We start from the raw sequence: 72,089 nt of genomic DNA on the forward strand, positions 1-72,089 counted from the left end.
TTGATTGAGTCTTCACATGTATGGCATGGTAGACTAGGACATGTTAATTATGGCATTTTGCGTAGATTAATTAACTTAGACTATATACCAAAGATAAAGATAGACCCACACCATAAATGTGAAACATGTGTAGAATTAAAGTTGACCAGATTATCTTTTCATTCCATTGAAAGAAGTACTGAACCTCTAGATCACTTAATACACACAGATATATGTGATCATAAGTTCATACAAAATAGAGGTGGTAAAAAGTATTTCATTACTTTTATTGACGATTGCACTAGATATTGTTATGTTTACTTGTTGAGAAGTAAAGATGAGGCAATTGAAGTGTTTAAACACTATAAAAATGAAGTTAAAAATCAACTAAGCAAAAAGATTATGGCTATAAGGAGCGATAAAGGAGGTGAATATGAATCACCTTTTGAAGGTTTCGGTTATGACCATGGAATCATTCATCAAACTACGGCTCCTTATTTAGTTCAATCAAACGGTATTGCTGAGCGCAAAAACCGAATTCTAAAAGAGATGATGAATGCTATGTTGTTAAGTTTTGGTTTACCCCAGAATTTGTGGGGGGGGAAGCTTTGCTTTCCACTAATTACATTATCAACAAGATTCCTAACAAGAAAACATTTGAAACACCATACGAATTGTGGAAAGATCATAAGACTTCCTACAGATTCTTGAAAGTGTGGGGGTGTCTTGCTAAAGTGGAAGTTCCAAAACCTAAGAAGGTTAAGATATGACCCAAAACTATTGATTGTGTATTCATTGGATATGCAAATAATAATAGTGCATATCGTTTTCTGGTTTATAAATAAAAGATTCAAGATATACATATTAATACAATTATTGAGTAAAGGAATTCCTCATTTTTTGAAAATATGTTTCCGTATAACATGTGTATAGAGGCAAGTTCAACAAAGAGAACTTTAGAGTACCCATCCTTCACAAAGCGAAATTGAGGAGGAACCTAGACGTAGCAAAAGGTCAAGGACGTCAACATCTTTTGGACCTGATTTTCTAACATATTTGTTAGAAAATGATCCTCAAACGTTCAAGGAAGCAATGTACTATCCAGAAGCTCCTTATTGGAAAGGAGCTATCAATAGCGAGATTGAATCCATATGACAAAATTATACATGGGAATTGGTGGATTTACCACTTGGTTCCAAAACTTTGGGATATAAATGGATATTCACAAAAAAATTTAAGACTAATGGATCAATTGACAAGCATAAAGCTAGACTTATGGTCAAAGGCTTTAGACAAAAAGAATGATTGAACTATTTCAACACTTACTCCCCGGTTACAAGAATAATGTCCATAAGGATGTTAATTGAAATAGTATTGATACATGGACTTGAGATACATCAAATGGATATAAAAACGACATTCTTGAATGGTGAGTTAGATGAAGAAATTTACATGGAATAACCCGAAGGGTTTGTTACTCCTGGACAAGAAGGGAAAGTTTGCAAACTTGTTGAATACTTATATAGATTAAAGCAATGGCATGAGAAATTTGATAACGCGATGTTGTCAAGTGGTTTTAAAATAAACGAGTGTGACAAATGTGTTTATGTCAAAATCACTCAAAAAGGATTTGTCCATTGTATGTCTCTATGTGGATGACATGCTGATTTTGGGTAGTAATATAGATGTTATAAAATCTACCAAGCAAATGTTGTCTAGTAAGTTTGACATGAAGGATTTAGGTGTTGCGGATGTTATATATTCTAGGAATTAAGATTTCTAAGACGCAAGATGGACTTGTTCTATCACAATCTCATTACATTGAGAAAATCCTTGATAAATTCAAGGAATATAACATCACTCCGAAAAGAACACCTGTTGACCTAAATTTTTATTTAGCCAAAAATAAAGGCATTGTATCTCAGTTAGAGTACTCTCGTATACTTGGCAGTTTAATGTATGTCATAAATTGTACAAGACCAGACATAACATACTTTGTGAGCAAGCTAAGTAGATATACGAGTAATTCTGGCAATTAAAGATCATTGGACAGCCTTACTTAGAGTTTTGGGATACTTAAAGTATACTCAGAACTATGGTTTGCACTATACAAGATATCCAGCCGTTCCAGAAGGGTACTGCGATGCTAATTAGACATTTGACACTAAAGACTCAAAGTCCACAAGTGGATATGTCTTTACTCTTGGAGGTGTAGCTATTTCATGGAAATTCTCAAAGCAAATGTGTATAGTAAGGTTCACTATGGAATCATAATTCATAACATTGCAGGATACTATTTATAGAAATCACCTATGTGAGTGTGAAGTGGGGCCGCTTTTATGAAAATTTTTAAGGCAAATGTCTCAAAAACACTATCTGAAACCAAGAAGTGTTCAAGGCCAAAATGAACACAAATGTGAGAACCAACTGTGTTCGAGAAGGTACTACGTGAAGATGATTGTCTAGGTTTATACATACAAACGACTGACAGTTCAAGGACATTAATTAAAGTCTACTGATCGTCCAATTAAATCTGATTGTCTTTCACTAAGGCAAGTTCAAGGCCTCCCATGCTACTTGACCTGATGTGGTACCTTTTCATTTGAAATAGAACAAATATTCGATGTTTATGATAGAAGAAGCCAAATCTTCATTCATGTGGGGGATTGTTAGAAAAATGGATGTCCAATTGAAAGTTCAAAGTGTAGTGAACACATGGAATTTGGATTTGCACAAATCCATTGAGAAATGAATGAGTAATTTGTTTATGAAGTTACCCCAGTTGAGATGAAATAATGGTTGAGAAATGAGTGTTAAAAACACTTAGTCCCACATGGGAAGAAAACCAAAGAGTTGTTGAGTTTATAAGGCTTAATTGTGGCTACTTGGGTTGGGCCCCAAGGGGTAGCACTAATTCTCCATGGAGACGAAATGCAATTAAGCTCAACAAGAAACACCCGCACCACCGTCATCGTCTGTCCGACCGACCGGCTGGCTAGCTGGGCATGGGCATGGCTAGGTGGTGTGTAGTGTATATTCTTTTTGGATAACCAATTTCTTAACAAGGCCCAATCTGGTTGGGCCGATAAGGCTTAATAATTTCACTTAATTGAAATAGTAAAGAGAGAAAACTTTTTCGAAATGGTACAATGGTTCGGAACGTTGCATTATGTCAAAAATGTGTGACATTTCGAAAGATACAATGATTAGAAACGTTGCATTATGCCGAAAAGGTGCGTCCTTTCGAAAAGTGTGATTGTTCGAACAGTCACTGCGTTGTTTCAAAAAGGCACCACTGTCATATAAATATCAGACATTTTTGCATGAAGAGACATCTCTTTCAACCTCTCTGTTCTTAGTAAAAACACAATGTTAAGTTCGTTAATTCTGTGGAATTGAAGTGCTGTTTTTCATAGAAGGAATAATCCATTCTATCTTGGGAGACAGTTTCCCATCCAACCTTGAAGCACCGTGAGGGAGAAAATTTGTCTTAAAGACATAATGAATCTTCACTAGGCTCGGATTGAAATTTTCGTACTTGGTACATTTGAGAGTTGATAATTGAATTGGTCATGAGTGAGTATATTTGAGTTGTGGTTCCTAACAACATTTGAAGAGCTTCACGTTTAATGGCCAGTGCATCAATCACCATATGCATATATGAAAAAGAGCATATAAAGCGAAGTTTCAGAATGTTGGGAGAAGAGGAGGGCATATACTGCATACACATTCAGAAGTCAAAAAAAAAAAACAAGCTCATCATATAGTAAGCCTCTCTTGTTGATAGAACTTGAGATTCAATTATGGACAACCCTTCCAAGAGTTGACCTTTCTCATCATTGTTCAAGCAACAAGAACACATTATCATTGATTTGCAACACATTTTTTTCAGGGTATAAGAGTCTTAATAGGGAAAGATATTAGATCTAGATGCTCTAAACTTTTGTTGAATCATGATCTTTTTATGCTTTTATTCGTAAAAAGCAGGTTAAAGCTAATTTTGAAGCGTTTTTATTTGTTTTAGTAAAAAACTTCGAATCCAACAAATGAAATGGGTTCAAAGTTTGTTAAGATTGTCGAAGTGTCCAACCTTGAGCTGCCCTGGAGTAATCCTTAAAAGTTACTTTGCTTTCTCTTCTTATTTTTTCTCTACTAGTGATTTAATTAACAAGAAATGGGGCTCAGCCCCTTGGTTTGAATCCGGATGAGTGTAAACCCCTTCCTATCGGCCCATACCACATAACCTCCCTATTTATCGACCCATATCACAAAAACTCCCTGCTTTCCAATAACAAAGCAAAATTCCAAATCGATTTCTATTTCCTATTTTATTTTATTACCCGTTTTACCCTTTTTTCCATATTCATTGTAATTTCGACCAGGAAGAACCAAGAAATGGGGATCAGCCTTTTTTTGAAGAAGAAGTGAAAAACAAGAAATCCCCACTTTCTGAGTTTCTTGAATCACATTCAGAGGCAATTGATGCATTGAAGTCTTTACTAGAACGTAAACTAGAAGACGGAGAACACGAAGAAGCGATGCAGATTTTGAAACATTTTATTTTAGCCCAACTGTTGGAGTTAGAATGGAAATTTTTAATGGCGAGGTTGTATAATGAAATGGGCGAAAAGGACGGAGCGAGGAAGGTTTATGAAGAGATATTAGTTCAAGACCCTTTGTGTTTCGACGCCTTGTTTGAAATGCATTGTTGATGGACTAAAGTGGAGAAGGACAAGCTGCATTCGCGATTGCTTGAAGAGAAATTGGTACTTGCTTTCGGGAATAGCGTAAGGAGAATGATGCGAAAATGCTCGCTTGATTATGGCTAAATTAAGTATCTTCGTAAGAATGTTGATGAGGCATTGAGTAGTTATGAAGAGCTTGCGAAAGAGGATCCCAACGACTACCGGCCTTATTTTTATCAGTTTGTGATTTATAGCTTGCTTGATCGGAATGAAGAGGCGAAGGCGCAGTTTGCAAAGTGTCGTGAAGTTTGTCCAAAGGATTTTAAGGTGGAAGGATTTGTGCAAACCCCATTATCAAGAGCAAAGCTCTTTGGGTCAGGCTTGGATAATTGATTTTAGAGCATTGTTTCGTATTGATAATAATTGGAGGTGAGTACTACCCGAGGCATTTTATACATGTTACGCCTTTGTTAAATTTTGTTATTATGTACTTTTTCGTGTTAATTTAGAAATAATGTCATGCCCTCAAAACTCAATGATAGCATAATTGGAGAGTTGTAGAATGGAGCTTGTTTTTCAGGATACTTCTTGTTTTATAATAATTAATATGTTGCTTCATTGATGTAATTTGAAGCTTTTGAAATCTCCATGCGCTTCTTAGCGCTTCAACAAGTTTTTTCTTTACTCTTGCAATGTATCACTAGTCTCGAGTGAATACGTTACATTTTTGGCTAGAAAATATGTGTGATGTAAACTATATTGAGATAGAGTCAACCGAAGTCGTTTATTGCCCAAGAAGATTTTGTTTTACAAGCAATAGTATAGATAGAGGATTAGCTCGTTGGTGTATGGCCACCTCCCCCTCTCGAGACAGAGTGTGCTTCATTAGGATTTAGGCATGTGTTTAACTTCCGAATGTAACAAAAAACTGTGAAGATCTTGTTCGTGAGTTGCTACAACTTTCATACTCATGAGACTTGCACATTTAGTCTCATGTGAACTGAGACAGACTGCTGCTCATGTGGATACCTTTGTTAAGGAAGAGATTCAGACTCTAGAAACAGAAAAGGTAACCAATGCTATCTCTTTTTCTCGGATGAAGAAGAGACAGAGAGAGAAATTAAGAATGGATGACTGATACTTCAAATGTAGCCGAATCGGAAGAAAAAGATTCTCAGAACTTACATGTTCCCGACGCCAAGGAACATTGATGAAGGCTCTAGTAGTCGATGTGGTCAAGGAGCCCGAAGTCTTTGAAATTCGGAGGATAAACAAAAGAAAAAAAGAGTCTCCTTCAATTGGGGAATTGCGATTCTCGGTTTAAATAGGAAACCTGAAATTCTACCTGGCTGTAGAACCCCGCTCAAGCTCCTCTTTCTCGTCATTCGGTGGCCTTGGTGGCCGCCGCTCCATTGATTGCTCATTTTGATGTTATATAGACACATTTTGTAAAAACTATATTTACAAATCCACCGAATTTTTATAGGCGTTTTTTGACATTTGAGTTCTAACCAGTGTGACGGGTTATGGAAATATGAATTTACATATTCAAATATGAAGTTACATATGTGCATACAAATTTACATATGCAAATATGAAATTTCATAGACATTTTTTCTGACAACTGACAGGTGACACAGGTTATGTAAATATGAATTTTCATATGTAAATATAAATATAAATTTTCTTATGAAAAAAAAATTTATATGAAAATTTAAATTTAAATAGGTTAAGAAGACTGTGTAATTTTATATTGTCATATGTAAATACAAATTTACATAGGATGACGTCAGCCCGGTTTGTCTTTAAGCCGAAATTATAAGTAAAGATTGATGACGTCAGCCCGGTTTTTACAGGGGTATTTTGGTATGTTTGGGTATTTTAAAAAAATAGGGGGTTTTTATGGGTTAGTACGTAATGAGGGGGTTTTTATGATGGTTATGTATCGAGATTAAACCCAAAATCTGGTTTAATTAAACACGACTTCGTACCACAAAAACTAATGTCCTATGTACATCAGTCCCTCGCAACTGGCACAATTCTTTGTGCTCCTCTAAATGGAAAGCTTAGTTGACAACCCACTCATCAAAATTTTGGCAACCACATAAAGCAAACTAGTAAGCAAACAAGTCCTACTTCAACTATTAGCCTTTATAAAAGTACATCCCCGATATACCATTCCACCATCTCTGCCACTTTTATCATACCCTAAGAATCTCTCTCACATTCCTGTCAGATCCTTATGTCTTCTTCTAATTGTATTGCCTCAAAATTTTTAAATAAAGCTAGGAATGTAGAGGAAAGTCATAGGAAGGTTCATGTAGAATAGTGATTAGGCACTATCCTATTCCTATTTCCTCGCATCTCAGATCATGGTCTTTCTGAAATTTATGTGTATTTTATTCCTCCAGTATGCAGCTTTTTCCGCATGTGAACTAGTCTCAAAAGGTCACAACCAAAACTCCTTAGTCGCTGACAAAGCTGCTCTTCTAGCCTTTAAGAGGACTATAACACCTGAACGACAGTCTGCTCTAGTTAACTGGCATGAAACATCAGATGTTTGTAACTTCACAGGTGTACTATGCGACCAGTGGCAGTATCGAGTGTCTGAGCTAGTGCTAAATAATACAAATATCGGAGGATTGCTATCTCCATTCATCGCAAACCTTACTGGCCTTCGTGTACTTGACCTCTCCCAGAACAACTTCTTTGGCCCGATACCAACAGAATTTACGCACTTACGCTTCTTATGGTTCCTAAAGCTTGATGGAAACTATTTGCATGGTCAGATTCCAGTGTCTCTTTCATTGCTTTGGAGACTCCGTTATGTCCACCTTGGCAGTAACGACTTAAATGGTACCATACCAGCATCTATATTCACCAATTGCAGTTTGTTGCAGTATGTAGACTTCTCCAACAACTCCCTTACTGGCAAGATTCCTGCGGAAGTCGGGAACCCACAAGAACTATGGTCACTCAATTTATATATAAATAATTTGAGTGGTAAACTACCTATATCTCTATCAAATTTGTCAGAGTTATACTCGTTGGATGTCGAGAATAACTATCTTTTTGGTGAATTGCCATCAGAAGTTGTTGTCAAGCTGAAGTTTCTTAAGTATCTTCATTTATCATACAATGATATGGTTAGCTATGCTAACAACACTAATCTTGAGCCATTTTTCACTTCTCTTTCAAACTGCACTGACCTGGTGGAGCTCGAATTGGCAGGTATGGGTCTTGGAGGAAGACTCTCAAGTATCATTGGCCAACTTCCAAGTACACTGTCAGCTATTCATTTAGAAGATAACAGAATCTTCGGTTTGATCTCTCCAAATGTGGGGAATAACTCAAACCTCACACTTCTTAACTTGTCAAGCAACCTTCTTAATGGAACAATTCCATTTGAGATTGCTCAACTAAAGAGATTGCAACAGATTATTTTGTCTAACAACTTTTTCAGTGGTGAAATTCCTGATACGTTAGGCAAACTACGCTCAATTGGTTTGCTCGACTTATCACGCAACCGATTAACAGGTCAGATTCCGGCAAGTCTAGGAGATCTAAGTCTACTAAGTTATTTATTCCTCAACAACAACTCTCTTTCAGGAGCAATACCGCCTAGTCTGGGAAGGTGTAGGGACTTGCACAAGCTAGACTTGTCCCACAATGGATTAACAGGAATAATCCCTCCTGAAATATCAGGACTTGCTGAAATAAGAATATTCCTAAATCTTTCACATAATCTCCTGGAAGGACCCTTGCCATATGAAATTAGCAAGATGGAATCTGTGCAAGAGATAGATCTGTCGTCAAACAATTTCACCGGAAACATATTTCCACAAATTGCAGGCTGCATTGCCATTAATCTACTTAATCTCTCCCACAACTCTTTTCAAGGGCCGTTGCCAGAATCCTTAGGCAAGCTTCGGAACCTTGAGAGTCTTGATGTATCTAACAACAGCTTATCGGGTTTGATCCCATTAAGCCTTGGTGATTGTCCTAGCCTTACATCATTGGACCTATCATTCAACAACTTTCATGGACCGATACCAACAGGCGGCGTCTTCAACTTGGTAACAAATCTTACATTCTTGGGCAATGCAGATGATCTCTGTGGGTCAGTTCCGGGTATACACATTTGCTGGGGGAGGAAACATTCATTACATTCACGTAAATTTGTTATCGAGGTTTCTGTTGGTATATCAGCATCTCTATTCCTATTTACCATATTTTGCTGGATTGGACATCGATACATCAAAGGAATAATTTCCACCGAGAAAGATGAGTTGTTTAGCACGTCAGCGCCAGAACTGAAATTCAACTTCCCCAGAATCACTTACAAAGAACTCTCAGAGGCTACTGGAGGGTTTGATGAAGGGAAACTTATCGGGTCAGGTAGCTTTGGGAAAGTCTACCAAGGGGTCTTAAGAGATGGGACAGCAGTGGCCATCAAAGTTTTGCAGTTACATACTGGCAACTCTACAAAGAGTTTCACTAGGGAATGCCAAGTCTTAAAACGGATTCGGCACAGGAACTTAATGAGAATCATAACAGCATGTAGTCTACCAGATTTTAAGGCTCTAGTTCTTCCTTATATGTCTAATGGAAGCTTGGATAGCCATCTCTATCCACGCCCAGGGACAGGTTTGGGTCCTGGTTCTCCAGATTTGAGTTTGATCCAGCGGGTCAATATTTGCAGTGATATAGCAGAAGGAATGGCTTATTTACATCATCATTCTCCGGTCAAGGTTATACATTGTGATTTGAAATCTAGCAATATTCTCCTCAATGATGACATGACTGCCTTAGTTTCTGATTTTGGAATCTCAAGGTTGGTGATGACTGTTGGAGTTGGAAATGCTGGAGGTGATGACAATATTGGGAGCTATACAGCAACCACACTTTGTGGTTCCATTGGATACATTGCACCAGGTACCAAGTTTTTCTGTCATGTTATAAAGTAAGAAGAGCAAGGGTTTTACTGCATGGTTTGTGAATAAAAGAAAAGAGAAGATAATGCATTAAAATTTAGCAAAAGGAGGTCTATCTAAAATATTATTTCTAAAAATTTGAACTCATATTTTCAAATGATACAACTCTTTTTGCATTTTGGTTGTAATTATATTTGACTGTACAAAATGAACTTCTTGGAAAGGATGTCAGAACTTACAATCACTTAATTTATCAATTTTGGAGTGTAGACCTTTGAACTGAGACAAATTGAACAACGGCAAAGGTCTAACTTCTGCTTTTTCTTATGTTACAAAATGTTTATCTTTTACAGAATATGGATTTGGAACCCATACATCTACAAAGGGAGACGTCTACAGCTTTGGCATTCTAGTGCTTGAGATGGTGACTAAAAAGAGACCAACTGATGGCATGTTTATTGGTGGGCTGAGTCTGCACAGATGGGTGAAGAATCACTATCATGGAAGGGTAGAAAGGGTGATAGATTCCTCCTTGATGGTAGCAGCAAGAGACCAGGCCCCTGAAGTCATGAAAATGTGGGAAACTGCTATAGCTGAACTGCTTGAATTGGGTCTCTTTTGCACCCAGGAGGCCCCTTCAAGTAGGCCAACCATGCTTGATGCCGCAGACGATTTAGACCGCTTGAAGAGATATCTTAACGGCGACACAACTGCAACATTCGCCTCATCGCTTGGGATATCATCTTCTACTCTGGACGATGACTGATCATCATTTTTGTTGTAATGCATTGACAAGTCATCGTTTCTCTGAGGGAAGGTTGCACCAGTCCTATTGCTTTAAGAGATATCTTAAAGGCGACACAACTGCAACATTCGCCTCATTGCTTGGGATATCATCTTCTGCTCTGAACAATGACTGATCAGCATTTTGTTGTAAGTCATCGTTTCTCTGAGGCGAGGTTGCACCATTCCTGTAAAGAGGGTAAAACCCTACCAATTTTAAAAATTCTTTTTAATCAGAAATTGAAATCACTGAATGTTTGTACCCTGTAGTCATAGTCAGGTACGTCGTGTATGTACAGACTATTGTGGCATAAATGCCGATATACTGATTACATGAGCATTACAAAACAGCGAATCAGAACGATAGAATGTCCTGGAAGAGGTGGATTCCACTGCCAAGGTGGTGACACATGGAGGTCCGTAGACGGACAAATGGTGAAAGGGGTCCATATCCACTATTGAACAGACCAAGAGGGATATTAAAAAAAATAATAATAATAATTAAATAAATAATAATAAAAGAAGTACTAGGGTTTAAGGATATTAACACAAGGAGGGAGGAGACGTGGGGTTTTAAGAGACGACTTAGGGTTTCCAAGAGAGTCTTCCACCTTATTGTTTGCCAGAGAAGGAGAAATCAGCTTTGAGCCACCATTCCTATACTCTACAAACTACCATCTCCTTCTATAGACCTACAAACCACCATCTCCTTCTATAGATCCTATTGGAGATATACCCAGTTTTGTACACAGACCCTAGATACGTTACATGAGCTACAGAGAGCAGTGGACAAATCGAGATGAGAGCTATTAACATACAAAAGCTTGACAAGTGGGCATACTGGCTGTTATAACCGCTCCATCAGAAGTTCGTTTCATCAATTTACCACCAAAGACTTGTAGAGATCGTTACAAAATCGGTACACTTACTTGTTGTTCCAATGGTTACTCTAAATTGATTGCCAATGGTTAAGCAGGACTTGCTATATTAGCTTGACATGTGCATAAGAATTCCCTTCCTACCTATATTAAGAATTCCCTTCCTACCTATATTAATATCCGTTTCTCCCAAGATGCTCATAGTGAGCCACATCAGCAAAGTTTTTAAAATATTCCCTATTTGAAAAATAATTACTTGCCTTCTTACCAAACTAACCCCCGAATTTGGCTCGCTCTCTAATTTAATATAAATTAAAATTGTCCTTTCATGTGTTATGCTAAAACAAAAAAAAAAGCTTATTTCATTATTTCAAATGTACGCATGGGATAAAAAAAAACAAATTCTAAAAAAAAAACAATGAATTAGTTAATTGATATGTATTAGTTATTGGATATGGATATGGATATGGATATGTATTAGTTAATAGATATGGATATGGATTACTTATTGGATATGGATATGTTAAACTTCCAAGTGCTTCCCTTAAATATAGGCCCACATGATAGGTTTAAGAATAACAGGCCCGGCCACTGGTCGGGCTGCATGGCTAGTTATGTACGAACAAGGAGGAAATGAGTATTGGTCTCATAGTGCCCCATGACAATGACCTCAACCAAGTATATGCTCGTCCTAATATACATATGGAATGTTGATAAGAATCGTTACCAAATAAACAGAAAAAGAAAAGAAAGCAAAACAAGAAAGACGTTCTATAGATATTAAAATCTCATTTTATTGGTATCCAAATGATACAAAACTTATAATTAGGTAAATTTAATTGTTAGTATCTGGAGCGTCAAAGGGACAGGCTCAAGTCTGGTGTGGCACCGATTGTCCAAATCGACTGTATTCATCCGCTTGAGCATATCAATCCTTGCGTATGCGCATGAAATTTCCTCACAAAGCTAGTCAGACAGGTCTCTTTTAACTAGGTTGTAAGTGATGGATCTAGATTTTATTCTGTTTTCACTATTACACGTCCTTACCTCTACATTTCCCAATGTCCAATGTCCACCTTATCCTCATTCTTGCTCCAGCATTAGTCCTAGTTCAAGCACATACTGTCTACATTAGATCTTTAAACCACCCTCTCAAATATTATAATGACTGCTATGACAATTACATTATTTTCTTTCTAACCGGTGGTTAAAGCTACTATAAAAACGATCCTGCCCAGTAACTAAATTTTTTAGAGTTAACGATCAGAGAGTATGATTGTATGAACCACTGTTTCAAAAAATTGGGTCATTTCCCCCTAGAGACAATTAAGGACAGCAAAAGGTTCCGTTATGAAAGATTTAGATTGAAACTGAAAGGATCAAGAGATAAATTCCATTGGACTTTCCCTTTCCAAGGAAAAAATCATACGAAACTGTGTTGCTGAGATTATAATCCCATATCGGGTTTCTAAAGCCTTGCAATCAAATATATAAATCTTGGAGCCTCCCACTTATAATCAAATGGTTTTAAGTTGGATCCTCATCTTCAATATGTGTCTAAAGCTCTTGTTCCAGGCCTGTTGCACAAAAGCCACTTCGATTTTGAGTTTGAGAAAAGAGTATCCCCTTGGTCACCTTAAAGCTAACTTTTAAACCCTGTTTGGTGATAAAACCACCAGTCCTCTTTTTCACCAAAAATTTAAAACTTAAAGCTAAGTGGGTGTTTGGTTCTCATTTTTTCAAAAAAGTATTTTTTCTTAAAAAACACTTTTATGAAAAAGTATTTATTCTAAAAACAGTTTTTCAATAAACATGTTTGGTTGTGATTTTTCTTAAAAGCTATTTTATCAAATCAGATTTCACACTATGTTTCTCGATATATTTTGCATATCATTGGCGTAAATCACTAAAGTCTAAAACATCCTAGTTCATTTGCTTTTAGCTCCAAAACTGTTTCCTTCCAAAGAAAAATAGTTTTTTAACTTAAAAAAACAAAGTTTTACCTAATTATCATAAAACAAGTTTTTTGGGACCAAAAAGTGTTTTTGGATGAAAAACTATTTTTTTTTAAATAGAAACCAAACACATTTATTTTTTCAAAAAATGTTTTTTCACTAATAAACACTTTTTAGCAATAAATAAATAGGATCCAAACACCCCCTAACATTTTGCCTCTTCTTCTTCTCCTTCTTTTACAAGGAATTTAGATCTCATCTTTTTCTTATGTATCCTTCTTCTTTATACACATTTCCTATTTGCAGCAACCAAGTTTTCAAGAGGGATTGAGATCCATTCCTTTAGAATTGCGCTAATTCAAAATCCTTGCAATTGATCTTGGTGATTTTTTATTCTCACAGTACTGTTCAAGAACAGGGGTTGTTCACACAATTATCTCAAAAACGTATTGATGAGACTTGTCATATATGCACCTCTTGCTACGAGTGTACGACCTGGACACAGTTAGAAGGAGGTTCTAAATTTCTAATATATTTTCTCCAAATAAACCTTGTGCAAGTACAACTGATATTATTTCTAAGAAAATTGACAGGTTACACGGTAAGGAATCACATTACTTTCAAGTTTAAACTAGATGAGTTCCCCTTTTAAGCCATACCTTCAAGATCACCATGACCGCTTAGCTTCAGCCATCTGCTCAAATAATTCGAGATATTTCCATTGGTGGTTTACAGTAGAAGCTAGTGCCTGGCCTTCAGTCCTGGTCTTGTCACCATTGTCAACAAATGTCACAAAAAAAGGTACATTTAGATCAGACATTCAAGATCGCAATAAGCTTAAACTCCTTCTGAGTTGAATTCACATCCACACGCATGGTACATCATTTAACTTGGGTGGCGTAAGCACTAAACAGGTCAACACACATGTAATGTTACTTTCAGGCTTTCAGAAATTGCAATGCAATCCACATATAGATCCACTACTAATATTAGTACGATTGCAAGTGCTTCCCAGATAAAAAACTCCAGAGATTTTGGAATTCCTTAGCTGACAGCCCATTTTTCACAAGCTTGAATGTGAAAGATTGGAATTCCTTTTCCAGAGAGGAGTTTGTAACCAATTCATAAGTCCATATTCACTAATCAAACTTCTATTCAAGGAAACACTCAACAGTGATTCATTGGGTAACCTCGCTTATGCAGTCACTGTACAGTGTAGTATGCACAGCTTTATATTGCTCTATAACCAATATGACATGCCGCTTCTTCCCTGTCAATTTAGTCTATCGTAACTCATGGTTCTGCGTTTCCAAATCTAAGGAAAGAAAGACTAGAGACCTTGCAGTAAAATTTCCACTTGTAAATGTTGAATCGACAATCTATAGGAGATTCATGGTAAGTTCCTCAAGTTAAATATAATGAAGGTTGACCACTTCCTTCATCTCCTATTCCTTAAATAAGTTTGACAAAAGCTGTGCATGATTTAGTAGGATCCATCCAACATAAACTTCCACTTCTACATATATCATGAGCACTTAGTACATAAACTTCCACTTCTACATATATCATGAGCACTTAGTACGTACACGAGAACTCAGCAATCCTTTGCAACAAGAAAAACTTGAAGACATCACTCACTGCAAACAATCGTGAAATTTCACTACTTGGTTGACCCAAAATCACTATAGACCATCTTAACACTCAAAAAAGTACAGAGACTATGTAAAGGATTGACTACTCCTCAGTTAGATGCTTCTTCATCCAAGTGGTTGAAAAGACTAAGTTCCAAATTTAAATCGGTAATATCCATGCAATAAAGATAAAATTTATATCTTTCTTCATATTTAGGAAGGCAAGCAAGTTTTTTTTGTTTTTCTTATTAAATATTTGTCTTAGATTTGCCTGCCAAGTTCAGAGGGGGTATCATACACTCTTACAGTTTTTCATATCAAAACTATATGTCAACTTTCATTTCCAAATATAAACGCCTCGAGAAAGTTACAACGAAAACCATTGGATCAATTAACTTTTTTAGAAACCTGAGTTTAGGGTTTCCAAACTCTGTCTCTTCCTTACCGCTCTCTCTTTCTTTCTTTCTTTCTTTCCTTCTCATTTCTAGCATCTTACTTACTTCATCTCTCTCTTGTTATCTGGTTTTTCTCTATGTTTTGTGTCTTAATAATCAATATAAAGAATGAAGGTCAGATCCTGTTTCACAAGGCCTTTCTAGGATATGTTTTTCTGTTGATATCTTGAATCTTGCTCTGTTTTCCATCTTGAATTGTTTAAAGGCATGGTCTCTATTTTCGCATTGTGTCCCTCAAGGGACCAGTTTTCCAAGTTTTGCATCTTTAGTTCTTTACTAGTGCGTTTTGTAGCAGGTTCCAGGGTAGAAGACTGAAGATCATAGTTGCAGATGGAGATCAATGGCCTAGTCTGAAGATTACATGATATTGATAATTCTGTTATTTAAAACAAACTATCTAGCATTTGTTCTATAATGTGTTCGTAGGGTGTTAGTTCCGTACATTGTAAAAGATCATTCCCAATTAAGGATGCTATTTTCCATCATTTAGTTCTTACTTGTGTTCTACAAAGTCATTCCCTAAATAAATACAGAAACAGAACTTACATTTCTATTTGCATCTTTTTTCCCTTCTGTGGATTTTGACTTTTTCACAATGTACTATTACAACAGAAGCTCAAGAACATATCTATAAAAAAAGCTAAACTGAAGCTGTCAAAACTCTAATAGAAACTGAAATTTCAACACAAACTTCAATGCAATCCTTTAAGAATCATGCCTATAGTACAGTATCAAATGTACACTGTTATGTATATCTTTGGTATGTGTCAGAAACTTACAAATCCAATCCTCAATGCTTTCTTCAAATCACAACAAATGTAAAAATCCAATGCCATTCCTCAACAACGCTTGTCACTAAACGATCTGATAGTCTCAAGTATTACGGATGTTGCATGTAATTCCTGTGAACGAGGTCAAAGGTACTTCCTTGAGAGCTAAAGTGAATAGAAAAACATTTCCTGTCAACAGCCAACATAAAAGAGTGTAAGTCGAAAGCAAACCACAAACAAGTAATTAGTATGTGGCTAACTATTATCATATGGAAAATCAATATCAAGTAGATGCAAGTTCAACGACATGGACAATTAGTAATCATAGAGAAGTTAATAGATGATTCCATGTAACAAGCCAGAAACTCAAAATATAAGTTCTTAAAACACAGCAAAGAAATGCCAATTCAGTACTGGCATTTAAACAAGCATAAATCAAGGAAGTCATAAACTTTGGGACTTACCTCCATGATAGAAAACAGTGAAGCCTCCTCCGCAGAGGGACAGTCTTTAATTTCTGTACTTCTTATCTGAGACTTTATTGTGCTTAGTTGTTCATGGATCTCCTTCAACAACTTCAGTTCCTCTTCCTCACAACCAGAAACTCCTTGCTTCACAATACTTGTTTCACCCTCAAGCTTCTCCAGTCGTTTGTTAAGCAACTGGACATCATTATGAAATTGGAAGATGGTAGTGGTTATATCTGCAAGACCACTATGACAGTTCCCACTATCCATTTCCCTTGGTTTAGTCCGTTTCTTCTCATCATCCTCACATTGCAAAGAGTTCTTCCTAAACCCAGCTTCATCTCTGCAACCATATTTGACATTTCCATGAGCAGGAATCGGGTCTGGCTTCGCCAGTCTCTTCTCCTCTTCCCAGACCAACTTCTTTCCTTCTTGCTTCTCAAATCGACAAAGCTTGCCATTTTCACTATTTTGAGGGACCTCAAATATATCTTGGATACTCATGGACTGTAATGCACTTCCAATATTTCCTGTTTGTGAGCAATGGTTATTAGAGCTGTCTAGCAGCAACAAACTCTTGGAATCTTTGGCTTGAGAACTTAAAATGGAAATTGTATGTCGACCGTCCAACTTACTCTCAGTGACTCCTCTATTTGAATTATTACTTATTCCTTCGCACAAAGAAGACTGCGACCCTGCTCGCAGATCCTCCGTATAATCCAAACCAGTGGACATAAGCCCTTGACTTGATGAATCCCGGTCAGGCTCAACCCTCCCTTCAATAACTTTACCAAGCGAAAAATCTTTCACCCTTTCATCCAACTCTCTAATTTGCTCCCAATACGAACTAAGGTCACGAACTACAGATTCATCCGGCGTCTTCCTTGCCTCCTTGCTGCAAACTTCAAAATCATAATCCTGGTCTTCATTTATTTCCATTTGACTCATTCTTGCCATCATAATCACCGGCCGTTCCCTACAAGGATATCCATTAATGGGAATCAAGTCTTCAAATCCAATCGAAGGCAGAGACTTATTCCTTCTAACAATCCCAAGACCTTCATTCTGTCTCAAAAATTTCCCCTCCCCAATATCTAAATCATCAATAATACCCACACTCATCAACTTATACCTATAAGCCTGGACTTGAAACTCAAGAGAAGTAATCTCCATTTCCTTTTGATTCATAACTTCCTCGAAAACCACCATAATTTCCTCAGCATAGTTAATCTTTTCTTCCGCCATCCGCTTATACTGACTCGCTTCCAACTTCTCCTCCGCCTTCTCTCCTTGTAAACGTCTTATCATCGAAAGTGCTTCATTAGCTGCTGTAGCTGACGCTTCTCTTTCTGCTTCTAACTCAATATATAGCTTCTGTAATAGTACTTGTTGTGTTTGTAACGTTTCTTTTAAAAGTTCTATCTCGTTTTCCGCCATAACCAAACTTACATTACTTCCTACAAAATAGTTCATACGTTAATATATCAAGAAAACCAGTCCATGACTCCTATGATCATATCCATGAAAGACTAAAACTAGAAAGATAAAAACAAAACAAAAAAAAAACTTACCAGCTATGAAACAAGAAAACGAGTCTTGGGAATCTTTAAGAAAATGAGAGGCAAGCTTGTTGAAAGAAAGAAACAAGAAAAACCAACTTTACGACCAAGCGATATGATGGCAAAACAAAACAAGACTTACAACAGCAGACTTTTTTTTTTTCCTTCCTATATTGAGTCAAAGAAAATCTAACTAATCAAGAAAAGGGAAGTTTTGGTTTTTTTTTATCTTTTTAAGTAACTGTTTTCGTTACAACAACTATGAGAGCAGTAACAGAATGATAGATAGAGCCGCACACGAGCGCGTCCATTTTTTTAGGGTTTTTTTTTTTTTTTTTTTTAATTTTTATTAATTAGAGAGACTGTGAGGGTGTGACCGTGTGGGCGGGGCGGGGTCTCTTCTTTTCTTTTCCCGCTAGCCGTTATTTCAAAGTACTTTATTTGGGAGGTTAAAGAAGTCGGTGAGTGTCACATTCATGATATCAACGGCTAATATCTTTTTTTTAATCATTTTGGCGCGTGAGTGACTTATTGAGTGTGATACTGTGATGTGAATGGCCGACCATAGACTTTGTTTAGTGTAATATGTGGCAGGTTCCTATTTGAGGATGTGGTATCATAATGTTGGTTTTAATAATTAAAGAAGACTAATGATGTTTGATAATTATAATTATAATTAAAGTAGAAATTCTTTAACTTGGACAATATCCTTACCATCAGAGAAAGAGAGGATTTCCAATTTGAAGCGTGACATTTGTAATGAAAGGTGTATAGGTAACGATCTATTTTTGTTAGGCTTTTTAAGGTGATTAAATATTCTGTTGAATGAATAATTATCGTAGCCGACTCAGAGCAACAAGTAGGAAAGATGTGGACTTCAAATTTCCAAGGCAACATTTTCCTTTTCATTTTGTATAGCCACATTCAGGGATGTAAAAAATATCCATGAAGACGGGGCTCCATGGAGACCTAACCCTAATGGGGCAGATATGGAGAGTACTAAATGGGGATGGGGACAGGTATGTGGAATCTCGGACTCCTTCCAAGCATGGATGAGGCGGTTACAGGGAATAGGGTCCCCTATTTGAATATAGTATATATAATATCCATATATTATGTATATTTGTAAAACTACTGCAAGAGTAAAAAATCAAACTCAAACTACTGTAAGACCTCATTCTTGAAACCATGATCATCTTTCTACTAGACTAATGCCAAATTGATAAAGTGTAATTAATTATAGACGAAAAATAGTTAATTTAGGTAAGTATAAATATATATATTTTTTTTTGGTTAAGTTGGTTAATGGGGAGTGGGGCGGGCATGGGGAATCCAGTACCTAAGTGGGGCAGGTATGGGGAATCCAGTACCCAAGTGGGGCAGGTATAGGAATCCCCGACTACTTCTCAAGTGGTGATGGGGTGGGTATGGGGAAGGAAATTAAAATCAGGGATGGGGATGGGAAAAGCAAACCGCCCCCGGCCCGCCCCATTTACATCCCTAACTAGCCACGCTTCTTAAGTTCCCTGGAAATCGTCGACACTTTGAATTTTTCGCTAATATCACTAGGCAACCATCTAAGGGCGGGTCTTCATATTGAAACCAATAAAATTATGACAGGTTACCAAAATAAACAGAATTATGTGAAAAAACATATTTTCTAGCTTTTACCACACACAGCTACGGTTTGAGGACCGAATACTTAAAACATTGGATGCCACTTGGTCTCAATTACATAATAGACTGCATCATATAATTCATCCCCAAATTATCATCTCGTGATTTTAAATAAGTTGTTTGACTCTGTACTTACTGGATTCTCAAATCATCTTGCCTCTCGGCACCTTTTGGTAGAGTTCACTATCACTATAATGACCATATCTATCAGTTGGATCTGTTAGGAATAATAGTCCCACATTGCTTGGATAATTGGGCATGAGCTAGTAGATAAACTCTTGGGCACCCTAACTTGGTAAGCCAATTTTCCAAAAGAGTTCTACGTACCTATGGGTTATTGACATGGTATCGGAGCGGGTCAATCCAAGCAATGGGTCGGGTAAAAAAAATGGTTATTGGCATTGCTAGTAGCTCTAGCCCGGCATGGAGGGGAGGGGCCCTGGGGTTAAGTGTAACGCCCCAAAACCTTGTAACCCTATCAAACACCTTGCCAAAAGACATAAAAAATTCGGCAGGAGCAATTAAGTAACCGGTTTACAAATGGGATGCCCGTCTCAACCAATGCCAGAGCAGTTAAGTAACCGGTTTACAAATGGGAGTCAGTACGCCAAGTACTTGAATGTCTCCACTAATACCATATCATCCAAGCACCTCATACAAAGTCATTACCGAAAACACAAGTTAAATATATACAGATCCGAGTCCCATATCTATCAAAAGGTTTACATACGTTCTTAACAAAGGATACTTACTATAAGACTTTCTAAAATAAAATAAAATAGGTATAAAGTTGGTACCCATGGATCGTCTTTTAGTGCTTTCAACTATCAGATTCTTGCAAAACTTGTAAGGGCGTAATAACCACACACCTAGCAAATAATATCTACCAACTAATCATTTAAGAAAAATATAGGACAAGGATTGTAAGTACCCTCAGTTCTACATTACAATACACGTGTCCACACACCAGGTCATAATCTTTCAGCTCGTACCAATTCATCAGAGCGTACCAACGACCCAAACCCAGGTCGTCCCCAGCATCAGTTACAACCATTTATAGAAGCAAATCAGCTAGCGCAATCCTGGAGCTCAGTCAACACAACAATCAAGGAGACATTTACTTTGTAACATTAGAGTAATGGCGAATCACCAAGATAGCACAAAAGGTGGATCTACACTTCATAACGGCCTGGAGCCAATAAAGAAGGTCAACTCAAACATCTATAAGTAGAGAGAGATGAACTACATAAGGTTTGATTCAAGTTTACCCCAAGAAACTTGATACGTAGGCAACTCTTATCCCGAGAAGAGTGCAGCCATTCCCTAACAACCAAAACCTCAGGTTGTTCTCTTCTAGAACACCAAACCTTTACATTGGCGTCGTCTGCCGATTCGTTTCCTTAAGAAAAGCACACTTACTCTTTTCTCAAGCCCACGAAGTTGGTAAAAACCACCATGGATCCCTCATTTCAAATGTTGGCAGATCAGATGAAGGCGCTACATGACGATTTCCTCACCTTACAACAAGAGAATCAGACGATGCGCGACCAAGCTACCTCCAATGCCAACAACGGCACCACAGAAGCAGTGGAGAACAACGCCGTTACAGCCCTCACAACCACCACAAATCAAAGGCTAGAAAACTTCGTACAAAGGTTAGAGAAGTCAAATGACAAGGCTAGCACACTCCAGATCGCCCAGAGGATACTAAAGACATACAAGGCATCACCATTCACAACTGAGATCAGGGACAAGCAACCTCCCTCAGATTTCATCCAACCAAGGTTTCCACTGTACGACGACAGCTCGTGTCCATGCCAACACGTAGCTTGTTTCAGCAAAACCCTCACATTCTACAGCGCTCTAGAATATGACTATCTAAAGTGCAAGCTTTTCCCAACCAGCTTGAAAGACGGAGCTCTAGAATGGTTCTACATATTCACTCCTTATTCAATCAACAACTTTGACAAGCTAGCTGAGACGTTCGCAGCAAAGTTCATCCATAACAGAAAGAAGCAAGTCGACCTGGACTCCTTGTTTTAACTCAAGCAAACACATGGCGAGTCGATTTGAGCTTTCCTAGGACGCTTCAAAAAAGAACTCCTCTCAATGGAGCCAAACTTAAAGGACAGTTTTACAACTTCTGCATTCACCAACGCTCTCCTAGATGACTCGACTTAGCAGGGTCGCTAATGCGCAACAAGCCAGAACGCTTAGATGACCTGTACCACAGAGTAGAAAAGTACATCAAGTACGAAGAATGGTTGGCCCATCGCAAGGGCAAAGAAGTCCTCACAGTGAGCGACAAATAATAACCCAAATAGAGCATCCACTATTTTGGGAACCACAACAACAACAACAAGAGCTCAACAAACCCTCTTACACAAAGAAGGAATTCTCCAACTTCTCCAGGACGCCAAGCCAGATCCTGAAGAAGATATATACTGCACCATACTTTAAGCCCAACATCAACAAGGTGATTGCCATTCCAGAACGTCCATAATGCCATTTCCACAAGCTCCACTACCATGACACCAATGATTGTTGAAGCCTGAAGCACTACCTCCAAGACTTAGTCGAGGAGGGAAAATTGAAAGAGTTCCTGCTCGAAAGCGACCTCAGGCATAAGCTAGATGCTAAACACCACAAAAGCAGGAGCCGCAGCCATGAACGACCTACAAACAACAGAAGCAGGAGCAGAACAACCTGACGTTCTAAATCTCCAGGTCGGTCAAGGCACAACAGAAGACAACACTCCTCCGACCATGATGAGGAAAAAGTAATCAACATGATTACAGACACCTCCAACAATGAAACATTAGGTCGGAAAAAGCGCAAAAAGTAGGAGTGCTTCAAGAAATCTACCACCTCTTTCACAAAGCTGAGGTGATCAATCCTACCAACCTTCAAACAATAACAACAATTTCATTCATGGAGGAAGATCTAGACAAGGTGTGCCTACCCCACAATGATGCCCTGGTAGTGCACGTCAAAATCAACGGGTGGACAGTCAAAAGAGTCATCATCGATCCAGGCAGCTCGTGCGACATATATACTTTTCTATTAAACATACAAGGACATGCATCTGCCAGACTCGGTGATGATAGAGTCAAATACACTACTCTATGGGTTCAACGGAGACCGCACACATGCCATTGGAGACATCATCCTACCAGTCTCCATTGGGGAAAAAGAGGACATGGTGAAAACATCAACACACTTCAATGTAATCGATGTCAAGTCGTCCTACACTGCCATTTTAGGATGCCGATGGATTCACAAGATCCAAGCAATCCCCTCAACACTACACCAAGTCATGTGGTTCCTTGGACCCCGAGGCATCATGGAGCTCAGAAGCAACCAACTAGAAGCTCACCGATGCAATCACGTTAGCACAACCACCACGCCGAAGCCTCAGGTCATCGAAGACAAGGACGTCCCAAAGAAGCAAGATCCTCAAGCGTCCAGCCCACCAACAGCAACAACAGACAAGCTCAAATAGAACCAGGAGAAAAAGTCAATCTGGGCATAGATGATGACCTAAAATTTATTTATGTAGGGGCTGATTTAGACCCTAAGCTCAAGGAGCAACTTGTCAAATTTTTATCTCTCAATAAAGATGTTTTTGCTTGGTCGTATATCGATATGCCAGGAATCGACCCTCAGGTTGTTTGCCACAAACTAAATGTCAATCCAAATGTAAAGCCTATCAAACAATGACTTAGGAAGCTTGCACTCAAATTTCAAAAAGCCATCAATGAAGAGATAGAAAAGCTCAAAAATATTGGATTCATCAGAGAAGTCGAATACCCGACCTGGCTAGCTAACATCGTAGCCGTTCCCAAGAAGAACGGCCAGGTATGACTTTGCATAGACTTCACCAACGTCAACAAGCACTGCCCCAAGGACAGCTTCCCCCTACCAAGAATTGACATTCTAGTAGATCAAACTTGCGGCCACGAACTCCTTTCATTCATGGACGCATAAAGTGGGTACAATCAAATACCACTTGCAGAGGAAGACTAGGAAAAGACATCCTTCATAACTGAACAAGGAACATTTTGCTACAACGTCCTACCATTTGGCTTGAAGAACGCAGGTGCGACCTACCAAAGATTGGTCACAAAGATGTTTAAAGACTTGCTGGGCGACACTATGGAAATCTACATAAACGACATGGTAGTGAAAAGCGAAAAGGCCAAAGATCACATTTCCCACTTACAAGAAGCCTTCGAAAGACTGGGCCAAAACAAAATGAAACTCAACCCAGCAAAATGTGTATTTGGGGTAGCTTCAGGGAAATTCCTAGGGTACCTCGTTTCACAAAGGCGCATCGAAGCAAACCCAGAACAGATACGAGCTCTCCTCGAAATGTCAGAACCAACTTCCTTGCAACAAATCTACAAATTATCTGGCATGGTCTCAGACCTCAACAGATTCATCTCACGTGCATCTGACAAATGCAGACCATTTATGCAAATACTGAATAAGGGTGCAACATTCACATGGACAGACGAATGCCACAAGACCTTCAACGACCTGAAGGCTTACCTATCAACTCCTCCCGTCCTATCCAAACCAACAAAAGGAAAGACACTGGGGCTTTACCTAGCAACTACCGACTTTGCTATCAGCTCGGTTTTTTTTCGTGAACACGAAGGAATCGAAAAGCCAGTCTATTTCACCAGCAAGACGTTAGCAGACTTGGAAAAGCATTACTCTCCAATGGAGAAAACGATGTTGCCTTTGCTATATTTAGCTCGAAAGTTCCGACCTTACTTCCAAGCCCATAGCATCAAAGTCATCACATATGTACCCATCAAATAGGTCTTGAGTTCTAGCAACAAAACAGCCCGCATGGCCAAATGGGCTAAAGAACTCGGAGAACATCACATCGACTTCGTTCCCAGAATGTCTCGCAAAGACCAGGTCGTTGCTGATTTCTTGGCAGACTTTCCCGTCGAAGATGTCAACTGGGAACACGAGCCAATCACTTCATTTCATCAACCATCCACCCCAGACACATGACACCTCTATGTAGATGGAGCATGCAACAACAGCGGTAGTGTAGTGGGGGCTGTGTTAACTTCACCAGAAGGAACACAGCTACAAAAGTTAATCAAGATCGACTTCGCAACATCCAACAATGAAGTAGAGTACGAAACATTAATCACAGGCCTCCGCATGGCACAACAGCTACAAGTTCAAAAACTAAAAGCTCACAGTGATTCACAGTTAATCGTCAAGCAACTCACCAAAGAGTATGTAACAAACAGAGCAAACCTGGCCAAATACGCCCAGGTTGCCAATAACATCATCAGCTCATTCAAAACATTCTCTCTGGAACACATTTCTCGAGAGGACAACAGACATGCAGACAGCCTAGCTTTCCTAGCCTCAAAGACCCAAGAGACATGTCCAACCATAGTCTACATTGACATCCTAGAGAAACCCGCATATCAGCAAGAAAATGTCAACAACAGCGCAGACTTTCAGCCCTCATCCGAAGAAGAGATCACTCAATCTTGGATGGGCCCATTTTTGCGATTTATCCTACATGGGGAGCTCCCAACATAAGCAAAGAACGTTCACGCCATAAAATTCCAAGCTCCCAGATATATCGTGATCAACGGACGATTGTTCTGCAAATCCGCAGGAGGTCCTCACCTAAGGTGCATAACTCCATGCGAAGGCCAACTCATCTTTGACGAAATTCACAAAGGCGAATGCAGCAACCATGCATGAGCAAGATCTTTGGCTCACAAGGCAATCGCTCAAGGGTATTATTGGCTAGGCATGCACATCGAGGCAAAGACATATGTTCTCAAGTGCCACAAATGTCAAACATTTGGACACAACCATTTGAGTCCAGCACGAGAGTTGATCAACATAGCCAACTCATGGCCCTTTCATATGTGGGGGCTAGACATCATGGGACCATTCATCCCACAAAAGAAAACATGACTCAAATACGTCCTAGCAGCCACAGATTACTTCACCAAATGGGTGGAAGCAATCCCACTAGTCCAAGTCAAAGAAGTCCACGTCATCAACTTCATATGGACCAATATCATCACAAGATTTGGTCTACCCCACACCCTTGTCATGGCCAACGGAACTCAATTTACTGGCTCACAAGTCAATGCATTTGTACAAAAATAGCGCATCATCCAAGCATTTTTTACACCTAGATATGCACAAAGCAATGGTCAAGCAGAGGCTACCAACAAAGCAATCAAGGAAAATCTCCAAAAAAAGTTGGAGAGCAAGAAAAGCCAATGGCCATAACAACTAGAGAACATTCTATGGGCATACAGAACAACATCCAGAGCCAGTACCAATGAATCTCATTTCACACTTTGCTTCGAAATAGAGGCAATCATACCATCAGAACTCACAGTCACAACAACACGTTCTGACATCGTCGAATCAGGAGAAAATGGCACCATCTTGGCAAAAGAAGTCGATCTCCTAGAAGAGCGAAGGGAAACAGCTGCAATATCCCTAGCTCGGTACCACCAAACAATCTAACGATCTTACAACAAGAAGGTCGTCCCAAGATCTTTCCAAGCTGGCGACTTAGTCCTCAAAAAGACTCTAGCTCCAGCAAAACTCGACCTAACATGGGAAGGCCCCTACATTGTTGATAGAGTAGTAGGAAATAGAGCCTACTGGATCAAAACTCAGCTCGGTGACATGCTTCCCCGACTTTGGAATACAGCTCTCCTCAAGCATTTTTATTAATAATTTCTCCAGAAATATCAATCAATATGAATACAATTTCATTAACATTTTGCTTACAAATGTCATCTTTGCATTACATGAGTACTACACATTTATGCACTACGCTACCCGACCTACGACATCACAATGTCAGGTCGTACACCAAAGATGAAGTTAATAACGACTCAACTATAATTACCACGCAGTGGTTAATTATCAATCAAACCAACCCAAAGTCCCCCAAAAGGACCCTAAATCAACTTAACACCAACATTAGGGTTAAACATGATTCAACTGTAAATTCCACACAATTATTAGTCAAATACAAACATATGGGACCTCCAAAAGGACCCACAGTAAACTTAAGGCCTTTTAATAAGGTTAAGTTTGGCTAAACTATAACTACCAATCAAAGGCTAGTTATCAATCAATAGGTGGTCCCCCAAAAGGAACGACCCAACCAAACACTCACAAGGAGACCTAGGTGACAGCTACGCTCACCTGATCAGGTCGTTAACCAAACAATCACGACCTTCAAACATTAGACGACCAACCAAAGCTCAACAGGTCGTCAAAACCGACGCTATACAACACAAGTCATCATTCAACAAATCAAATAGCAACGAAAGAAATCACATTCATGCAACAGATCAAAGCAAAACAAGTAAGTAATTTAAATATTTTTACTTCTTACAAAATTGGGTTAGATACTAGAGGCCCCCAGGTTATCCTGAGAAAATGACCTCAGTACCCCCATTAAAAAATCAAAAGTCATCAGTATCAACTTCATCAAGAAAGAGAATATTGTTCAAACATTTCATCAACCATTCATAACAAAAAAAAAAAAAAAAAAGGCACAGTTAGAGAACATGGGCAAGAGTCTCTACATTCAAAGGCTCCAGTGAGCCACCCTCTTCACCAACAGGGCCCTCAGCTAAATCACCACTCACATTCACAACCTCTGTGGAGACCTCTTCAGTTGGCATAACAACTGGAGCAGCAGCAGAATCGGATGGTAGATCAGGTCGTTTACTAGCATCTGCAACAACACTTTCTACAGTAACTGTTGCAGCCCCACTTTTAACCGACCTCTTGAGGGTTTTGTACTTCATTTGGAGATCCAGGTAATCATCCACCAGCACGTAAGTATCACCACTCTCTACCATATCAACAAGGTTGTTATAGGCAGCCTGAGCCCTTTCAGCAACGACCTGTGCATTCTTTTACTCGCCGATCCAGTTCTACACCTCCACCTTAGAAGCATCAAGAGATGGCTACAACAAGGCCACCTTCCCACCAAGATCAACGACCTGTGACCTCAGCCTAGACACCTCAGCTCGTTCCACCTCTTGGACAGCGAGCAGCTTGTCATAGGCCTCCTTGGCAACATCCAACTCATTCTTGTATAGGTCAGAGATAAGGGCCATCTCTTTCAACTTCCTATACATAGCCAGGACCTGACAACAAACAAAGTAAATCACAAAGCAGTAAAAGTGAAGAACAAAACAATGCATAGGTCGGAGAGACACTTACAAAGCATAGGGAGCGATCCATATCTTTAATGTTCATCCCCAAGTCCTTCCCAGTCTCCAACTGGTGCCTATCTCCATCCAGCGCAACACTCTCCAGCAACTAAATGACTCTCGAAGCTACAATCCCCATTCTTCACAAACTTATTCAACCCACTCACTGGGTCCTCATAGGTGACAAGCCTATCCAGGACGTCATCAACACTCTTGCCACTCTGGGTCTTACTCCCCGACCCCTTCAACTTCTGGGCAATAGGCTCATTCTCACTAGCCTTCTTCTTGCCCCGGGCATCAGCAGCCCCCACATCAGTAGAAAGCTCCTTCAGATCCAACTTTTTCAAGGGAGCCCGACTTATAGAAGAACGACCTCCACCAGTGCTAGGTCGTTCCTCAGACTCAGTTCGGGCCTTCTTCGACCCCTCCGTCTTAACCACTTCAAAGCGCCTCTTCAAATTAGGCCTCCGGAACTGAGTGGGAGCATCCACACTACCACCAGCACTCCCACCACCATAACCAGAACGTTCCCCATTACCCGGTTCGGCGTTTGGATCGTAACGCTCAAAGATCACCCACTTTCAGGCGTTTGGATGTAGAACGACTATCGGCTCCTCCTCCGGCCCGCCCTCACCGGGGGCGTAACAGCTATTAGCCCTCGGGCATTCTCCCTCCAAAAACAGGTGCCTTCCTTTGACTCTCTCTCTCCATCTTCTTATCCAAGCTAGAATCAGAGATATCAAGAACAAGCCTACGAGCCTTCTTCTTTTGCTCCACCTTCTTCCGGTTGATCTTCTCCCCTCCACGCTTCTTGAAGTAGTGAGAAACCTCCCCCAAGATAGCTCGTTTCTCTTTCCAACTCAAACAAGCAAACTTCTCTACAACGTCAAGCTCAGGACGACCTCGAATGGAAACCTCTGCATAAAATAACACAAAAACATCAGAACGTACAAACATATCAAGTACAATATTTGCATACGACCTACAAAATAACTACCTACCAGCCCACTTTACAGAGCGGGTACTCAACTCACACCCAGGAGGGGTGTAATTACCCACAACCAACAAAGGCCTACGCCCCCAGTCCTCCTTACTCACCCCTATAATTAAAGACGACTTCCCCCTTACGACCTGCAAACTAAAATTCAGTGCAACCGATCTCTTCACAGAGAAATGCTCCAACACATCTCCTAAGCGGATATTATAACTCTGCTCATTCAACAAATCCAACACATGGAAAACCCTCCAACTATTCCCTACGAATTGACATGGGGCTTTGTCACAATAGTTCAAAACCTCAACAGTAAGACGGGAAAACGACAACCTCATCCCAGCCTTCAATTGCCCGTAACAAACCACCACTCCTCCATCCGGAGGGACATAGTCATCGTTATACAACCTCCCCTCTCCATCAAGGTCGTATATGGCCAGGTCGGCATTCACCCAACCGAACTCCTCTTTCAGATCAGCATAAAGCGACCTACGCTCCGCCTCCTCAGCCATCGTCTCCACTGAAGAAGACGATGAAGCCCCATCTCCACTACGAACTCTAACCGCATCACCCCCCATCACTTACGGTTCTCTCTCTTCACTAATCTACCTCCACTTCCCCACTCAAACTATCACTGGTCATAGACATTATGAAAGCAAAAAGAAACAAAGATCAAGTTTTTTTTTCAAAGAACGCACCTGGAAAATGAAAGAACAAAGAAAGGTTGTTGAGTTTTTTTCTTTTTCTCTCTGCCTTTTTCTTCGTTGGACTGGTAGAATGAAGACACAAATGACTTTTCCAACACAACAAAACCCTTTGACAGCGCAAACCTCGAAGAAAAACAAACCTTTTCATATTCTTATAATTGCAATCATGACTCGCCCACAAACCGCCGCGATTTTGGGTCCACGAATCCAGCCCAACAGTTCCCGCACATTTTTCAAAACCCGATTAAAATAACCAGCTGTCCGACATGTGTTGTAAAACTTTATTTTACCCGTACTTTTTCCACCCAGCTGTACACATAACGTATAAAATAAAGGGGGCTGTGTAAGTACCCTCCGTTCTACACTACAGTACACGTGTCCACACACCAGGTCGTAATCGATAAGCTCGTACCAATTCATCAGAGCGTACCAATGACCCAAACCCAGGTCGTCCTCAGCATCAGTTACAGCCATTTATGGAAGCAAATCAACTAGCACAATCCTGGAGCTCAGTCAACGTAACAATCAAGGAGACATTTACTTTATAACATCATAGTAATGACGAATCACCAAGATAACAAACATCTATAAGTAGAGAGACAAAAGGTGGATCTACACTTCATAATGGTCTGGAGAAAATAAGGAAGGTCAGCTCAAACATCTATAAGTAGAGAGAGATGAACTACGTAAGGTTTGATTCAAGTTTACCCCAAGAAACTTGATACGTAAGCAACTCTTATCCCGAGAAGAGTGCAACCATTCCCTAACAACCAAAACCTTAGGTCGTTCTCCTCCAGAATGCCAAACCTCTACAAGGATTAAAAAGAAGAATTAACACACTATACATGTACAATAAAATTATGCATTAAAATTAACGCGTAGTTAGTAAGTAAACGTACTATTGCACACTCACTTATTAAAATAATCAACATGCCTTGTCTATCATAACAAAGGGAGACTAAAATAATTCCTTGTAAAGAGTTATAATATCCCTAAAGAAATGCTCGTAAGGTCAAGATAAGTTATTCGCCATGTATTGAAAAAGTTCGACCGTCATGTGCTTAATGGGTTCAACATGGTCGCATGTATTAACCGTCATGCCAACAACATGAGTTCAACGTACATGGTTATATACATCAACTGTCATTCTAACACCATGCGTTCAACGTGGTCGTGCCACTTTCGTCAAAGTGCATTCAACATAGCATCACTTGAGTCACATGGGTTCAATATGAAGAACAATTATAATGACATAATGAATATCTTCCATGTCTAAAATGAGTTAAAATAGTATGAGAGATAAAGCAGAAGTACATGATCTTTACAACTTTCACAATAATGAGTGAAACCTATCATTACATTATCTTTGTCGCCGAATCAAACAAATAAACCTCATGACAATCTAATCTAGTTAATGCACATCTACCATAACCAACCATTAACTAGGATTGTTTATCTAAAAAAAACATTAACTAGGATCACATCTCAAGATACTATTAACTTAGGTAAATAAACATTTAATATAACTAATATGACAATTAATGGATGCTCACAGATAGCACCAACTCATAGAGCAACATATAACGCATCTAGCAATTAAGTTATAAACCATTTACACTTACACATATCTTACATTGTCTAATATAACATTAAACCTGAATAGCCCAGTTTCAGTTCTTATTAGTGTAAACACGTGAACATCCATTATCACACTTAGCATAATCAATCATATACTATTCTAAAATCAAACGATGACCGAATATCCAAAAAGACAACCAATAATAATAAAAAAAAAAAAAAAAAAAAAAAACTTTTCTTTCTATAAGTATTAAACATTTGCAAGTTATTTGTTGTTTCCATTACAAAATATTAATGCAAAACATAAAGATATTTCGATAGTAATCAACATAGATAGATTTATCTTATATTTACATGAAATCTTTATATAAAGCAAACCCTAATTTTTCAAATATGCTTATTAATTTTTGTCTCAAATATCAAGTTTTTTGTAAAATATTGATTTTTTCAGTCATTAGACTTTTTTCAAATATAATCAACATACATAGATTTGTCTCATATTCTCATTGAACTATTTTATTTCTATAGGAGGAGGTGGAGAACTAACTTGACAATGAATAATTATCTAGATAAGACTATTGAACAAAATACCAAAGTACGTGCCTAATAAAGGTTTATTGGGAATCATTAAAGATGATTGGAATAATGTTAATTGGCTCGATTGGAGCTGACGGCAAAAGAGTTGTACAGGGAACACACCAAGTTTAGCTATTGGTAAAATTGATTGACTTTTATAGAAGCACTAGTTAGATGTTGGGAGCCAAATGACATGATTTTCAAGTTTGGTTCCCATCTACTGTGCCTTACACTAGAAGAATGTTCTCAACTTCTTAGAACATCTCATGAAGGAAGCCCTGGTTTTCCCCATCTGAAAGAAAGTTATATAAAAGAGCTTGTGAATTTTCTACATGTCTACAACAATACTCTTAAAAAGGAATAAAAAAGTAGACAAGTGAAAACTTGCACTCTTGACTTTCTTACTGACAAACACATTAGTGATCCAAATTAAAAGATAAACAATTGGCATTGGGGCGTGCAAATTCAATAGACTTAGCAATTGTATGACATGTTCTTCTTCCAAATAACACAAACAAGATTGATGCCTCATTTTGCAAAATTCTTAAAGAAGTTAGAACTAGGAGCTTCACTGTCATACCTATGATATTAGTGGAACTTCTGATAGGCCTTTAAATCCAATCCTAGTTATTCCAATTCCACAAGTCTAGAGGTGGAAAACACACTTTGCTCCAAGCTACAATAATCAAGAGAGAGTAAGTCAAATCACTACAAGAAAATAGGTTTTACCTCACGGTCCAAAACCGTGGGAAAATGGTTTTTCCCACGGTTTTGGACCGTCATAGGACCATGGGCTTTTTGTGCATCGGGAATGGTATGCCCACAGTCATGACCGTCGGTAAAGCCTGCCAATAGCGACAGTTTTGGGCCGTGGAAAAAGGTCACTTATTCCTACGATTTTGAGCCATGTCAAAAGGTCGATTTTTCCTACGGTTTAAATCCGTGGGAGATGATGTTTTTGCTACGATTTTAGACTGTGGCAGAGTTTTTTTTTTTTTAAAAATATTGATATTTTAATTCTTGGGTCAGTTCACCCACAATCAACAAAGACCTACCAATCACCTAGCAAAGCTCCCATAACCATCCTACAATTCAAAATCACCATTTCCATTCATCCTGAAAGTTAGAATTCCAAGTGCACATACAAAATAAACATAACAAAAGAAAAGGCAAGAAGAAAGAAAATACAAGTCATTCAGTTGAAACAAGGAAAGTATAAATTGCGTCCGACTCTAAAATAGGAACATGGACCTGAACATGCCCATCTTCATCATCCGGCCTTCACGATACAAGTCTAACCTTTCACGCACTTCATCTTTCCCATCATCAATTTCATACCAATATAGACTGCAAAGACAATGTGTATCCCATGCAATTGGATATCCTTGTTCAACACTAACAATGTCATGCTTTTACGAATCTTCATGGCCTAAATAAACAAAAGGGAATACACAAAGGACACCAATTCCAATGGTCAATTATTGGTCAGAGACCTACTGAGCTTAAGTTAATAAAAAAAGTTTTAGGTAACCTATGAACTTGAGTGCGAAACCACATAACAAGATTGTTAGACATTACACACACTTGTGACCAGCTTTGACAAACAATAATATAAATACACTTATTATATGTATGTATTACCAAGCCATCTTAAGTTTAACCAAATACCTGATCAGATGTAGAGTTCCTAGAAATTTTCGTTTGTGCTCCCTGATTAATTCCTTGCATAGTGAGCAATGCATTCACGTGTGACTACATCTCCATTTGTACTCTCTTCCCTTCAATCACCTCATGTTTCAAATCATCCATTTGGCTTTGCAGTTCCAATTTTGACTTCTCCACTTCTTCGACTTTCCTCTTATAAGGAGATCCAGCCATAAGAGTGGTCTTGGAGACACCACTACCCAAGCCTAGTACCCGACCACTTCTGTCCTTTCCAAAAACCTACAAAGTCATTTTAACCCACATTGTGATTAATTTTTGAAGAAATGTAAAATTAACATATAAAAAAATAAAATAAACAAGAAACACATCTCTGCAATAGGGTCATGGTCCAAATCCTTGTATTTGCTACTCGGGTCACAAGATCAATTTCATTGATTTGGATTTGTAAAATGAGGAAAAAAAAAGGTATAATCAGTTAGACATTTCCTTGACTATAAGAAAGTAAATATATACTTCGTACCATTTTTTCTCTAACTTCCTCTGAAACAAACAATCCATTCTTCATTGTACGAGTCGCCATAAATATATTAGTTTGGAAGGGGGGATTAGCAGGATCTTTAGCAAGCTGTGAATAAGATCATAGCATCATTTTAGTCACATGAATAATAACTACCAGTTCTATGGTTCATACAAAAATGAGATCCTTTCATAACCGAAAGTCAGCTTCATCTTTTTTACTGGAGGCACTATAATTTTCAGACCTTGGTCTTCTATGACCACATATTATGAAAATCCACCTGTGCCAGATTCCTTATGGTATACTTCTTCATCAGTACTAAGGAACCTACTTCAAACGTCAATTCTTCATTTTAAGAGCTATAACATCAAGGGGTGATCAGGGGGATAACAAGAAACACTAATGACGAGACCAACACCACTAGTGAAGCTAGGAGGCAATCTACACTATTTCTTTCTTTGTATGTGACTAGTTGATAATCCACATGACCTATTGTGGCGCATTGCAACTACCGCATGGCCACATCTAAAACAAGTACATGCAAATAACTAGTAAGTGAGAGCATAATTGCTTATGATCTTGAAACAATATAAGTTAAAATACTGGATTCAAAACACTGAATGAGCTCACAAAAAGGCTCCAAAACTACAAAAGCCTTGAACAAGTTGAACCAATCTTCCACTAACTAGCACTACTTCTCTCATTTGACAATTCACAAGAATTAGAACTTATCACTCCTGCTTAGTCTAGCTCATGTTGACATGAAATGGTACAAAACATAACTATGGTGCAACCTAACTTGAAGCAAAAATATACCATGCTCCAAGGTGCAACTTGGTAAAATAAATCTGAAAGCCAATATTTTCGAAGCATTCAAAATATTTAAAGCAAAAGAATTAAACATATAATCTGCCCATTTCATATAAGTTATGCATTCACATTAAAAATTCTATCCTATTCAAAGTTATGAGTTTCTCTAGCTAATTACAAGCCTAATCTCTAGAAAGCACATAAATATACCAAATTAATGAAAATGCAAGACATGTTTAACTTCAAAATTCTATGTTCGTATATTAGAAATTCTAAAGCTAATGTCCATACATGTTTAACTTTTGATATGGTCATGGGCCAATGACAGAGAGTGATACGAGGACTCTCAAAAACAGTCAGTTAACGAAGAAAATGAGACTGAGAGTCTAATGAAGAAGGCAAAGTAGGTAAGGTAAGGTCATGATTTAAAAATATTAAAATAATTATATGTGAGATTTTATCCAAATTGCTAAAAAAATTCTAAATTATTTTTTTTAGTGATCTATAGCAAAGTATAGTACAGGTCTGGGTATGAAAAACACAAACCCAAAGCAGTCTTGTAGTTGTGGCATATATATACTCTAAATGGTCATACATCATGTATTAATGCTAAGAAATGAACTTACAAAGATCAAGCAAGGTATATACGTATGCACCAGTTGCAATAAGAATACCCAAAGCAGTAGTACCCTCTGGTAGTGACCAGAGTTGGTTCACATTAATTCCAATAAGCAACAGAGCAAGAGCCTCCCAATGTAAAACAATGTGGAATTAGAAAGACATATAAAATAGAAAAGCACACAAAATGATGGGGAACAACAATAGAAAGAATTGCGCTAAACATCTCTCCATTGTAACATAATAAATTCTTTAATCAAAAGAACGAGTATAGAATTGTTCAAGAACAATATTATCACCTTTGAACGGGAGAGATGCCATCTCACGCTGCTGCTGTTCAGCCCATGCTGTGATAGCCACACTACAAGAAAACATATGTCATTTTAAGTTTGCACCGAGTTAGTTAAGTTTCTTATCGTCACAGCAAATCCTAATGACTTATCAATGATGCGCTTAGCTTGGTCATTTTAAGATTACTTTGCAATGCATAACAGCTGAACTTCAGTGTCCTATAGACAATATATAAGAACTATCATTTCTCAAAAGACAATAAGAACTTCCAAAGCTGGCAATTGTTAAGTGTAACTTGAGTAAACACTAATCTCAACTTTTAACAGTCACAATTCAAAATAATTAGTATAAGATGAGTTTGGGGATTGTTTAACAAGCTTCTTATAAAAACACATGCTTATTACCAATTACTTGCTCAATTTCCTCATAAACTCACAAAAAAGATTCAAACTTTATTCATTTCACAAAAACCCCATTTCTAATTTCAATCAATTCAATCACTACAATACAAAAAACTTGAAATTAAGGTGAAGGCAGAATAACTTACAATGGGGAAATCTAAAAGGGATCTTTGAGTCATCTTTTCTTCTTCTAGATACTAACAACATGATGAGGTCCAGTAATATCAACTCCATCAAGTACCAAAGCAGCACTCACATGTCCTTGGTAACTAAACAACAATCAATATAATTAGACATAAAAAAAATAAGATCCTTAACAACTAAAAAGACATTAAAAAAATTGTGATAATATATTACTTGTAATTGCCTCAGTATCAGCAGCAGTCCCAGCTCCACAACAATATATATTAGGTGCCATATAACGAATCTTCTCACAATTCTTATCAGCAACTATAGGTCCCTCAGTAGCTCTTGTATCTGCTCCAAGTATAATTCCATCCTACAAAAAATAAAAGATTAGTTAATTAGTAATTATTATTAATTAATTAAAAAATAAATTACATTAAGTTTAGTTTTAAAATTGGACCTGGAAAACTAGGCCGATGATAGTGGTACCGGTTTTGCGATAAGTTGGAGGTTTGAAACCAGCTTTATTCATTAACATCTCATTTCTTCTACATAGATCGAAATTGAATCCACCTTGATCAATCGCTGCTGCTGCTGATACTTTCCCCATAACTGTTTTTTAGTGTGGATATGAAATTGAAATTGAAAAAACATTGGTTGGAATTGCCCGAAAAATGGATGTCGACAGTTTCAATGATATCAAAGAAGATGGAAGAATTAGTATTGAAGTTGAAGAAGGTGGCGTTGAGAGACAAAGAAACGCTGCCATTCTTTGCCTCTCTCTCTCTATGTTTATGAGTTTGGTTTCTGTGTGTGTTTTTAGATGTTGTCTATTTTTCTTATCTTTCATTCTTTCTCCCCCAAATTGTTTGCAATCTCTCTGAAGAAGCGTAAAGTTTTAAAAAATCGTACCCAACGGTTTCGGCGGTGGCTGTAGCGACGGCCCAAGTAAACAGTTAAACCGTGGGTAAAAATATTAAAGTTACGAAATGATGAAAAACCTATTTGATACGACGGTCAAAAGTCGTAGGAGAATATGCAAATGTTCATGACTGTGGCTAAAAATACCGGGCAACCGTGGGAAAAAGTCTATTTTCTTGTAGTGAATGAAAATATGATTATATAAATATACGTGTTTAAATTGTATTTGTTCATTCGTGTGTGAAATAATCACACAAATTTTATGCGTACGTATAATTATATAGTTTGTCATGTTCCATTTAATCCAACCACTAGTGATATTGAAGATAACCATGCATGTTAATTTTACTTCATACACCGTGAAGAAAGAAACTATAGCTATGCCAATACATAGAAACAAACACAATCAATTTTATTTTCAAGTTTGTTCAAAACAATATCTCTACCATATGTGAAGTAAATCATTTAATTTTGGTCCAAAGTGTTGCAGAGAATTTGAAGGAGATCGAAAAAACACAAATAACAAGATGCGCACATATAATAATGCAAGAAGGGATGAAATTGAATCTCTTGGTCATGATCGCATTATACCTTTGCCTCCACCTAAGAGATTGAATGATTGAGAATCATGGTCTTGTTTACGACAAATGCAGGTAAGTTCAACTTTTGACATTATATAGTCATCTTTATTTGGAAATGTATTTTAACTTTAAATTGGAGAAAAAATTAATCAGAATAGAATAACAATAAATATGAAACAGTACAACTTTACTCTACCATTTTCAAACAATTCAGAAAATAAAAGTAAACAAATCATTATGTGGATCTACGACAATCCATTGCCATACTTCCAATATTTGATGAAACATCGTGATGAGCGTTTTTCTAGAGATTCAAGATTCCACTACTTTGCTTGGAACTCTATTTCAAGGTAACAGATACTTTATTTGGTTGACATTTATGTTGTTAGGACAAATCCCGGGGATGCTAAGTTGTCAATTGAGGAAAATTCAAAATAAGGTTTCATCAAACTACAAACAACTAACTGATCATGTCTCTTACTTTGCTAAGAACATTCGTGGTACACGATTTGATTGGTATACAAGATTGAAAGAACTGACTACTATGGTTAAACATTTAGGTGCACCAACTGTTTTTTTCACACTCTGCGTTACTAACATGCAATGACCAGAACTATTTTATCTTTTAGATCCATCTAATGATCTTGAAAAGACGTCTTTTTTAGATAAAAGATATGGACGCACTATGTTTAATTAATGATAACCCGAATGCTATTACTTGGTTCTTTCAGGCAAATGATAAAATTCTTCTTTTAGGATTCTTTACGCGACGAGTTCTCTATGTAGGTTGATCATTGGTACCGATTGGAGTGGCAGAATCGTGGTAGTGGTCATGTTCATTGATTTTTTTGGCTAAGGGATGCTCCATATGTTTCTCAGATTGGTACATGTGTAGTGTAAGTACCATATATTCATATTACAATAATACATGACACGTGTCCATCACATTCCCTTACAAAAGCAATCTCCATCCAGAACATTCTACGCAAGCTTATAAGAAGTAGACCTAGACCTACTCAGGTCGCTACTTCGCAGGTTGTTCATCTTAGCTCTATCACATTAATGACAGACAACTGTTATGACACAAGAGAAGATCACACAAGAGGATACAACAACATTGATGACGCACATTTAAGACATTAATGGCATTTATAGCCAGGTCTTAAACGGAAAACGCAAGAAGAAGAATAGTCACGCACAGAACACTATAAAAGGAGGAGACTTACCAAATCATAGTGGACTCCATCTTAATTAGGAGGGGCTAGATCCGCTCCATCTCCCAAACTGGATCTCATGAACTACGACTGGCTTGATTCTATTTCTATTAGAGAAGAACTAGATACGTAGTCAACTTCACATAAAAGAGTCCAACCACTACTCCACGTAGTTTTTACCATTTACATGTAGTCTACAAATTTAATGTCAAAATATGTTGATATTTTCACTACAAATGAACCTGGTTGGGTTGCTGGTTTGAACTTGGGCTAATGGGCTGACCTCTCACCCTCCTATTTAATAATGGGGCCGTCAACACCAGCCTCTCTATATCTCTTCTGCTTCTGCTGACACTCTTTCGGATTCTCTCGGCTCCATTTCTCCAAGGTAAGCAATAATTCTTCTACGTAAATCCCAGATTTCATCAGGGTTAAGACTGTAATTTTATCTATATTGACCAAACTTATCCTCCAATGTAGTCCGTCGCTGCTATTTGATCCAAAGTACTGAAATCGCTGCTTAAAAAGGGTTCAATCGCAAATATAATGGTATTTACATAATGATTTTAACATGTCAACATTTGACGTTTTTTATTTCATGTCCATGACATATATATTGATTGTGGCAGGCAATGTATATCCGTGTTAAACGCGAGAAAACGACCTACTTTCTACAGTGTGATCCAACCGAGACAGTTCTAGACATTAAACACAAGTTGTTTGGACTCATTGATAAACCCGTTTCTGATCAACGTCTAGTCTTAGTAGCAACTGCTGAAGTATTGGACGATGCAAAAACATTGGCTGACCAGAAGGTACTGCTGACTGATAAGTTTTTTAATTTTTAAATATCTATTTATAGCTATTTATATTAAGCTTTATTGCCATTACTCCTTTTACAGGTTGAGAATGATGCTGTTGTGGCACTGACTTTGAGAAAAGGTTTGTTTCCCTTTTCTCTTGTTTTGTGCTATAAATATTATTTTGCAGTTGGAACTAGATTTTGATGTGTTTCACTCTTGTCGTAACTCCCGTGTGTTGGTTGTGTTATTTAATTTAGTCACAAGGTAGAGTCATGCATTTCTATTTGTCAATATCTCACTGAAATGAAATGTAAAACCCAAATGAATGTGATTATGGTCTTCCCTAAGCATCCGTTTCACCACTCCATACATCCTCCCAAAACCTAATACCCTAACCCACTTTGAACTTAATCAAGTTGTCTAGGCACCTCATTCTCCAATGATACCCCTCTATAAATCTTTCACTAATATAATTCTTAATTTCTACTTAAACATTTGAAACCAATGTCATTCAACTGAGATTACATATTAAGTACAAGCACTACACTAACTCAGGAATTGCTTGTAATGCCCACTATTTTTTTTTATACAAGTCTATATATAGTCGGGGAATAAAATAATTTGGTTTAGAACGAGTGTACGGAACAGCTGTGAGAGAGAGGTTAGAGATGGTTAGAAACACAACTTTGAGAGACCGGAGGGACTCGACGTCAGAAACAAAACCTTTGAGCTCGAGAGGTTTTGCTCGGGTACTGAATTGGAGAGGATTATTATTACAGAGAGAAGGTGTGGAGTGTCAACCATTGGAGATGGAGGGAGGTGGTTGGGGAAATTTTTGTGTGAAATTTGCATTGGATGAGGGGGAAGAGGCAAATCCCTGAAGTATTTGGATGAACAAGTCTCAGTCTTGGGTGCTTCATACAAGAACAGATTTGGGGTGGGCGGTGGTGCTCAGTTGCTTTTCTTCAATATGAACGGTACGGAACCAAAACAGACGACTTGCATCGCAGCGGTTAGAAAAAAATCTGGAAGGGAGGATGTGGGCTGAGTTTTCTTGACCCTTTTACGCCGGGTATCAGGTTTGGGGGGGGGGGGGGTCTGATGGTGTGCAGACAAACAAAGGGATTAGCCTCGCTGGAAAGATTGTCGACCAAATAGGTTGGCCACAAACACAAATTGAGAATACTTGGGGAGAAAAGAATAATGAAGTCTTGGAGAGCATTCCTTAGATGAATATCTAGTTGAACGGATAATTTATGAATGCGGTACGGTGGACAAAGGCAGTGGTGGGGACTTTGACTTCAAACAGCACGGGTTGGTCCTGGGTCTAGAATAAGGTGGCAGAAGATTTTGGTAGGGCAGATCTAAAAGTTCTTGAGGATGGTACAGAGCTTGTCTTCCTACAATCAGACAAGATGCCCGTGAAAACCACTTGAATGGTTCCATTACCTGTTCAAGGTGGGCATGTGTCTTTTCAGAGATGGAGATCTGAAGTCAATGCTTTCGATCAATCAATGATGAGTCCGAGCACTAGACGGGTGGGGTTTAAAGGTATCCCTTTGCTCCTTAAAAAGGAGGAGGTGGTGAAACTTCTCGCTAAGAAGTGTGAGAAATGGTGGAGAGTTGATGATTGGAGTCTGGACATTTCTAAGTTCACGGCCAGAGCAGAAGTAGAAGGGGTTCAATTGGGGAAGGTTTCTAGAGTTATCATTCTTTGTGAGAAAGGTTGAATATCCTGTGGTGGTGGAGTTAGAAATACAGGGTGGTGGTGTAACTTCGCCGGCGCCAGAATGGAATGTTTTGATACAGAGAGACGATCACTATGGGGAAGAAGCTGAGGTGTCGAGTGTCCCAGTGGAAGAAGAAAACGGTGAACAACTCAATGGTACTGTGGCAGCTGATATGGTTAGTGGAACGAGTCTGAACTGTCCACCTGGTTGTGAGCTTAATCTAAATGGGCTGGCTGACGTGATGGAGGATAGTAGTCCTTATTTAACTTCAAATTCAAATTTGAAATTACAGTCAATCGATGGTAGTGCAGGTTGGAATTTAGTCGTCAGAAGGAGGTCTGAACAGGGACAAGTGCTAACAACAGAGGAGACACATGACATCTCCTGCATTGCAGGATGCAAGAGATTTAAATCTGTTTCGGCACTAGAAGATAGTGTGAACAATGACGCTGTTCTGATTTGTTGAGCAGAAGAACATTGCCCAAGCTTTGTCCCAGTTTCCACTCCAGATGCTCCACTGCATATTGAGGGACCCAGTAGTAAGTCAAATGGACAAGTTGATTTGCAAAACTCAAATAGATCTAGGCAGAATAGAGAAGGTGGGCACCATTATGGAAACCAGCCCAGAACTCAGTTTTGGTTTGGATCTTGGAGCAACCAGTTCTTCAGTAATAATATTTTAAAGGGCTCAAATAGGAAATCCAAAAGCCATAGAAGGCTAAAGTCCACAGTGGGCGTGCTTTAGCAAATATGGACCTCAGGTGCAACTCTATTCCTGAGGAAGGGGAAATCCAGGAGGTTCCTGAACAAGGTTTCTGAACCAATCACTGAATAGGCTCGTCCCCATCATGAAGAGGTTCAAGCAATCCCTTCCCTTTGCCCTGATTACAGTATACCAGCTCTTAGTTTCTGTTCTTCTAACGCCAATGGCTGAGGAGTGCAAACAAGTTGGCTGATGAGTTGATCGAAGCTGAACACAGAGTTAGGGGGTTGGAACTTGTTACTCAAGAAGGTTGCAACACAGGTTATGGGCGTGATTCAGACAATAACCTCCTTATTGGCCTGAGTAGCTGTGAAAGAGAAGATGATTTAGTCAATTGGATCAGGCACATAGCGCTGCCTACCGCAAAAGGGATGGGATATCTTACTTGACGGGCTTCAACATTCTGGAGAAATTCTTGTTTAAATTGATGCATCAAAGCATGGTGTAGAAAGCAACAAAAGAGGGGGATAAAGGGACTTTGGAGGTATTAGATGGGGATTTTTTTCATCAATAAAAGTGGGGACAGTTTTTCTAATGATGATTAGAATAGTTTCCTGGAATGTGTGTTATGGGAAACGAAGCGGCGCGCAACAACATCAAGATATTGATTCAAAGAAGAAAATGTGATGTTATGCTTATTCAAGAAACTAAGCTGTAAGAGAAAAAAAAAACATGGATAGATTGAACTTATGGGGAAGTTAGTTGGCACTGGCTTTCTGTGCCAGCTTTATGGAGGTCCAGAGGCATTATTGTGGCATGGAATTCTGATGTTTTGGCTGTAGAGGAGAGTAATTGGAGCTTATAATCTGTCTGTGATATGCACTCAAGGGGGATGAATTTAATGGCTTCTCACTGCTGTTTATGGTCCTTGCAGAGACTCTGGAAATCAGTTTATCAGAGCGTGGTCCTGTTTGCCTTGTTGTGTGTGTGTGTGTGTGTTGGGGGGGGGGGGGGTGTAGTTTAACGATACTCGGTTTGGGCATGAAAAGAAAAGGTGGCTGTCTTTTTTCTAGGTGGATGCAAGAATTTGCCAACTTTGTAAATTGGCATGAGCTGGTTGATCTTCCTTTCTTTATGTACATGGTCCAATAGTCGTGCTGTAAAAAAGTTGGACTGATTCTTCATCTAGCGACTGGGATGCTCACTTCTACAATGCTAGGGAGATCTCTCTACCAAAGTACACATTTTGATCATTGAGCCATAATGTTGGAATGTGTGGAGGTGGAAAGTAGACCATGCCCTTTCAGGTTCGCATTAATATGGCTAGAGGAGCCTACCCTTATTCCATTATTGCAAGAATGGTGGGATTTCTTCCAGTATGACGGGCGGCCTAGCAAAATTTAAACAATGGAATCAACAATTATTTGGAAAGGTGGACAAGAAGATTGAAGAGAAGGTGAACACTATTGACGTGCTTGATATGGAGGAAGATTCAGCTCTATTGGAAGAGGAATCGGTGGAAAGGGTAAATATAAGGGGGACGAGACAAAGTGGAGACCGATGGTCGGAGCAAATTGGAGAGATAAGGGAGAAGAAAATACAAGATTTTTCCACAGGTTGGAGTGCATGCGGAGGAGATTCAATTGAAGGAACAAAATAATTATTGATGGCAGTATCAATAGAGACAATGGTAAAATCAGGAGTCATACCCTGGATTACTATACTTCTTTGTGTTACAACGATGACCTTACGAGACCAACACTGGAATGAATGGAGTTTGAGAGTCTCCCACAAGAACAAAGGGTGTAGATGGAAAGAAACATTGAAGTAGAAGTAGTCTTTGTTGCTCTAACTGATCCAGGAGGAGAAAAGGAGCCAGTCCCTGAAGGTTGATCCCATGATCGTGTGTAAGAAGTGCTGGCACTTCATGCGCAACAATGACGTCATTAAGGACTTCCAAGAACCAGGGTCTCTTGACTGGAAAGTGAACACAATCTTTATTTCACTTTTCCCAAAGAAAGAAGGTGTCCTAGCAGTTAGCGATTCTAGGCCAATAAGCCTTATTCGAGGAGTTTATGAGATTATTTCTAAGGTGCTGGCATCAAGATTGAAGGTTGTACTTCCTGCTCTCATCTCAAGTTATCAAGGGGCCTTTGTGGTGGGCCGTCAATTACTTGATGGCGTATTGATTTGATTGCTAATGAGTGTATCGACACGTGAGTTAGATCAGGCAGCCCAGGAGTCCTATGTAAAGTGGATATTGCCAAAGCTGACCAGTTACCACAATGTAAGCTGGACTATTTTTGGATTCTATGTTAGAAAAGATGAACTTTGGTGACATGTAGTGCAAATGGATCCAAACTTGTGTGTTGATGGCAAACTTCTCAGTCATGGTAGATGGAGCTCCTACTGGCTTTTTCTGAAGCCAAAATGGGTCACAGAAAGGAAATCCCCTTTTATTTATTGTCGAAATGGAAGTTTTGACAAAGATGGTAGCGAGAGAAAGGTCCCGTGACCTGTTGAGAGGCTTCAGGGTCTCCATTAATGGTCCTGAAGTGGCAATATTACAATTTTCAGATGATGCCTTGTTCCTAATTAACACCTCAACGTCCCAACTCTTTATGGTGAAAACAATTTTGCTACTCTCTTTGAGGCAGGCTTAGGTAGGTCTCAAAGCTAATTTATCTAAAACATCAATCGTTGGCGTGGGAGAATGTCACAAATCTGGTGGCTGTTATGGAGTGCTCAGTTGGCAGTCTACTATGCAAGTATTTGGGTATGCCTATCAGTGCAAATGGAGGTGTGGGATCCCATCATGGAATTGTTTCAAAAAACATTGTGTGGATGGAAAAGAAGCCTCTTATCTAAGGGAGGACATGTGATTCTTATTAAGAATACTTTGATGAACTTACCCTTCTATCATATAGGCAACTTACCCAACAGTTGCCTAGAGAACATTGTAAGAGACTTCTTGTGGGGTTCATTTTTCAGTTTCATTTGGTGGCGTGGGACAAAGTGTGCTTACCTATTTATGCACTGCGATAGAATCGAATAGCACTCAACTCTCACAACAATGGACATAACACTTTATATTCTGGTTATAATTCAAAACTCAAAAAAACTACCTTCAAAAACCCTAACTAAGCCATCATATAGGCGTTCCCACAATACTTGCGAAATAAAGAAAAAGTACCGGACTCTTGCCGCACAAAGCCCACAACCTACTGACATAAAAATAACATTCGGAACTTAAAACCCAAAGGGGCGCATGCCCATTGCTCTGACAAGTTTAATACTGTTGCCTTGCTCTGACAAGGTTTATACTGCATCATTCCCCCCTGCTTGGGAGAAATTCGACCCCGAATTTGGAACGTCATCACTGGAAGAATCATTATCATGAAAAGGAAGGTGTTTCACATTGAAGACATCGGAAGTGCGGATATGGCTTGGTAACTGCAACTTGTAGGCATTAGGATTGATCTTGCGAATCACTTCAAAAGGACCAATACCCAGTTTATTGTAAGCACCAGCAGGAACACGATCCTTAGTAAGGACAGCCCACACAAAATCACCTACGTCAAAGTTAACAACTCGACGGTGTTTATCAGCAGCCAACTTATACTTTGAATTAGAAGCAACTAAATGCTTCTGGGCAGTGCTCTGGATCTCCTGAATCTGTTTAATAAACTCATCCGCCGCCCCATGAATACGAGTTAAATCGGGAACAGGAGCAAGCTCAATAGGAGAACGAGGATTAAACCCATACACAATCTGAAAGGGACTATACCCTGTACTGCGATTGACAGAGAGATTAAACGCGAATTCTGCCTGAAACAGTTCCTGATCCCACTTCCTCACATTAGTACCGACCAAACTTTGGAGAAGATTTCCCAAAGAACGGTTCACCACTTCCGTCTGTCCATCTGTCTGAGGATGATATGCACTACTGAAATGAAGATCAGTGTGGACTAGCTTCCACAAACTACGCTAGAAATGGCTCAAAAACTTCGTATGCCTGTCCAACACAATAGACTCAAGAAGGCCATGAAGACGATAAACATCACGAAAAAAAAAAAGCTGGGCCACATTCACAGCATCAGTTGTCTTCTTACACGCAATGAAGTGAGCCATTTTGGAAAACCTGTCAACAACCACAAACACAGAATCCATACCCCGCTGAGTTCGAGGCAAACCCACAACAAAATCCATACTAATATCAGCCCAAGGCCGAGAAGGGACAGACAAAGGCATATACAAACCGGCATTAGTTGGATTACCCTTAGACACCTGACAAATACGACAACGATCCACAAACCGATGCACGTCCTTAGTCATGCTGGGCCAGAAATAAGAATCAGAAATAAGCTGATAGGACTTATCACGCCCAAAATGTCCCTTTGCAAAATGTCCTGAATAATTTTCAAACGATCCGGAACACATAAACGACGACCCTTAAACAAAAAGCCATCATGCAAAAGATAATCGGAACACTTACCAGCCTGCATATCAGCCAAGATAGGTGAAAAGAAAGGGTCGTCAACTAGAAGTTCACGAAAATTATCAAAACCCACCACCTGTGTCCGCATAGTTACCAACAAAGAAACACGCCTACTTAGTGCATCTGCAACCCGATTTTGAGCCCCAGATGTATGTTTAAGAACATACATCTGCAGATAACTTGACCAATGAAGTTGCCGAGCACTAACTTTATCCTGATTACCAATGTGTTTCAAAGCCTCGTGATCCGTATGCAAAACAAATTCATTGTGAATCAAGTAGTGGCGCCAATGCTTAAGCGTCTGAAGGATAGCATAGAACTCCAGATCATAAGCACTATAGTTTTGTCGCGCACCTGTCAGCTTCTCACTAAAATAGGCCACGGGCCTACCATTCTGAGACAGAATCATCCCAATGCCAACCTTGGAAGCGTCAGTATGAATCTCAAAAGGGACCGAAAAATCAGGTAACGCAAGGATGGGAGCGGTGATCAGCTTCTGTTTGATCAACTCAAAACTTACCTCCGCCGCATCAGTCCACACAAAGGTACCCACACACATACAAGCAGTAATTGGTGCTGTAATAGTGCTGAAATTAGGAATGAATTGCCTATAAAACGAAGCAAACCCATGGAAGCTTTGACAATCATGCAAACTGGTAGGGCGAGGCCACCGTCTAACAACACCCACTTTCTCTTCATCCACCGATATACCATCGTTAGATACAACATACCCCAAGAAAAGAACCCGGTCCACCTAAAAAGAACACTTATGAGGTGCGGTATATAACTGTGCTCTGCGCAAAATAGTAAAGACATCATGCAACTGCCGTAAGTGCGTTTCCAAATCCTTACTGTAAATCAGAATGTCATCGAAGTAAACAACACAGTTACCAATGAAAGGCTTTAACACCTGATTCATTACTCGCATGAAGGTACTAGGCGCATTGGAAAGTCCAAAGGGGATAACCATCCACTCAAACAACCCCTCCCGAGTCTTGAATGCGGTTTTCCACTCATCCCCAATCCGTATCCTTATTTGATGGTAACCACTCTTCAAATCCAGTTTAGTGAACACCATTGCCCCGTGTAACTGATCTAACAAGTCATCTAATCGAGGTATTGGGAAACGGTATTTGATAGTAATTTTGTTAATGGTGCGGCTGTCCACACACATACGCCAAGTGCCATCCTTCTTTGGTGTTAAAAGGGCTGGGACCGCATAAGGGCTAAGGCTCTCCCTGATATGCCCCTTCTCCAGTAATTCCGCCACCTGTCGCTTGAGTTCCTCATGTTCTTTAGGGCCCATTCGATAATGAGGGCGATTTGGCAGACTAGAACCAGGGACGAAGTCGATGTGATGTTGGATGTCCTGTAGAGGTGGTAATCCCTTGGGTAAATCAGCAGGGAACACATCTTGGAAATCAGCCAACACACCCTTAACACATTCAGGGACGTCCCCCACAAATCCACTAGCCTGGCCCATGAGCAAGAACACGACACCCAAATCAGCCATCTCTACTTCAAAGCCACGCCGAGACAACAAGGCAGCTGAGTTACTGTTCACAGCACTTGGTTTAGTCACAATCTCCTTGCTCGACATCAATACAATCTGAACTGTTTCAACCAAGAAGCTATATGTATTAAGGTGGCCATCATGTACCACACCAGTCAAACTGCCAAGGTCTACCCAACAGTAGGTGACATGCATCCATCAGAACCACATCACACCAAACCTTGTCCTTATACTTAACACCAATCGAAAAACTAACCAGACAACGTTTAGATACAGATACCTCCGTAGTCTTACTCAACCAGGACAGAGTATATGGCTTGGGATGTTTTTCAACAGGTAACTTCAACTTCTTGACAACATCTTCAGAAATCACATTCTCACAGCTTCCAGAATCAATGACAAGCCGACAGACCTTCCCACCAATTGTACAGCTAGAATGGAAGATGTTGGTGCGCAACCACCTATCACCACTCTCCTCCTTTGGAGCAAAACAGACCCGACGCTACTAACAACTCACCCTGATCACCATGAACAACCTCCTCTGTCGGTTCTGCGTCACCCACATCAAAAAAAGGATTGTCAAAATCGTGCAGCTGTTCCTCAGTTGTCTGTTCATCAGCATCCGCAAACAAATTTCGCTTCTTACAAGCCGAAGCAATGTGACCCTTTTCCCCGCAGCTGAAACATGTTGTCTCCTTGAACCGCGGATTTTCACCTTGCATAGTTGGAACTTTGTTTGGCGTCCCAACAATAGGCCGAGAATTTGTAACTGGAGTAGTAAATCCACCCCTTCGTGAAAACTGTTTCTCAAGGCACAAAGCACCCTGATGGGCTTTAGAGACCGACCAAGGGTCGAACAGGTCGAGTGTGTCTTGAAAATTCTGCCGCAACCCTCCAATATAACAGTGAACCAGTTGTTCATCATTCTCCATTAACTCTGCCCGCACCATTAACTGATTAAACTCCTGTGTATAATCATCAATGGATCGAGACCCTTGTCGAAGGCTTTGGAGGCGATTGTACAGATCGCGCTTATAGTTATACGATAAGAAAGCCGCACGCATATGTTTCTTTAGCTTATCCCAAGATGCGATTTTGGTCTTACCTTGACGGTTTCTCGTGGCTTTAACCTATTGATACCATGCAGAAGCCCTTCCCCGGAATCTTGTGACCACAAGGGGAACCCGTTTGTTCTCAGGTACCTTTTTGAACTCAAGAATCTCCTCCACCGTACAGATCCAATCAGTAAGTTTATCTGGCTGCAGATTACCCTGAAACACTTTGATGCCAGATTCCCAACGCCTATTTTCATGGTTCGCTTGTCGAACTATTGGAACAAAAGGATTAACATCCTCCTCACCGCTATCCTCTTCCTCCGTGTCTGGGGAAGGAGAACGACGACGGTGCTCAAGGTGCCGTTGGAGAGCTGCCAATTGGGCGGTGAGCGCATCAACCTGCCGTTGGAGATCGGCCACACGATCTCGCTCATACACATTTTCTAAGGGATCCATCCTCTGACCTCTCCCACGACCGGCTGCTACGCGTCTCGCTCGAGGAGGCATGATGTCGGGAAGTCTTATGGCTCCGATACCAGATTATGCACTGCGATAGAATCGAATAGCACTCAACTCTCACAACAATGGACATAACACTTTATATTCTGGTTATAATTCAAAACTCAAAAAAACTACCTTCAAAAACCCTAACTAAGCCATCATATAGGTGTTCCCACAATACTTGCGAAATAAAGAAAAAGTACTGGACTCTTGCCTCACAAAGCCCACAACCTACTGACATAAAAATAACATTCGGAACTTAAAACCCAAAGGGGCGCATGCCCATTGCTTAGACAAGTTTAATACTGTTGCCTTGCTTTGACAAGGTTTATACTGCATCACCTATTAAAGAAGGTAGGCTGGGGTTTCGTCCCTTTAGTGACATGAATAGGGTTTTGTTTGGGAAATTGATATGGAGGTTTTGCAAGGAACTAACTCAATGTGGATTGCTGTTCTTCCTTCTAAAGTATGGGGTCGAGAGTGATGGATATCGGCCGAAGGACGTACAACAATCACATGGATCATGAATGTAGTTTGTGGTTACTCTCCCCACATCAAGAAAGGCAGTGTAGGTGAAGTGGGAAATGGTGCTAAGACGTCATTCTGGCATGACGCGTGGTGCTCAGAAACTTCTCTTGCTAGTCGCTTCCCTTCCATTTACAAAATGTCAAGTTGCATGTTTGGGCTTGTATGTGAGTTTTCCAATGGTAACGACATTTCAGCAGCATGGAATCTTCACACGCGTACTCATCGACGATTGGGAGGTCGACAATGTGGTTCAGTTATTGAAACTACAAAATTATAAAAAAAGGAGGGGAGGAAGATCAGTGGACCTGTTCTTGGGATAAAAATGGCTACTTCTGAGTCAGGTCCTTCTATTGAAAGATCTGGGAGGAGAATACTCCAGCAGTAGCTCCAGGTATTGTTAGCTTTCCTTACAAATTTTTTTGTGAAAAACTTTTTTCCTTCTAAAGTTAGGTTCTTCTTGGCTGCTCTTTGGGACTGAATTTTAACTGTTGACAATCCGAATAGAAGGGGGATGAACATACCAAACAGGTGTGTGCCATGTTGCAGCGAGGAGGAGGAGTTGATAATGCATCTCTTTCTCAGTTGTGAGGTAACTGTTCGGGAATGATATGCTTTCACAGTTGGCTTATCCTCTTTCCCTCGTGCAAGTGGCATCTCATGCATGAAGGACTTGTGCATGTGGCCGAAGCTAATGGAAAATAGCTTTGGAAAACTGGTATGGGAGTCTACATGATACGCAATAGTGTGGTGCTTATGGAGAGTAAGGAATGATGCAATATTCAGAGATAAGCCTGTCTTCTAGAAAAAATCGTCATTGACACTAAAGCTTGCATATAGGATTGGCTATCGAAATCCTCGGAAAGGAAAAGATTCTCTAAGCCAATTGTTCATTGGGCAGCAATCATCAAAGGGGACTGCTCAGCTTGTTTAATGTGTCTTTTGCTCTAGTGCATTATTGACGAGGATCTCCCTCACATCCAGGCACTCATTCATCTTGTGTGTGTTGAAGTGTGGCCACTTCTTGTACTCTGCTGTGAGTTATCAATAAAAGCTTTTATTGATAAAAAAAGATTACATATAGTTTTTTTGTGTTTTTTGGGTATTAGAACCGTTCTTTAGCACATTCGGTGTGAAACCCCACACATATGTTAATTCATGGACCTGGGGCTTTTGGCACCCATTAGAGGTTGATATATGCAAGAAAATGGAAATTTAATTATAAGTTTTAGTTACTTTAGAAAATAGCGTTATTTTTCTAATTTTCTTTAAAACTTTAAAACCCTAGCCACCAAACCAAGAAGTTGAGAGAAAAAAAGAAGGAGAAAGCTACTCATGGAAACGCTACTGCTCTACCATTATCATTGTTTCTAGGAGTTCATACCACGGGTGAGTTGGAAGTTAATTTTTACAGTAAAAGCATGACTAGGAGGGTTTTATATTAGGGTGTAGCAAGTTAATTCATGGAGAAAGTAAATGACACCTTTTAAATCTAAAAAAACTGCACTGCGCAGAAAATGTGTCTAGTATTTATTGATCAGTAGCTTTCTGACGTAGTCAAGTTTAATATAAAAAAGTGGACATACCCAACTGTTGGATTTCTGTCAGGCATAGACTAGCGTGACTGTTGTAACTTGAAAAACTGCATTGCGCATAATATGAAGACAAAACTTGCCCATCCATGGGTGTGGGGTTTTTCTCAAAAGGCCTCGACGTACATCCACATTAATATGAAAACAACCTAAATAAATACAAGCAATTTTATCACTACATGAATATAGCCAATAAGATCTAACATCTTTGTCGCTACGCTTTTACAATTTCTAACAGTATCGTAATACATGCCTTGACAGAATCCAACCTTTGGCCCAAAGGTTCTGTTTGTGCTCTGCGTCATCCATAAATCAAAGTCCATGTGCTAGGGTTAATTCATGCCACAATTGAGGGGTTCTGCTGCCTAATTCCAATGAACTATCAATGAACCCCCCCCCCCCTCCTTCCCTTTTGCTATTGCAATGTATTAATAATATTTCCTAGTATTTCAATGTTGACATGAAGCTTGTTGTATCAAGCCTCAATAAGTTGTATGTTTCCTTTAGTTCTTTGTCTTTTCGCTTTGTTCATGGTTTCTTATATGCAGAGGTAGCCTCAATATTTCTTATTGGGGAGGGATAGAGCCAGAGGCACTGTAGCCACATTATAACTACAATCTATCCAAGCCGTTCTATTCACTTAAATCTAGTGGATGTGACTTAGAGTCCAATCTTCAGTTTTCATTGAGAAAGAAGGGAGGGTAATTTTGGAAAGAAAGTTTGACCCAACCCAAAAACACATTCTCCTCAAAATTAGATCGACCCATTTCTCTGAATTCTGAAACACCTTCGTCTTCCCTGAACCACTCCTCTCCCTCTCTCTCTAAAAACCGGGTACTCCCATGCATAATTTAATCTCTCAAATGAACTTGGTTTAGTTTGTGCGCCTCCCATAGTTTGATCACTGAACTGACTTTTGCTCGATGTTTACATTATTAGAACCTTAAATTTTGCAGTTAGATTACAAAGAGTTATTTGGCCAAAATGAGCTTTGTAGTCTGTATAGACTACAAGAGAGTTGCTTCAAAAAACAGAGAACTTTTCATTAGATGTTAACTAAAATACAATACAGAGCACTTGTACAGACTGCTACTTAGAGTTGGCTCAAAAACAAAAAAAACACTTTTTAACAGACTACTTGGAATAGCAACCAGGGTGTGCGAAACTAACATGGCCACATTTGGATGAGTAAACAATTGCTTTGTTTCATTCAATATACTCCAAATCATAAGCATCTACCCATTCGCCACCACTGTGTGGTGAAAAGTATATACTCCAAGCTCACCACTAAAGTTTCTCACCCGTCGGGTGAACACTAACATGTTGCCCAACCTTGCTGAGTGGAATATTTACCATGCCACACTTGATGGTTGCTGGCCCATTGAAGGGGAAGAAAACCAACATCACTATAGCAGTGAAAGTTCCTCCTAAAGCTGGTTTCACATGAACATAAAATTCAGCACTCTCAATGTCGCCATTCTTTACTAAATTGTTACTGTCATCATCTGGTAGGTCTATCCAAATATTCTCCATCATTTTCACCTCCATTCGGCATGTTAGAGCCAGTGCAATCAATGGCCTCACCCACCACATCACCTCTTTTGTACAACATACTAAAAACCAACCAAACAAAAGTAGAAACAGTTGCAACAATTACAAAAAGTACAAAAAACCAACCTAACTCATCCCCATTTGCAAACAGTTACAACAAATCCTATTGATTTAATCAATCCAACAAAATTGAAATCAACTAATTTTTTGTGTGGATTCATATCAATTTAAGAGAGAAATTAAGAGAGAGAGGGAGAGAGAACTAATTTTTTCATGTTTAAGAGAGAAATTAAGAATCAATAATTTTTTGTGTTAGAGCTCACCCTCACCCACCACATCACCTCTTTTGTACAACATACTAAAAACCAACCAAACAAACGTAGAAACAGTTGCAACAATTACAAAAAGTATAAAAAACCAACCTAACTCAACCCCATTTGCAAACAGTTGCAACAAATCCTATCGATTTAATCAATCCAACAAAATTGAAATCAACTAATTTTTTGTGTGGATTCACATCGATGAGAGAGAGAGAGAGAGAGAGAGAGAGAGAGATGTCTGATTTTGGAGAGTAGAGTCGCCGTTTTTCAGTGAAGAAGAAGGTGTTTAGAAATGGGGTCGATGTAATTTTGGGGAGAATGTGTTTGAAGTTGCTGTCAAACTTGTTTTATGAAATTGTCCTCCCTTATTTCTCAGTTAAAACTAGAGAATGGTCTCCAAGTCATGTCTGTTAGATTTAAGTGAGTAGAGGGTTGGGATACACTGTAGTTATAATGTGGCTACAATGCTTGTGGCTCTATCCCTCCCCTATATAGGGTCGGGTTCGGGGGACATATACATTTGACATCTAAAATCACTAACGCTACCAACCACATATACTCCAAATCTAAAGACTAAGAAGCTGCCATGTGGAAGCCCAAAAGCAAGTCTTTATTGCTTTCTAACTTGGCTCAATCCAAGCCATCCAACTATACTGAAATCAGTTGCATCTGTTGCTCTTTGCTTTGGTAATTACGTCTTCTTCTTCTTCTTCTTCCTATTCCTTCTCTCTATCTATTTTTTCTTCTGTTCTTCACTTAAAACTACTAACAAATCCACCAATATTACTATCTTGTACAACGAAATAATCAAACTTAGAGAAACCCACATAAGAAATTTTCAATTTTCATTTCATTCTCATATTTTTCATTGATTATGAGTCCATATTTGTCAAGCCAAAATAAGCTTATCCCTTTATCAAAATCTGAATGATACTCACAAGGAATAGAAAGCATACGCCGTGAACAGAAAAGTAAAGATGGATTTATGGTTTTGGTTTTGTAAATAAAATGATGCGAAGATTTCATCAACCAGGCATTGTTTTTGGAGTTTGAGCTCTCTATGATGTAAGGAAGTAAAAGTTTTTGAGGTTTGACTTAAACCAATCCTTCTCGAAATGATTTTCGATGAAGGAAATTGGTTTTTCTTGGAGCTCATAGAGAAGAAATTGTCAGAGAAGGCAAGGAGGAGGTAGGAGAACACCAAAAAAAATGTGACAGGTGATTTAGTGTAGGTCAATGGCTTGGCTTGGCTTGAGCCAAATTAAAAAGCAACAAAGACTGCTTTTGACCTCCCACGTGGCAGTCTCTTAGTCTTTAGATTTGGACCATCTTGTGGTTGTTAACGTGAGTGATTTTGGATGTCAAATTTTCATGTCTATTTTCTCAAAAAATAACAGAATTGACTAACGAAATGAGGTTCTTCTCATCCCACTAGCTATATCTGTAAGGAACCTGTCTAAGAGGATGGGGTTTGAATTCACCCCATGCAAACTAAACCCCCTCAATAATAATATGCCAAACTGTGGTGGTTAACTAAGAACGAAAATTTGTTCGTATACGGCTGCATTGGCTTCTCTAGTTGCTTTTTTGGAGTTTTGACCACCAATTGTGTGTCCATGTCTTCTCCACTTACTCACTTAGCCGGTTCTGTAAACTGAGGGTTACAGTTCCAAAATGTTGCCCCTATCCCAAAACTTAACTTTTTAAAACTCAATATTAGGGCCAAAGTTTGGTGAGGACTAATTGTTTATTGATAAATTAAGGCTTTTGTTAAACTAAGTTCTTCCTTGTTGAAGGAGTTAAGCGAAAATACAGAAGCTTCTGTGTACTAGGCTTTCACAGTTAGCCTGTTAAATTGTTGAATTTTTCTTTTTGGAGTCTTTGAATTCGAAGTGAACTTAATTTTACAGCGATTATTATCTTCAATTTATCTAACTATGCTGTTCATTATCTTACAATTTTTTGGTGTAAGAAATCCCCCACACTTCCCTTAAATGACGCTCTTTACTTCTTGTAGGCTGTAAAGGACCAAGTGCTCAATATATACTTATTAACTAAGTGTAAAAATCAATTTGAGGAATAAGAATGTTCTACACAATTTAGCTTTTCACGGTGTTGTAGGTTAGAATGATGTATGGGGCCAGAAATGAAATGTCTCTATTATTTATTCAATGATGTCCAATCACGCCCACAAGAGTACAGTCGTTTTTTAGGCTGTGCAAATCCAGAACTTAAAACTTCTGTTAGTTGTTTTGGCGCCCTTTCATATTTGTATAGCCTTGCTAAACTTCTTTTTTCCTCCAGATGACAATGAATTTGAGGAAGTCGGCATTTTACAGCCAAAGGATGATTTTTATCATTCTCGTGATGCAGATGGTGCAAGTTGGTAAAAGCTATGTTTCCGCCCTCCGATTGAAAAAGAAAGAAAAAAGAAAAAAAGAAAAACTACCATTGGTAGGAGTATGACAGTAGGTTAATGTGAATATGATAATGGTGGTAACATTTACACATACTGCGCTTTGGAAGGTGTTTTGTCTAATCCTGTGATAATGGTGCTACTGGGATGGAAATATATAGCATTAGAAAATTTCTTTTGGTTGGACACTTTAAACATGTTGGGGATAAATGTGATTTGTTTTTCCTTTTTACGTCTTTTTCCTTTTTACGTCAAGTGCTTTTGCGTTTCCAGTACCTCTCATGGCCACATATGCTCCTGAGCTATGCTTTATATTTCTATGTAAACGTTGTGTACACGTTGATTGGCTTTGCATTGGGCGGATCCCCAGTTGTATTAACATCTCAAATAAGTTGTAGTGACATCTTCCTCTACTATAGAGTTTAAAACACTACAGAAAGGAGGGATGAAACAAACATATTCATCTGAGTTCAATAAAGAGAGCTTGGCTACATGATCAGCAGCTTTATTTACCTGTCAGAATGTTACGTCAGAAAATCTTGTGACATCTTTTGATGGCTGTAACAACATTCAAACAATGCCATGGTGCAGTCTCCATGTTCTTAAGAATTTGGAGTGCCCTCTTGGAATCAGATTGACTTTGCATAACTATCTTGGGGCAGTATAGGCGACTGTTAATGCAGTAGCAATGCCACAAAACTTTCGATTTTCCTTAGGTGGTAAGTGGAAAACCTTTTTAGTGCTTTAGAGAATGGGATGTTATTTGACATGCTAGCTTAAAACCTTTTAGTGCTTTAGAGAATGGGATGTTATTTGACATGCTAGCTTATATGTGATTTTATACAATGGAGGAACACTGCTAATGATATAGTAGTATTTCTCATGTCACGACCCGTTAATAGTCTGGGAGATGTTACAACTCACACAAGTGAACAAAGATTTGAGCTACTGTCCTGATTATCCTGGTGGAAATAAAAAATTGGAATCACTCACATAACCAGCTCTACATAATTGGGATTGATGTTGTTTCGTTGAAGCTGATTTATTTGCCACTTTGTCTCCTCCCCCGAACAGATGTGATTGGCGAGGCCTACTTCATTTTATTTTCGGGTTCAGTTGGTATGCCGGACCAACGAGCATATGGGAAAAAAACTGTGGCAGAATATAAATAAAATCAAAGTGTTTTCAGTGCCTGTCTTCCACCATATGCCCTACCATTTGACAATTGTCAAGTTGTATCCCCATTTGCATTCATTTGGGGAGCGATCTCGATCCCCATTACCTTTTTTGTATGTAGACATTTTGAAGTTGGGTTTGCTAAAGGGGATTGCTATATACAGACCCCGAATCTCTCAACGCATACCTCATTTTAAAAAAATTAAAATACCGGCCATGTCCCCAAATAATCTCGGCAGACCTCACTTAAAGGTGAAAACACCCAAATTTCAGCTTTTGTCTTTTGGTCTTTTCACTCTCAAGAAATCTTAAATCCACACATTTTTTTTTTCTCATCCTTCTCCAAATAAACTTAACCCACACATCTCTTCTTTCTCTACACATATTCATCTTTTTTTTCAAAATCTTTTGTTATATTTCTATTTGCAACCCTAAAACCTCTCTTTTTGTTTTTATCCCTTTTTTTTTTATGACATTGAGTGAAATGGAATGGGCATATGATGTTTTTAATGTGGAAAATGAACTATTTAATGAAGAGAAGTTTCAATCACGTGACCAAGATAGCTACCAATCAATAAAGAGAGGAGATTGTGTTGGTTCTGCATTAAGAATGGTTTATTGGAACCAATCTAAAGAAAAAAAACGTTCAAATGAGGCTAATTTTGTCTGCATTAGATGGTTGGACTGGATCGTCTTATAAAAAGAGGAGATTGTGTTGGTTCTGCATTAAGAACGGCTTAGAGGAACTAACCTAAAACGAAAAGACATTCATATTAGACTAACTTTGTCTGCATTGGATGGTTAGTTGGCATGAACCGTCTTATAAAGAGAGGAGATTGTGTTGGTTCTGCATTAAGAACGGTTTATTGGAACCAACCTTAAAAGAAAAGACGTTCATGTGATGCTAACTTTTTCTGCATTGGATGGTTGGATTGAACCGTCTTTTAAAAAGAGGTGATTGTGTTGGTCATGCATTAACAACGATTTAGAGGAACTAACCTAAAACGAAAAGACATTCATATTAGACTAACTTTGTTTGCATTGGATAGTTGGACTGGATCGTCTTATAAAGAGAGGAGATTGTGTTGGTCCTGCATTAAGAACAGTTTAGCGGAACTAACCTAAAACAAAAAGACATTCATATTAGACTAACTTTGTCTGCATTGGATAGTTGAACTGAACCGTCTTATAAAGAGAGGAGATTGTGTTGGTCCTGTATTAAAACGATATTTTTGGGCTAATATTTGACGTCCATACCGACCTAATAGAGCTAACATTATGACTTTCAGTAAGTTGGACCGAAATATTTTGTCAAAATTTCAAATTTCAAATTTTAATGTAACTAACTTAAAAAGAGTAGATGTTCAAATTAGGATATTCTATGCCCCTTTTTGTTGGTTGGAATGGACTGTCTTATATATATATGAGATGTACCAGTCCTGCATTAGGAACGGTTTAATTGAACTAACTTATAAAAACAAAGATGTTCAAGTTAGACTATCCCTTTATGCCTTTGTTGGTTGGAATGGACTGTCATACACTTAGATTAGATTTTGCTGGTCATGGATTAAGATCGGTTTAACTGAACTAACTTAAAGAGAAAAAATGTTCTAACTAGGGTAGCCTTTTCTGCTTTAGTTGGTTGGAATGGACTGTCTTACACTTAGATTAGATTTTTGATAGTCCTGCATTAAGATCGGTTTAACTAAACTAACTTAAAGAGAAAAGACATTCTAACCAGGCCAGCCTTTGCTGCTTTAGTTGGTTGAATTGGACCGTCTTACACTTAGATTAGATTTCGCTAGTCCTACATTAAGATTGGTTTAACGGAACTAACTTAAAGAGAAATGATGTTCTAATCAGGCTAGCCTTTTTTGCTTTAGTTGGTTGAACTTGATTGTCAAAAATCTTTATCTTTTCAGTTTACTTACCAAAATTGCTTGAACTTCATTTTGTGACTAGCATTATTTTTCTTAAGGGAGCGCGTGGATGTAGATAACCAAAATCTGACCCAATCCATTGCAAATTTTAGAGCAGCAATCCATTGTAAGTTTGGCTTTAGAATCAGAGATAGTGTATTGTGAATTTTAATGCTATAAAATACACTTGCTAACAGAGACTGAAAGCAGACATTGTTACCAACTGAGTCCAAATAAAGTTCAAACACTACACCTAGGTGTACACCCATACCTTCACAACCAGCAATACCAGAGGAAACAACTCAAGTAACAGTCTTCAAGTATAATTATTGGTCGATTTTCTCTCTTACCTTGTTGAGAGTTGAGATAGACATGACATCATTTAGAAGAAGGACCTAATCCTTTATATTAACGCTAAATCTACCGTGCGCGAGATGTACTGAAACTAATGGTGCGCGCATTTTCTAGCCACACATTTGCGAGGGTAGAACCAGAACAAACCGGTGAACAAGTCAATGCAACAAAAAGTCACATAAACTACTATTCCGGTCAACAAGTTAATCCAACCAAAAAAGTAACAAAAAGTACATAACATTCGAAAGTATGATATATATAGAGATTCGAAAGCTAATATGACATATATAGTGTCATATATGAGATAACATTATCAGTCATATAAAAAGTGAGATAACATTCGAGTAAGACATATATAGTGTCATATCTATCTGTGATTGTTGGTACCGAACGTATAAAACTCTAATTGACATATATAATAAAAGTGACATAACATTCGAAAGTATGACATATATATCTGTCATATCTATCTAAAATTATATGTGAGTATCTAAAATTATTGTGAATATACTATACTTTGGTTCCTCCTCGTATGATGATGGGACTTGCCCGATTAGTACTAATTACGATGTAATGAGATTAAGAAACCAATTCTTGATTGTAATATGTGGGGAGAAAGGGACTATGAACATCTCATTATTCATAGCTACCTAACTATGAACAATTCTACTTTCGGTATGTTTTACGATATCTTGATGCATTACTTAACAATCAATGTTCATAGTCATGAGCTATGAATATTCTTTGTTCATACCATAATTCGACTATGAACAATGATTGTTCATAGTTCGGTAGCTATGAACAGTGATTGTTCATAGTTCGGTAGCTATGAACACTCAATGCTATGAACAATGAGTGTTGAGCTATGAACAATGAGTGTTCATACCACAATTGACTATGAACAATGATTGTTCATAGTCATGAGCTATGAACATTCTTTGTTCATACCACAATTGGACTATGAACATAACAGAAGGTTGGAGCGCTTGCAGAGGAATATGTCATATGTTAACATAACATTCTAGTATGACAAATATAGTGTTATATCTATCTGTGATTCTTATGATATACTACCAAACGAATATATTATAAAAACTGACATAACATTCGAGTATGACATATATAGTGTCATATCTATCAGCGATTCACATAACATTTGAGTATGACATATAGTATCATATATATCGTTGATTGTAGAACTTATGACATACTACCAATCATATAAAAACTCATACTAGCATATATTATAAAAGTAACATAATATTCGAAAATGACATATATCTAATTGTGATTGCTATCTTGATTATGAGACCCAACGATAAAACTCTTTATTGACATAGCTTATTAAAAGTGACATAACATTTGAGTATGACATATAGTCATATATATCGATGATTGTAGCTTTATGACATACTACTACCAAACGTATAAAACTCTTATTGACATACTATCCTCTTAAACAATTGTTTTATTGTACCATCCATAAAGTATGATATACTTTCTGTTTATAGAACATGAGTACGATATACCATAAAGTATGATATACTACATCCTATATGACATTTTTTATAACATATATCCATGCTTTTTACAATGCAATACCGGGTAGTAGGTCACGTGCTACTCGTACTCTCATGAAATATTAACTTATGAGTAATACTCGTCACACCCCGATTGTCTCTCTACACACGGCAAATTTATTCCAAAAAAAACTGGTGCTGCTCTCTCCACACCCCATTTTTTGTTAATATGACCATTATAACCTTAAATAACTCTCAACTCTCTCCACACCCCATTTTTTTTGTTAATATGACCATTATAACCTTAAATAACTCTCTCCACACCCCATTGTAATTCAAACGAGCTCTTCACCGTACTTACTACTCCACGAACACTCCTACCACTCATGCTCTCTGAAATTTCTCCCCTCCCTTTGTTTGTTCTCTTAGGTTAGTCTTGAGTCACCCACAAAATTGTTGTTATTCCCACCAAATTTTCACTTTAATAATGGACTCATGTCTTTGGAAGCAACGTTCAAGATAAATTCTCCCGCCAAAATCAAAATGATAACTTTGATTAGTGTTAAAAGTGACATGGAGTCAGCTTTAACACTACTGCAATCAAATTATTATTCCGATGATGAACTTTACAACAATGTTGAAATTAGCTATCCCGATATGACCGAATCATTTACAACAATTGAGGTAATAATGTAATTTGAAAGCTTGTATTTTTTATTTATTTTATCAATAACTTAGCAAAAACAATTTTTAGAATCAATAGTATCTAAGATCAAGGGTTTACGCAGGTCTTCGAAGATCGTCACTCGTTGATCCGATGGTGTTCGACAGTTGGTATGACTGTTGGAGTTGTGGTTGTGATATCAAGGTCTGATAATTCGGGACTTGGGCGAAGACCTAGAGTTTTCTTGAGTTGCGAAAGGAGTGGAAAATTTAGACCATCCGTAAAGCCGAAAATATTGAACAAAAAAACCAAAGAATATAGGCAATCCAGTTCGAAGAAATGTGGCTATCCATTTGTGTTGAAAGGGGAATTACGAAACGAAGGTGGATGGATACTGAGTGTTATGTGTGGAACTCATAATCATACTATTGGGGAGCATCTTATAGGTCGTCGTGCATTAAATCCGGAAGGTTAAAAGGCTGAAAGAAAAATTGATTGTTCAGATTTGTCTTTGAGTGGTGTTAAACCGCGTGAAATTTTACCCCTCTTGAAACGAGATGACAATAATTTGTCAAACAAAAGCACTTTATACAATTATCGTCACAAGAATCGGTTGGTTCGGTTGAGTGGAAGAAACCAAATGCAAAATTTCTAAGAAATTTAGAAAAATTTGGGTACCGCAGAGTTTCATAGGGATAATCCAAAGATTAGCAATTGAATGTAGAGATTTGTTGTTTGCACATCCCCAATCAATTCATTTGGCAAAGTGTTTTCCCGAGGTCATTGTCATGGATTGCACGTACAAGACGAATGTCTTCAAGATGCCATTGTTTGAAGTTGTTGGGTTCACATCCACGATGAAGACATTATGTATTGCTTTTGGGTATTTGGAGATTGAGAAAGAAGGTTCTTACCTATGGGTTTTGAAGAGGTTGCGTGATATTACGGACTACAAAGCTACTTACGTAAAGATAATTACGACCCGATTGTGAGTTGGCACTTATGAATCGATAGCTATAGTGTTTCTGAAGAAGCACACTTCTTGTGTTGAGTTCACATCGGGAGGAACATCGAGACAAAGGCCAAAAAACATTTGAGAAATTTGTTGAGTATGAACAATTTATGTTTATGTTCGAAACAGTGATAACAACAGCGTCTTGAAGTTGAGTACTTGGAACACCTACGTTGTTTTAAACTTGAGTGCGGAGATCATTATGGTGTTGTGGAATACATAGAAGACCGGTGGCTTTTGGAAGTACAAAGAAAGGTTTGTCTCGGCTTGGATAGATCTCCATATGCATTTTGGTACTTGAAAGCGATAACGAATTGAAAGTATGCATTCCTCTTTGAAAAGGCATTTGCGTTCTAGCAATAATGGTAACTTCGCGAAAACTTTAATTTGATTAATAATCTCCTGACAAACCAAGTGACAGAAATTGAAAGTTCTTTTAATAGGAGCTTGAATCTCTGGGATCATCGTTACAAACAAAACACATATGTGCAACTTAGAGGGTACATTTCTAGAGATGCATTGGATTTGATAGCAAAAGAGCTAATAAGGTCCATTAGAGTTGGGACGGATGAAATTAGTTGTCGTTGTGTTTACAAGAGTATGTATGGGCTTCCTTGTGCGCATGAGTTATGTGAAATTGTTCTAATTGGTAGGGGAAGCATCCCCTTATCTTTGATACACCCTAGGTGGAGACAACTTAGTAGCACTCCGATTGATCTTCCTAATGGGTCCTTTGATATTCAGCCCGAGAGCTTGCACGATTCGAGGAAAAGAAGTTTGATTAAACTCTCGGATGAACAAAAAGGTTTTGATGCTGAAAAAGTGTGTAGAACTAGGTGATCCAAAGGCAACTTTCGGTGAGAGCCTCGGGTCAACACCAATGTGAGGGTAGGCCACACGGAATAAAAATTGGTGTGAAGACTTGTAAAGATAAAAGGGACACAAAGAGAGCCTTCACTTTCGAGTATGCACAAGCAAATTGAGGAACAAATTGTAACTCAAGAAAACAAGAATAGTAAAGCCAAGAAGTTGGTACCATGCAAAAGAAAACCAAGAAGAACTCATATTCAAGTGTTTGTAGATTTACCTGAAATTGGGTCTAAATGGGATGATGGGCTCGTGACTTAAATCCATTGATCTGAGACTTCATTGTGGATTGGCAAGATGTTGAACCGAATGGACATTGTGGATTTAAGCGATTACCGATGCTTAGGGTCTAATGGAGGTGATGCATGGATTCTTGTGAGGGCTCTTTATGTTGACAGAGTTGATTTCCCATGAGGCAGATTATACTTCAATGATGGGTGGAGAAGAACGAAAAGAAGATCAAGACAAATCTACGATGTACAGTTCCATATCGATGAACCCCAAAGAATGGTTTGAACTTCCTTCAATGGGATTTTTAGCGCTAATACTTTTCGGTGTGTCCTTGTTGTCGTCATTGGAGAGAAAGAATGTATGTCATACTTTCCTTTGTGGACTGCTCTGATCCAACTTCGTGTCGGATAAGCGGCAATAGGCCACATTGGAGGAGGCACACATTTTGTGAAACTTCGTGCTTGAAGATGATAGTCCTATTCCGCCACTTGCTCCGGGTGGGAGTCATTTGCATGGACGAAGCTTGGGATTGGGCAACTATAATGGAACCAAGGATCGTGAAGTGGTATAAAAGGGTTCCAAAAATGTTATGGATTTAGACCTTTTGTAACTATCCTTGTCTTGTGGGGTTTTTTTGGCTTTAATATCTATTTTGTGTATGTGTATATCTTGTCATAAATTGCGAATGTATTAGAATATGTCGAAAATGGTATTAACTAGTTTTTTGTTAAGTGCTCTGTAAATAGCATTAAAATGCAAGAATATGGTAAGTGCTTTGTCGGTTTAAGGTAGGAACCAAAGGCGTGTCGAGCTTGGGCGGTGAGCTTTATCACTTGTGTTGTGACAAAAGAACACCAGCTTGCCTTTACAACACAAAGTGAGCGAGGGACCCGATGGGTTCTAGAACAAGCTATCTTAATTAAGTAATAAGAATTCAGATCTTGCGAACTAGCAAGGATATTCTGTCATCTGATAAATGCAAAGAGATTTTTTTTTTTTTTTCTTGTAAACATAAGTCGAGTATGTTTATGATGCTCTGCAGTGTACTCTGAATCCTGTTTTTATAGCTAATTTTGGCACTTGTTTGAACTTGCATTAATTTAGTGAATTGGCAATGGAACGAGCAACCCAGAGTCCAATACACATCTTAATCTCTGACAAATGTTTCTTAATCACGTTTTGCACAAACTTTTGTTTTTCAAACATTCTCTTATAACATTTTTTATAAAGTTTGGGATATCATATGTAGCAATGACTTCATGGAGATTACAATTATCATTAAACCCTAACTATCAATGTTCTAAACCATCATTTTAAACATGCCTCCACGAACACGAGGAGGATCAAGCACCCAAACCCGAAAAAGAAAATGTAACGAAGTGCCACCAATTCCCATTGTTGACAACTCCTCCACTAGAAATTTCATTGCCAACCATCGTAGGCTTAGAGTAGGTTCATCTCTCTTTCATTTTGATTTAGTTATGACATTTTTCATGCTTGTCGAGTGAGCCGAGGCGAAACGATCTTAGCGAAGGGGGGGTATGCGGACAAAAACCAAGTTGGTTGGTTTCTGTCTCTGTCCTCAACTTCTCTCTCATTTTTTTCTTAAGCCCCAATACCCTTTCTCCTTCACCCAACTCTCTCTCTCCCCCAGCTCCTCTCCTCCCCCACTGCCATGCGCGGTATACTAGTTGAATGTTCTTAGAATTTGTTGTTCTCTGCCAAAATTTTTATAACCTGGTCAAAATATATTTTATACCCTTATCTTATCTTCACTCTCTTATCTTATCTTCAATGCTACTCTATTGTCCTCCATACTACATAGTGGACTTTAAGTGTTCATACTCCTAGTGGCTCAAAAGCGGGTATCTCAAATTGACCCATGAACATTCAGTGTTCATACTCCTAGTGGACTATGAACACTGAATGTTCATACTCTTGTTGGACTATGAACATTCAGTGTTCATACCATTGAATTATGAACAGTGAATGTTCATACTCTTGTTGGACTATGAACAATGAATGTTCATACTCTTGTCGGACTATGAACAACGAATGTTCATACTCTTGTTGGACAGCTTATACATTGTCGTATATAAACTTTCTTTGTTATATAGTGTTGTGCATAGCTTATTCAGTGTCGTCCATATAATGTCGTATATAAGCTCTGCGAGTAGATATGACACTATAACTGTCATACTTATATGTTATGTCACTTCTTACAAAACTGATGCCGAATTAGGTATGTCACTTACTTTAAGTGACATACTTTCGCAAGGTAAAAACTCCAATCGTTGACATCTCACTGCATATGTCGCATGCTTCCACAATGCCATTTCTAGTTGCATATATTTGGCATAAAGTATGATATACTTTATGTTTATAAAACTATCCTTAATTCTTATGTACCGGGTAGTAGACCACGTACTCTGTACTCTATGAAATTTTGCATAACATACTATACTATGTATGTTAATTAAAAGCATATTTACAATTATTTTTACATAATACATTAAATACGCGTTGGGTATGTACTTTGTTATGTATGGCGGTATGCTATGATATTTTCCATGACATACTATACTATGTATGTTATTTATAATCACATACATCGTTATTTTTACATAGTACCTTAAGTAAGGTGTTACTTATGACATACTTTCTTGGCTATGGACTATTAGGATGACATACTATCATCAACATAATGATATAGACAATTATTTGTTTATACTAATTTTTTTTAGAAGCGTTTTTAATGACATACTTTACTACGTATGAGCTAGGATTTTTGGTGAACCACGGTTTACTGTCGGTAAAGTTAAATTTGTTTTTTAGTGGGGAAGAAGTTGGGTTAGCATTACAAATAAGGATTCTTTGGAACCATCATTATGGTTTGACTAGAAAGATGCCTAAAGAAGGTGATGCAACTGCCGTGCTTAAATATTTTATCTTGAGAAGAGTGCGAGAATCCCCGTTTTACTACGCTATTGATCTAGATCAAAATGGGACTGCGATAAACTTTTTTAAGGTTGATGGGAGGTCTCGAGTCGCGATATGAGTATTTCGGGGATGTTGTCTCTTTTGATACCACATAACGCGTCTGAATGCATACTCTATGCCTTTTGCCCCTTTTCTTTGGAGTCAATCGGCATCACGGTCGATTCGGTTATTTGGTTCTTGTTTTGTTACTTGATGAGACGAAGATACATTCATATGGTTGTTTAAGGCTGGCTTGCAGCCATGGGTGGTCGTCATAACTGCAATCATCACTTACCGGGGATAGAAGCGATGACTGCAGCCATTGCAAAAGTGTTCCACGATACTTTCGTCATCGTTCTTGTCTTTGGCATATTATGCAGAAATTTCAAGAGAAGCTATCCTTTACTAAAATTGAGACAGCGGTAACCCGGCACTGAATAACACTATTTCTCTCCTCGTATTTTTTTTTTTTTAAAAGGGTAATTGTATTAGATAGCAAAGAAAAAAATAGTATACATTTTTGTGAGGGCCACTGGGTAGACCACTCCAACATACATTTCCTAAATTTTTAAGAAATAAATCTGAAATAAGTAGAGTGTTGATTCTCTAACCTATAAACAAAATTGGGTCTATTCTCCCACCATTGCTTCGGCCTTTTGCTAGGGTCTCTCCTCGTTATAAGATTGCTTGTTTTTGAAAGAAGATGGTGTACAATAATAGAGAAGAATGAGTTGTCTGCAAATCCTTGGTTGACATAAATGTATAATATCTTGGGGAGAAATGGGTTCCTTGTTATCTCGGTGACACATTTTTTTCTTTGGTATGCATCTGGCCGGGAGGAGTGAATCGATGAATTCTCGTTACGACCAATTAAGTAAATTCGAGAGCACTATCTTTGATGGAGTTTGTACATGGTAATGAGAGATCTTTGGCTTTGATTGCTAGGAATGAAAGAGATCTTGATTACGACTGAGCATAGTTCACGAATTGTGGCTAAAGATGCTTTCCTCCTTATGCATCTTTGCGAAGGTCTATCACGATTAATGCATTCAATATATTTAAGGAGCAATTAGAGAAGGCAAAGATGGAGTACAAAATTGATGGGGGCGAGATTGTCAACAATGGAACCGGAAGCTACATGGTGAAATTCGAGAGACCCTTGAGAAGAAGTCCGTTTGGAAAGTGAGTTTCAATAGAGGAACCTTAGAGGGAGACTGTGAATGTAAGTATTTTTCAGTTTATGGGGTTACTTTGTGGTCACATGTTAAAGATTTTTCAGCGTTCTGAAATCGAAGAGATTCCAAGGCATTTTTCTTTTTGAAGCGGTGGATGCAAAAGGCACACACGTATAGAAGCGGAGTTTCATCTTTGGATTAGTGGCGGCCATGAAAACCATGAACTTTTGAGAGTGGCTCATTGTATCAAGGTTGCTTCTCAAGTGGCTTCTACGATCGCGGGGGAGTAGTGTTGAGGCTTATTCATATTTTATAGAAAAGATGGATGAAATGGCTAAGCATGTCTCAACGTTGAATATAGCTTGAGCGAAGGAGGCGAAGATAATGAAGTTGAAGAGTCTTTCTTTGATACCTCCTCACAGGTTATGATTGTGATATTAATGTTTAATTTGATATAGGTTTAGTGTTTAATGTTATTTGATTTATTATAATGTTTAATTTGATAAAAATATATATATAATATATATTTTTTGACTTCCAAATCTTTATTTCAGATATTGATTTTGAATCCCAACATTTCTCAAACAAAAGGGAGGAAGAAGAAAGCGAGAGAGATGGAAATCCCCGGAGAAATAGCCCTAAACAATCCGGGGAAGAATGTGTAAAGCTGTGGAAAATAAGACTTCGAGAAATTGTCCAAGAGAAAAATAAGGCGTAATTTGTGAAATGTAAGTATTTTTTTTGGTTGCTAGGTTGCTTGGTTTGTAGGTTAATACATAATCTATGATATGTGTTAGAAGGGTGCACATGCTTTGTGCATTTTGGTATTTTTCTGACCCTCTACTTGATATATGAAAGTGATTATCTTTGTGGTTGTTCATACCTATTTGGGGTATGAACAATCATTATTCAAACCCCATGATGAGCTATGAACACTCATTGTTCATATCTTAACATGACCTATGAACACTCATTGTTCATGTGAACAACCATTGATGATGCATTAGCCAATGCATATGTCATTGAACTTGGCATATGTGATGCGATCTGGTTGCCAATGCATATGTCAATGAACTTGGCATATGTCAATGAACCTGGAAAAGCGGGCAACAAAGTCGGAAAAGACATGGGCCATACCATATTTGATCGAAACGTCAAAATAAGCATAACCCACTGCTTTGCCGTGGGCACCACCCTCTCGGGCCTTAAATCCATCGTTTAGGCATTCAAAATCACGTTTTTGCCGTTTTAGGAAAGTTTTGTTTTGCTATATCTTTTTTGATAGGAGAGTCCGTTTTTATTTGGCCAGGTGTGTTAGTTATATTTTGATTAGTAGTTTCTTAATATGTGGTTATCCCAAAACTTTCCATTTTGAAAATTTTCAAGTTTTGTGGTAATCGGGTATTTAAGCCTATATAAAAATTTGTAGTCTGTATTAGAGTTTTCAGTTTTGGTTTTGAGTTAATCATATTAAGAGTTACCACAATTGGACTATGAGCAGTGATATTAAGAGTTAATCATATTATGAGCTATGAACATTCTTTGTTCATATCACAATTGGACTATGAACGATGATTGATCATAGTTGGTGTGACGAGTATTACTCTTATTTATAAGCCCATATAAACTACAAACAATTAAGATCTAACAATTAATTATCCTCTTAATTATCGCTCCATTAATTATTTTTACATAATACATTAAATACGTTGCGTTGGGTATGTAGATACTATGTATGTTCTTTATAATCACATATAACGTTATGAAACATAGTACCTTGAAGGTGTTACTTATGACATACTTTCTTGGATGACTATTCGGATGACATACTATCATGTATGTCAAACAGAATGATATATATACATTTGCATTGTCTATACTAATTTTTAGTGAATTTTAATCACATACTTTACTACGTATAATGCTTTGTGAGTTTTGAGATTTTGCGGCTCCCTTGGAGCCTTGGAGGAATGAATGTTGCACGCGTCAATGAATGGTACGAGTTAGGAAAATTTTCTAGTAGGGTGGAGTCCAATACAATAGCTAACACAATAGCATTTTGGATAGTGATGGATAAATATGATGATCTATTTTGGATGATACTTAGGCACCTAGCTTTTTTAGATAAGTGTGTAACTTCAGAACTTATAAATAACTATAAATAATTCCAAAATATAGTATTTGGTTGAATATGGATTTTGTTAGTTGGTTCAAATTTTAGTTTCATATGATTCTTAGGAAATTCAAGAAAAAGTGGAATCGAAGAGAAGCAATGAAATCTCATGTAATGGCATCTAATTTAAGAGAGAGAGAGAGAGAGAGAGAGAGAGAGAGAGAGAAAAAATGACTTTTTCGTTGTGAGAGAGTTAGATATGACATTTTCTTTCCTTTGTGAGAGAGTTAGAGAAAACTTTTAGATGGTTTCTTTGAGGTTTTTTAGAGAGAAACATAACAACAAGAAGTACCAAATCCAAAATAAATTCTAACTTCATTAAGTCATGAGTATCTCCCAATAATTACATAGTCATAAAAACCAAAGCACCTAATGAGTAATCAAATCCTCATGAAATTATCCTTAACAAAATTGACATTTTCAGCAACATGGACAAAATGGATCATCACTCTTGTCCCCACATTCTAAAATCTAAAGTATTTGTTACTTACGGACCCCAATTTGTGTTGGGCAGACTCCCACAAAAAAAACTATTATTACAAGTGTGCCATTGGTCTCAAAAAATCTAAAAAAAAACAATTATTACAAGTATGCCATTGGTCCCAAAAAAGTTGAATTCGAAAACCCCAAACTTAAACGACCCGGCTAGGTCGTTTGGGATTCGAAAAGCTTACTTAGTACAAACGACTTGGCCAAGTCGTTTGGGACTTAGTACAAAACTTGCCAGTCGTTTGGACTAAGTCCCAAACGTTTGGGACTTTAGTCCAAACGACTTGGCCACACGTTTGGGACTTAGTCCAAACTTGACGTTTGGGACTTAGTCCAACGGGACCAAGAACCCAAAAACCCAAGCGAGAACTTTAAATTTTTTTTTAAAGTTCAAATCCCAAACGACATGGCCATACCGTGCGGGTTTGAGTCCAAAATGATGTGGCCATGTTGTTTGGGATTTGAACTTAGAAAAAAAATAAGCCACACAAGAAAAATCCCCAACGATATGGCCACACCGTTTGGACTAAGTCTCCAACGATATGGCCACACCATTTGGACTTAGTCCAAAACGATGTGGCCATGTCATTTGGGATTTGAACTTTGAAAAAATATAAAGTTTTGTTTTTGGGCTCTTAACCGGTGTGGCCGGGTCGTTTGGACTAAGTCCCAAACGGTGTGGTCAAGTCGTTTGGGACTTAGTCCAAACGACCTAGCCGGGTCGTTTAAGTTTGGGGTTTCGAATTCAATTTTTTGGGACCAATGGCATACTTGTAATAATTGTTTTTTTTTAGATTTTTGAAACCAATGGCACACTTGTAATAATTGTTTTTGTGGGAGTCTACCCCAACACAAATTGGGGTCCGCGATCATCTAAATGGGACTCATAAACAACCAAAGCAACTAATGATCCGAACAAAATATACATTTTCAGCACCATATACAATGGATAATCACATTAGCATCCAGTATCCACATTCTAAATTTATAGGCAAAAACTAACTAAAGCAATCGAATGACCCCCGAAAAGATATGCGGTTTCAAGAACAAACACAAAATGGATCACCACTTTAGTTCCCACATTCCAAATCATTTTTTGGCTAGATGATATAGCAACCATTCCCTACGCCTCTCCAAAATTTTAACACCATGAACACCCTTGCTTTTTGTCATCATCAAGGAGCTCTAAAGCTTTAATGAAAGTAATGCTATCTAGGTCGGGCACATTTTCTAATTCAGCAATGATCTTTTGCTTCTTACGTATGTTCAACACTAGAACCCGGTAATTTGTTTCTTCATATTACGACC

The 72,089-nt window shown here is 38.4% G+C and overlaps 4 protein-coding genes and 2 long non-coding RNA genes across 10 annotated transcripts; 3 read left to right on the top strand and 3 right to left on the bottom strand.

The window, feature by feature from the left end:
* Nucleotides 1–6,781: 6,781 nt before the first annotated feature.
* On the top strand, nt 6,782–10,646 carry LOC147510055 (putative leucine-rich repeat receptor-like serine/threonine-protein kinase At2g24130). 2 transcript variants are annotated; one of them, XR_015218725.1, is made up of 3 exons: nt 6,782–9,415; nt 9,499–9,599; nt 9,952–10,089. XR_015218725.1 is itself a non-coding variant. In XM_086602121.1 (2 exons), the coding sequence occupies exons 1-2, from the start codon at nt 7,037–7,039 to the stop codon at nt 10,362–10,364; spliced, it is 2,976 nt and encodes a 991-aa protein (XP_086458247.1). In that variant the 5' UTR covers nt 6,803–7,036; the 3' UTR covers nt 10,365–10,646. The 2 variants fall into 2 exon arrangements, 1 of the variants encoding a protein (XP_086458247.1); XM_086602121.1 differs by having other exon boundaries at nt 6,803–9,599; nt 9,952–10,646.
* Nucleotides 9,903–18,547, bottom strand: LOC147510056 (zein-binding protein (Protein of unknown function, DUF593)). Of its 4 annotated transcripts, XR_015218728.1 has the most exons (5): nt 18,109–18,358; nt 16,535–17,994; nt 16,080–16,259; nt 13,874–13,980; nt 9,903–10,569 (listed from the first exon to the last, which is right to left on the bottom strand). XR_015218728.1 is itself a non-coding variant. In XM_086602122.1 (3 exons), the coding sequence occupies exons 2-3, from the start codon at nt 17,972–17,974 to the stop codon at nt 16,236–16,238; spliced, it is 1,464 nt and encodes a 487-aa protein (XP_086458248.1). In that variant the 5' UTR covers nt 17,975–17,994; nt 18,109–18,547; the 3' UTR covers nt 15,827–16,235. The 4 variants fall into 4 exon arrangements, 1 of the variants encoding a protein (XP_086458248.1); XR_015218727.1 differs by lacking the exon at nt 13,874–13,980 and having other exon boundaries at nt 10,430–10,569; XR_015218726.1 differs by lacking the exon at nt 13,874–13,980 and having other exon boundaries at nt 10,449–10,588.
* On the top strand, nt 13,987–15,805 carry LOC147510057 (uncharacterized). The gene is made up of 2 exons (XR_015218729.1): nt 13,987–14,609; nt 15,596–15,805. It is a non-coding gene; the product is annotated as an uncharacterized LOC147510057 (long non-coding RNA).
* A 14,536-nt stretch (nt 18,548–33,083) lies between the features above and the next one.
* LOC147510058 (uncharacterized) lies at nt 33,084–35,842 on the bottom strand. Its single transcript, XR_015216705.1, has 3 exons — nt 35,781–35,842; nt 33,540–33,815; nt 33,084–33,300 (listed from the first exon to the last, which is right to left on the bottom strand). It is a non-coding gene; the product is annotated as an uncharacterized LOC147510058 (long non-coding RNA).
* A 483-nt stretch (nt 35,843–36,325) lies between these two features.
* Nucleotides 36,326–39,167, bottom strand: LOC147510059 (proteasome subunit beta type-7-A-like). Its single transcript, XM_086602125.1, has 4 exons — nt 39,028–39,167; nt 36,760–36,911; nt 36,531–36,672; nt 36,326–36,442 (listed from the first exon to the last, which is right to left on the bottom strand). The coding sequence occupies exons 2-4, from the start codon at nt 36,907–36,909 to the stop codon at nt 36,426–36,428; spliced, it is 309 nt and encodes a 102-aa protein (XP_086458251.1). The 5' UTR covers nt 36,910–36,911; nt 39,028–39,167; the 3' UTR covers nt 36,326–36,425.
* An 80-nt stretch (nt 39,168–39,247) lies between these two features.
* Nucleotides 39,248–56,454, top strand: LOC147510060 (Ubiquitin-like superfamily protein). Its single transcript, XM_086602124.1, has 5 exons — nt 39,248–39,403; nt 39,496–39,564; nt 39,645–39,830; nt 39,918–39,957; nt 56,111–56,454. Exons 2-5 carry the CDS (start codon nt 39,562–39,564, stop codon nt 56,194–56,196), a joined length of 315 nt encoding a protein of 104 aa, XP_086458250.1. The 5' UTR covers nt 39,248–39,403; nt 39,496–39,561; the 3' UTR covers nt 56,197–56,454.
* Nucleotides 56,455–72,089: the final 15,635 nt, after the last annotated feature.

Source organism: Coptis chinensis, chromosome 3, assembly GCF_015680905.1.
Source record: "Coptis chinensis isolate HL-2020 chromosome 3, ASM1568090v1, whole genome shotgun sequence".
Taxonomy (NCBI): Eukaryota; Viridiplantae; Streptophyta; class Magnoliopsida; order Ranunculales; family Ranunculaceae; genus Coptis; species Coptis chinensis.

Coding starts and splice junctions, on each gene's coding strand:
- LOC147510056 (XM_086602122.1), bottom strand. CDS start 17,974: ATGGCGGAAAACGAGATAGAACTTTTAAAAGAAACGTTACAAACACAA. Junction 16,260..16,534: donor CACTGTTTTCTATCATGGAG/GTAAGTCCCAAA, acceptor GGCTGTTGACAG/GAAATGTTTTTCTATTCACT.
- LOC147510055 (XM_086602121.1), top strand. CDS start 7,037: ATGGTCTTTCTGAAATTTATGTGTATTTTATTCCTCCAGTATGCAGCT. Junction 9,600..9,951: donor CATTGGATACATTGCACCAG/GTACCAAGTTTT, acceptor TATCTTTTACAG/AATATGGATTTGGAACCCAT.
- LOC147510060 (XM_086602124.1), top strand. Junction 39,831..39,917: donor AAACATTGGCTGACCAGAAG/GTACTGCTGACT, acceptor CTCCTTTTACAG/GTTGAGAATGATGCTGTTGT. Junction 39,958..56,110: donor GGCACTGACTTTGAGAAAAG/GTTTGTTTCCCT, acceptor TTTTTCCTCCAG/ATGACAATGAATTTGAGGAA.
- LOC147510059 (XM_086602125.1), bottom strand. CDS start 36,909: ATGGGGAAAGTATCAGCAGCAGCAGCGATTGATCAAGGTGGATTCAAT. Junction 36,673..36,759: donor TCATCGGCCTAGTTTTCCAG/GTCCAATTTTAA, acceptor TATTTTTTGTAG/GATGGAATTATACTTGGAGC.